At 35.9% G+C, this 72,089-nt stretch overlaps 1 long non-coding RNA gene across 1 annotated transcript; it reads left to right on the top strand.

Moving 5' to 3' along the window:
* Positions 1–19,526: 19,526 nt before the first annotated feature.
* On the top strand, positions 19,527–46,731 carry LOC131894655 (uncharacterized). Its single transcript, XR_009374980.1, has 3 exons — positions 19,527–19,583; positions 25,299–25,495; positions 45,992–46,731. It is a non-coding gene; the product is annotated as an uncharacterized LOC131894655 (long non-coding RNA).
* Positions 46,732–72,089: the final 25,358 nt, after the last annotated feature.

Raw genomic sequence — 72,089 nt, forward strand, 5'->3', positions numbered from 1 at the left:
ATGATTCCTAACAGTAGCAAAATTACAGTTATGGAGTAGCAATGAAATAGCTTTATGGTTGGGGTCAACATAACATGAGGAACTTTATTAAACGGCTGTAGCACAAGGAAGGTTGAGAATCATTGACCTATTTGTTTCCTCATAGAAAAAAACAAGTCACCCTCAAATACATACTACCTTAGGGACTGGAGAACGTAATCAAATGAGATAGAGCTAGGAAAAAACAAGTATCTGAAATAACATCTTAGAAAAATAGACTTCAATCCAAAACTAGACAGAAGAAATAAAAATGATCACTTATGCTTGGGCTGCCTTTAGGGAACCTATTCCTCATACTGGGTTGCCTCACCCAGTCTTAATACAAAGGGAGGAGCTTAGTCCTACCTCAACTTGATATACCAGGCTTTGTTGACACCCATGGGAGTCCTACCCCTTTCTGAACAGAAACAGAGAAAGAGTGTATGGTGGGGGGAGAGAGGGGACGCTGGAGGAAGGAATGGGAGGAGAGGGGGGAGGGGAAACTGTGGTAGGAATGTAAAATAAACAAAAAATGCGATTAATAAAAGTATTCCAAAAAATGATCTCTAAGTACTGATTAATAAACATTTTATCGCCGAGCAGCGGTGGTGCACGCCTTTAATCCCAGCACTCCAGAGGCAGAGTCAGGCGGATCTCTATGAGTTCAAGGCCAGCCTGGTCTACAGAGCAAGATCCAGGACAGATATCAAAACTACATGGAGAAACCCTGTCTTGAAAAACCAAAAAAAAAAAAAAAAAAAAAAGAAAAAGAAAAAAAAATCATCAAGAGGACATTACAATTATAAATTTACACAAATTGATGATTGATTTATGAATTGAGTTCACCCAATTCATAAATCACATACTACTCTATACAAAGGTACAGATAATTACAATACAATAACAGTAGGCGACTTCATAATCTCATTTTCATCAAAAAGAAGGTGATTGTGACAATGAAAACAGAGAAAAATCCAAGCTAAATAACATTATGAACAAAATGGACCATTTATAGATTATTCAATCAAAACACTGCAAAACATATATACTGTGGAATAGAAATGGAACTTTCTTGAAAATAAATCAATATTAGGACAAAAATCAAGACTTGATGTATATAGAAAAATTGAAATAACTTTATATACTCTTCTTGACCCCAATGGAATAAAACTAGAAATCAATAGGAAGAGAAACAGCAGAGCACACACAAACTCATAGAGATTAAACAACATACTACAGAATACTGAATCATTATAATGAAAAAGGAAATGAAAAAAAAATCCTAAAATTGAATAAAATGAAACAAAACATATTAAAAGTTATTAGGTAGAATGAAAGTCATCCCCCACAAAGAAGTTTATAGCTACAAATGCCAACATTAAGAAAATCAAAGATAGGGCTGGAATATTGGCTCAGTGGTTAAGAGCACTTGGCCTCCTTGCAGTTCCTCAGGGAAATGGGGGTAGTCATACCTCAAGACCCAGCAATCCTACTCTTGGACATATACCTGAAGGATTCTTTATCCAATTACAGAGACATTTACTCCTCCATGTTCATTGCTGCTCTGCTCACAACAGCTAGAAACTAGAAATGGTCTAGATTCTCATCAACAGATGAATGGGTAATAAAAATGTGGCATATTTGCATGATGGAAAATTATTCTGTTGTTAAAACCAGTGAAATCAAAAAATATGCAGGTAAATGAGTGAGATAACCAAATCCCCCCTCCAAAAAAGCCCAAATATGGTATATGTTCTCTTACATTGGTTGTTAGCTTTTAAGCCTTTGAGAGGCATGCTACAATCTGTATAACCACAAAGGTTATACATATACAAAAGAAATCTTGATGGAGTCACCAAATAATGGGGGTAGATAATGCCCAACCTGACATCTTTCAACATCAAGTGAAAACTCCAATACCAGTAATATATTACATCTAATTGAGTTATTGGCCAAAGGTTCCCAATGAAAGCCCCCAAATAACTCAGGCTATTCCCAAGGCCATTGATTGATTGATTGTTCTCCACAAACTGATGGAAGATCCTACTCCTGAAGACAGCATCTACATATCTCATTGATTTCGGAGAAGCTGAGCTGTTGTTTAACTAGAGTCTTTACCCTACTGACTAGTATTTATGGTACTGGCAGGGACTCTGCAAGCTGCCAGATAAGAAAGGTAAACTTTAAGCCTGCTGCTACACACCCTTCATCTACAATGATGTCCTGCCTTTAGACATGCTGGTGTAATAGTGGCACAAAAGTTGTGGGAGTAAGCAACCACTATCTGATTGAATTTAAGGAGCTAGAACACCTACTTGACACTTATTTGGAGGCCAAAAAACTGACATTAGATATGCCAAGGCCCAGGGAAAAACCTAATACTATTGCTTTGCCAAAGGAACATAGCAGTAAAATGACCCATAATGGCATTCTGCTTTACCAATAAATGAGTGCCTCACTCTGCTATCATCAGAGAAGCTTCTTCCTGCCGTAGACGGAAACTAACATAGGTAACCACAAATGGAAATATTCAGTGAATGAGAGATTGGGAAAGCTCAGCCCTAAATGAGATGTACTCATCAAAATTTCTTCCCTCGGGACTCGTAAAACTCTGCAGAAGAGGATGCAGGAATATTGTAAAAGCAAGAGGGGTTGAATGATACCAAGGAAACAGTAGCTTCCATATTCAACAAGACTGACATGCATATGAACTCACAAAGATGGAGGTACTATGCATGGAGCTTGCACAGGTCCAAGCCAGATTGGCTCCCAGCACTGAGATGCAGAAGTGTACAGGAGTTCCCATCCTTAACCAAAAAGCTATCTTCAATTGACAGCATGTTTCAATGGAAAAAAAAGTTTTCTCCAGTGGAGTCTCAGTGGGTATGCATACTATACTTAAGGCCAGCAGTAGATGGCTGGCAAAAAGTGAATTCAGTGGTATTTTGGGAGATGTTTTTTGTCTCTATTCTATTGTCTGGGTTCTCTTTTTCTCTCTCTCCTCTCTCTGTTTCTCTCTGTGCATGCATGTGCTTCTTTTAGTTTTTCTTTTTCTTTTTTGTATTTTCTTTATATTTGCCTTCTTTTTATTTTAATGAAGAGAGACAAAAAGAAGGCATGGAATTAAATTACCAGGAAAGTGGAAAGGATTTGGGAGTAAATTTGGGAGAGTAAACTATGATCAAAATTTATGGTATGAAAAACTATTTCAGTTCAAAAATAAATCAAACAGGGGGCTAAAGAGATCTCCTGATTGAGGAGTACATTTGTCTTTACAGAGAACCCAGGTACAGTTTCCACCATACACATGGTAAGGAGCAACTGGCTGCCACTGCAGTTGTAGGCGATTATTCAGTGCCCCTTTCTGGTCTCCACAGGAACTGTACACACATGGTACACAGACATATGTACTAGTAAAACACCTATGTCCTCAGAATACAAATGAAAAACTTTAAAAAAGGCAAAAGGACATGAAATAAATAACATAATGATTCATGTTAGTGTCAGAATATGGTCCAGGATAGAATTGTGTGAGGAGAATTCTGAGTGTTTGTGAGGACACTCCAAGAAAACAAGACAGTAGTCTTGGGGCCTCAGTTTCTTCAAAGCACAGAGTATTTGGAATGTGTTTTCATACTACCCCAAGATGTAGCAGATAGGAATGAGTTTACTTCAGAATACTCCTTATTCCTGTTATTATTCATTTAAAGATTTAAACTCTCCATTATATGCCTATCTGGAAAAACATGTTTTTGCCATGTGTGGCTTGTCCTTGTGATGATATACAGCTTTAACTCAAGACAACTTTACTCAGGTGACCTTTCTTAACCTTCAAGGTATAGATTGTCTGATGCTCCAGATAAAGTTGGCTATTGCATGAGACTTTAGTCCACCTAATTTATAGGCTCCATTCACCCAGGTCCCACTATCTCTAGAGCACCGATAAATTAAAGCTCTAGAAAAACAGGAATATGTAGATGTGATATAACTCTAAGATATTTACTCATTGTGATACTATATATAATTTGAGAGGTCAGAGAAAAGGTTCTGTGGGTAAAATTGCTGTGGTTGAAAAAAATCAGAATTCAGCTCACATCCCCCAGGAGAAGTTGCCCACAAGTGTGTGTCACTTCAACTCAGGGCAGTCACATATTTCTTCTGGCCTCCACAAGTACAGCTTCCCAACAGTACGTAAAATAAAAATAACTTTCAAAACATTAATTCAGCTCTTCCAACTCAGCATTATAAATAGTGGAGTATTGCCTGAGCTTCTCTCTGAAAACTCTGTAATGTGATCTTTAGTAAAATGTAAAAGGGATAAAATGTTGTATAAGGAGTCATCAACGAACAAAGGAAGTTAACTTGTTGCTGTGTGTGTCTGCAACATCAGCTGCATGAAGTGTGAGCCAGGATGCTTGAGGATCACAAGTTTGAGACCTGTTTGGGACACTTAATGTGATTTTATTTTGAGATAGAGCCTCATTAAGTTCCCCTTTGTGGAGGTGAAGGGCCTAGGTTTTCTCATTCATTATGTTTTTTTTTCTAGCTCAATCCATTTGCCTGAGATTTTTTCATGATTTTATTTTTTAACAATTGAGTAATATTCCATTGTATCACATTTTCCTTATCCATTCATCTGTTACCTCCAGAATACAATTTAGTATAATATCTACTATTTTGAGCAATTATGGTATGCCTGGAAGTATGATATAATCCTGATAACGCTGCATTTTCTGCTATACTCTGAAAGCTTATAAGGCAGGAAGAGATTTTTTCCTATTTATAAATGATTTAATAGAGACTAGAGAGAGTTAAATGATATTCCTGATTTCCAAGAAGCATATGTGTATTTATATATTTATATGTGCATGCATATTTGTGTTGATGTAGCAATATCAATCTATCAATCTATCTATATCTATCTATCTACATCTTCATATATATATATATATATATATATATATATATATATGTAATGAGCTTTTACATAGGATAATCTGGTTAACTCATTTTAATACAATATATTCTAATAATTTATTGTATTAAGTATATTAGTCTTATATTCATAATGCTAGATATAATAAATAATATTTATAGTACTAAATAATTAAACCTGTTCATTATAAAACCTAGTTGACAGAATTACAAAATATGTGGGATAATCATAGCTTGATTTATTCCTATTTAATATACTTTTTGACTTAATAGATACTCAAGCCAAAAGAAAGAGGAGAAGGAGAAAGAAGAAACTAAGTCAGAGACTAAGTCTGGCTCACAATGTACTCTGTCACATTTTTCCTGACAGCAGGTGCTCAGTGCTAAGACTATCATGCGATGGCTTTAGCATTTTCATTTTCATCTTCTTTTCACTGAGAGCAGAATGTTTCATCAGATAAAGAAGTGACTCATCCAGACATTATCTTTAAACAATGCCCATGTTATTAGATTGGTCCATCGGCCGTGTAGCTTTCAGTAAATTGTTAAACTTCAAGAAAAAAAAATCACTGCACAAATCTGAAACACTTCTGAAAATGTTTATTATACCACATAATATTACAAGTTTTCAGTTCTTGACAGGAAAAAAATATGGTTAAAGAATTTCTTTTAAAGTTCTGTTTTTGTACTCTTACCAAGTGTTGGTAGATTTATTGATGATATATTAAGAGACAGAGTATCAAAGTATTTACCTGTGTTTGTTAGAATAAGGTATGCGTGTAAAATAAGGTGTGTTCAAAGTCATAAAAAGCAAATGTTTAGAATTTAAAAATACAAATTCTTGTTACTCAGCCAAAGTTTGCTTTCTTAAGCTCAGTAGAAAAAAATAAATGAGTCTTCAAATATTATTTTTTAAATATAACATCAACCCATGAGAGGAGAATGATGGTTATGAGATGCTGGGAAGATTACCTAGGAGGGAGTGGTGAGGAAAGGCTGACCCAGGAGGTGCTGAGTTAGAGTCATCCAATGTCAGCTCTGGTGTGCTAGTACACTGTGGCCAGATACGAGCAAGAAAAACATGCTATGTGTTTTACAATGCTTAACAAAAGAATTTTAAATTCTGCATGATAAAGAAGTCATAAACACTGAGAAAATTAATATATTCAACCTGATTTAAATAGTATAATATGTGGTGGTTTGAATAGATATGGCCCCCATAGACTCATATGTTTGAATACTTGGCCAAAAGGGAGTGGCACTATTAGGAGGTAGGGCCTTGTTGGAGGAAGTGTGTCACTGTAGAGGTGAGCTTTGAGGTTTTGTATGCTCAAGCGATACCCAGTGTGGCATACATCTCCTGCTACCTGAGGATCCAGCTCTAGAACTCTCAGTACCTTCTTCAGGACCGTGTCTGCCTGCATGCTCTGATGCTTTTTGCCATGGCAATGAACTAAACCTCTGAAACTGTAAGCCAGCTCCGATGAAGTGTTTTCTTTTATAGGAGTTGCCATGGTCATGGTGTTTCTTCACAGCAATAGAAACACAAACTAAGACAACATACAGTTAATGTGTAAAAACATCCCATATCGCATTAGTAATATACATATTTTTATATATTACTTTAAAATACAAAAAAAAATTAAACAGAAATGAAACATGTAAAACACAGAATGGCAAACCAAAAGAACATCACACACCCAAGTTCAAAAATGTGCCATTTATAGAACTGCCCAGTTTCAATATGGTCAGAAATAGCACAAACATGTTAAAATACCTTTTTGAAATGAGGTTGAGGGCCAGTGAGATAGCTTGTTCCATAAAGTGCTTTCTACCAAGCCTGATGATGGGAGCACTCTGTGGTCCATATGTGCATGCAAACACACATGCATGAACTCACAGAGAGAACCAAGTGCAATTGAAATTTTAAAAAGAAAAGCGATAAAAACATATCTCCCTGACAGGAATGAAAGATGGAGCCAGGGAATGTACTTGTTTCTTAATATCCATAGTTCTGTCTTCAGGTAAGATAACACACTTTTAAAGCCTTTGAATTAAAGCTAGAATAGAAACTTTCACACCTGGGACTGAAATAAGCAACCAACCCAAGGAAGACTTAAAACTCTGCTTTCTTCTCTTTGTCCATAGACTCATAACCAGGGAAGTAATGGTTTGTCCTCTTCTACAGGAATAATAATAATAGTAGTATCATGATCACAACCAGAAGTATTTTGCATATTAAAAAAATCACAATAACATTTACTTTAGTGGAGAAAGAATGCAAGAAAATATCATTTAAAATCTACAAAAGAGGCAACCTTGGTACTTTTATTTTGTAGAGTATATCTTAACAGATAAAACCTAAAAGGATTTTGAGCAAGAGCTAAACTGTCTGGTGCTCACTTCATCATCATGAATGATCATAGATATTCATCTTCTTACCATATTAAAATAGCTGTAAGCATGAGGCTCTTAAGAATCACTTTACTGTAAAAAGTAAAATACATTACACACAAAAACAGAAAGGCAAGTCAACGACAGTATAATAGAACACAAAAAACATCTCATCAGACACAAGGTAGAATGTTTAAAGCACCCAGATATATGATATTTTCAGGCATACATCTTTAATCAAGTGGGAAACACACACTAAAATCTAGAAGAGTCACTTCTGTGCAAGGCCAGAGAATTATTGCAAATATATCACTGTAAGTGCCAATTCAAGTTAATGATTTGGTAATTGAATTCTCCCTTTCTCCTTCACCTGGTTTGTACGAATAGAAGAGATTCTATTTAATTTTCAATGGCATTCAGAAAGAAATCATAGTGACATCATTAACAACAGGTATTTATATTGAGTCCTCCTTCTGACTAAGTTAAAATTGAATTTCTGGGGAAGAACATGAAATCTGCTCTTAGCAAATGTACAGTTCTTTTCAACTTGCTTGTGAAAGTATTTCAAGTGAATTCACTTGGTAAGAACATGTCTTTAAGCAAATATGTTTGTAATTTGTTATTCTTAATAGCTTTCTAAATCTTTCAAAGGCATAAATGTAAAGCTTAGGCTTTATATTGATAGAATGTATTATATACTGATATTCTACCTGATTAAATGAATTAGCCAATGGCAGGTATTCTCCATTGAAATCATCAACTTCCTAAAGCAGCCACTTATATGAATGTAGTCATCAGGAGTCAGATTACAAGGCAATTACCAATCCCATTTACTTACAGGGTGTTTTTCTTATGTGATATCTTATTTATCCTTTGATACAAAATCAAGTCAATTATCTTAAAACTATGTATGTAGCTATATCATAATGATGGTCTTGACACAGGTTGTAATTTAATGGGTAAAAAATACCCACTTGAGGTAAAGTTGTAATTCAGTGGTAGAGCATTTCTCCAGATTTCACAAAACCTTGATTTGACCCCTGAAAAAAATATACATCCGAAGAGTTACATATTATATATGTAAGGATCCATAATACTCTATTTCTCCATTGACTATAAAGATTAAGCATATAATGGAGGAGTCCAATGTCCATCAATTTCCTTCTTATCCTTTCTCATCTAATAGTAACTCTGCTATGTGGGAATGTCTGCCTGATCAACTGAATGCATTTGTGCAATTATTTGAAAAAATAAACAGATATTGAGTAGAACTACACCCTTACAACATTAGAGGACTACAGAAGAGAAGCACGGATGAAGTTTTGTGAGAGGAGTAGAAGTAAAAATAAAATTCAAACAGAAAGAAGAGTAAAAATGACATCAGAAAATACCAGAGAGAACATCACCATAGAATCAAAATAACCTTCTTCTACATTGTTTTCAAAGTTAATATTTTTTAGCATTCAAAATATTATATGTCATTATGGATATTTTTATATTTTTTCCTGTATTAAGAATTTTTCTTTGTTCATTTTACATACCAACCACAGATCCCCCTCTCTTCCCTCCTCTAGCTCCCCCATAGTCATCCCCTCCAACTCCCCACCATACCCTACTCTGACAGTGTAAGGCCTCCCATGGGAAGTCAGCAAAGCCTGGTACATTCAGTTGAGGCAGGTCCAAATGCCTGCCCCTTGCATCAAGGCTGTGCAAGGTGTCCCACCATAGGAAATGGGCTCCAAAAAGCCAGCTCATGCACCAGGGATAGACCCTGATCCTACTGCCAGCCTCCAACCCCACAGACCATACTACACAACTGTCTCCCAAATGTACAGTGCCTAGTCCAGTCCCATGCAGGTTCCACAGCTGTTGGTCTAAATTTTATGAGTTCCCACTAGCTTGGTTCTGTTGTCTCTGTAGATTTCCTGATCATGATGTCCTTAGCTCATAGAACACCTCTTCCCTCTCTTTGGCTGAACTCCCAGAGCTCAGCCTGGTGCTTGGCCTGATTCTCCTGCCAGGGGACCCCTTAAGCAAATCAAGCTACACAACTGTCTTGCTTAGGCAGAAGACTTAGTCCAGTCCCATGGAGACTCCACATCTTTGATCTAAAGTTCATGAGTTTCCACTAGCTTGGTTTGGTTGTCTCTGTAGGTTTCCCCATCATAATCTTGATGCCCCTTGCTCATAGAATCCCTCTTTCCTCTCTTCAACTGGATTCCCAGAGCTCAGCCTGATGCTTGGATGTGCATCTCTGCATCTGCTTCCATCAGTTACTGGATGAAGTCTCTATGATGACAGTTAATTTAACAAAGTGTGTGTTAGTGGTTTTCCTTCTCTCCATAACCCTGATTACCCTACTATCCAACCTTGCCCTTTGTATCTTCCCCCTCAGTCTCTTTTACTTTCATGCCCTATGTCTGCCCACCTCCCACATCTTTCTTTCCTTTATCATCTACTAGTTCTCTCTCTCTCTCTCTCTCTCTCTCTCTCTCTCTCTCTCTCTCTCTCTCTCTCTCTCTCTCTCCCTCCCTCCCTCCCTCAATTTTCAAGCACCACATGATATATGGCTTTAGTTGAATTTTCTCTTTAAGTTGGGTTTCCTCTTATTTTCAGCTAACCATTTTCTGAGCTACTCAGTAGTTCCAATAACTCATTTGTTGAATTTTATTCCTACCAGATCTTTAGTGTGTTCATAAATGTAGCTGTGAGCATTTCTTCAGCTGCTCAGTCACACCTTATGTAAAGCCGATACTATCTGTAGTTTTAAAATGTGGTTGTCTAAAATGATACTTCAATTTTGCTTAGGCCAATTTCAGTTGAATTTATTCCATTCCATTATCCTTTACTTTATAATTCACTATTATCATCATCTCAGTGACCTTTAATAATAACTTATTCCATATGTGGTCCATTGGACCATAACCTCTCTGAGAGCACAAACTCAGCATAGCATCAACCAAACTAAGAGGAAACAAAATATTGTACAGGGCTCTTAATCCATATTTGTAAATTGAGAAAATTAATGAACTGAATAAATAAAAAAATCAAAATCAAAATTGTGCAGGAAGGCAAAATCAGTTTTAAACATTATAGTTAAAAATAGGAAGAGATCAAAGGAAAGATTGTCATGATGATGGTAGTTTGCCTGAGCCTCAAGATGAGGTCAATTTCATGAAGAAGATAAAACTGTGTATCTGCCATAGAGAGTTTTATATCAACAAAGATAAACAAAGTCATTAAAGTGTATTTTATATTTTCAGGAAATGGTAGTCTAGAGTGTATTGGGTAAGAAATAAGTTTGAAAATTGGGATTAAAGTATTATTTCCTATTTTGTTTGCTTTCTACAAATCTATTCGCTTCTATTATATGAAAACAGTCAATATGTAATTAAACATTTTGTTTTTTATGCCATCAATTTTAAATAAAACTCTGATCCATTAAAATGTGCATTTACCTGGATGTGAAAGGACATAATTTGCTCTTTTTATTTTTATTTTTATTTTTTTTTGGTTTTTCGAGACAGGGTTTCTCTGTGTAGCTTTGTGCCTTTCCTGGGACTCATTTGGTAGCCCAGGCTGGCCTCGAACTCACAGAGATCCGCCTGGCTCTGCCTCCCGAGTGTTGGGATTAAAGGCGTGCACCACCACCGCCCGGCTTTTTTTTTTTTTTTTTTGGTAATTCATTTTTTTTTAAATTTTGGTATACTGATCGTTTTCCAGGCCATGAATATTAATGCCCTTCACCACGTATCTTCAAACCTTCATTTAAAATAATTCATATGTGTTTATATGTATATATTTGTACAGAGAATCATTCCTATCTTAGTTTTATATATAACAGAATAGAAACTACATAATGAAACTTATCTCTGCAACATTTTGAATAAATATTTATGTAAATATGTATATGTGTGTCACGGGGAGAATGTGTGTGTGTGTGCACGTGTGTGTGTGGCATATGTGTGCGTGGAATATGCAAGTGATTGTTTATGTGTCCATATCCAACTGTGATCATGCAGTGGTCAGAGCAGGAAGCCTTATGTTTTGCTCTAAGGCTCCTCTTTACTTTATCAACTTTAGACTGGGTCTCTCATTGTAGCTCACACTAAGGTTAGGATGCTGGCTAGGATATTTTACAAGCCCTGAAGAAATATTTTCAAATGGGAATGATATCCTTGTAAAGTTATGTTTCCTCATTTCTGGGGAGCTAAAGGTAAGACATTCTCTTGCTTCTGATTCCCTTTCAGATGATCTGAACTTCTGTACCTAGTGTTTCCCTTCTGAAAGGAGTGCTATAGCAAATGGTGAATACCATTTGTATTCACCATTGAATACCAAAGGTACCATTTGGAGATAAAATTACCTGAGTAGAACATTACAGTTGTGCTGTTATTTTATTGATATTCTTATTGTCCCTATACAAAGAAGCAGAGGTAAGAAGACAGATTCTCTATGCTATTCCCCGTCTCCTAAATGTTAGCTTCTGGAAAAAGTATTTTGTTCTAAGTTAGGCTGCTCCTCAGGTCTCTAGTAGTTCTGTCATCAAAAGACATAGACAAACCTGAACTGCCTGGTCACATAAATGTTTAGCTCAAGGTTCAGTTTTAGTTTTCAGAAGGACAAAGCTGAAGCAACCCTTGCCTACTATTTCAATTCACAGTTGCCAAAAAGTAGATTTCTTTAGGTGTAAGAAACGAAACTCTGCAGTGAGTTTCAAATACAAAGCTTAGCAGGTTTGACTTGCTTGTTCTTGATGTTTACGTGTATCACACTGCCTATGTAACAAAGGGATTGTTGTGCCTAAGGACTGTGATAATCATCAAAGTACATTACCTTCATATCACATTCACCTCTTTCTAATATTTGAAGCAATGAGTCTCAGGGACACCTGAAAAGGTTATCCCTTTTGCAATCCCATTTGGACCATTCTTTCTGTGTCCAGTGTAGCTGCATTTTGCTTTATTTCCTCCCCGCCATTACAGATACTAAATTCCAGGCTGCTATCTAAGAGACAAGTATGTGTAATCTGGTATTTATTGATTTCTCTTCTTTCCTAGCTATTCATTTCTCTACTCATCAATTGTAATCTCTATCAGTCAAATTTTCTTTATTTCATTCATAAATGATTTCCAGAGTCTGAAATAATCAATGGAATATTTCATGTGCCTCATAACTAACTGCTGAAGAAACTGTTGCTAGTTTTGAGCTACATTTCTGTAACCAGAGAATAAATAATACTGTACTTAGAAAATTTTCATTTTTAAATTGTTCCCACATATGTTGACTATTGAATCATTCTCTAAAACCACATTTTTTTAAAGTGAGATTTGAGATAATAGAATTCAAACTCATGTTTGAGCAGATTTAAGAAAAAAAAAATACCCAGTAGCAAACTGTTTGGTATTGGTTTGCTATGTTTTGTAGGTTTCTGCTGAGTATCGATTATTATATCAAACTGCACTTTCCATTCACTGTTATTGAAAACATTAGCTGTAATCAGATCAATGACTATCCTAACTGTCATCGTATAACCTTCATCCAGTAACAGATGGAAGCAGATGGGGAGACCCACAGCTAAGCATTAGGTGGAGCTCCCAGAGTCTAGTCGGAGAGAGGGAGGAGGGGATTATATGAGCAAAGGGGTCAAGATCATGATGGGGAAACCCACAGAGACAGATGACCTGAGTTAGTTGGAGCTCACAGAGTGAGAGCTGGGGAACCTGCTGCGGACTAAACTAGGTCTTCTGAATGTGGGTGACTGTTGTGTGGCTTGTGCAGTATGTGGGGCCACTGGCAGTGGGGCCAGGATCCATCCCTGGTGCATGAACTGACTTTTGGAGCCCATTCCCCATGGAGGGATACCTTGCTCAGTCTTGATGCAGGGGTGAGGGGCTTGGTCCTGCCTCAACTTAATGTGCCAGACTTTATTGACTTCTCATGGGAGGCCTTACCCTCCCTCAGGAGTGGATGGGGGTGGGGTGGGGGCAAGATGGGGGCTGAGTGTGAGGAGGGGAGGGAGGGGTAACTGTGGTTGGTATGTAAAACGGCAAAAAACCTTTTAAATAAAAAAAAATCAACAACAAAAAAGAAAACATTAGCAAACAAACTGACTTAGTGGTACATAAATCCAAGTGAACAATTAAGTAACTGCACTAATTTGCTTTTTTATGTGTCATATACTATTTTTCCATAAATCTCTGGGTTATTCACTCATGTCCCCCGAAGCTGGCAGTACAGAAGACTATTTCATAATTGCCTGTGATGATCTTGTATAATCATCTCTTAATAACAATTTTAAGCCCTCAATATCTATGAGTAATAAGCCATACTAAAACTTTATTTATAAGACTATGCTGATCCAAAGCAATCATGGGGTACAGCATGAGAAAGCCATAAACTTCAGTATCTAGTCCATCATCTCTATTGATAAATATTACCTCCAACAAAGGCAGTGCCAACTGCCCTGACTGCACATCACCATGATGAATGTGTTACAAATAAAACTGCAGCTGTACACTGTGTTCTCTAAAGCTGTTCATGTAAAACAGGCATGCCACAATATACAGCACACAGATAGCCAGAAATCAGGGAAATGGAAAACATATTTGGAAGAAACCCAGATTAATGCCACTGTGTGCATGAAGAACAGACTAAAAATAAATACATAAAGATGTAGTTCAAAGGACTTGATTATATAGGTTTTAAAGGATTTTAATAACTGCTGAAAACTAATAAGTCTTAGCTGTGGAATATGGAGTTCCTCATGGGGAGATATGAGTAATTGCTTTTAAACAGTGGAGGCAGGCAAAACTGTAGACACATTTAGGATGCCTGAGTATTTGATGAGAAAATCTTGAGTTGGTGGACCTGGATTTTAGAAGCCCTCCTTGAATTCCTTGCTTCTTCCTCTTCCTATTTCTCTACTGAAACATATGATGTGTTTCACTCTGTACACTCACTGTGAATTTGCATGGTATCCCTGGACTAGAATCCAAGCTCCTAAAGATCAAGAATATATGTGTAACTTATAACAACAGAGCATATATAGAGGAATTGATAATGACAGAGCATACATATAGGCAATCACTAAATGACTAAAAAAATAATCATTTAGTCATTTGGGACCCCTGTGATGCTAATCCTATAGGGAAAAATAATCTCATAGTTTATAGAAGTCCAACAGTGAAGTGTGCCACAATTAAAGGTATAATACAATGATGGGTATAATATTCCCAAACTGAAGAATAAATGTTGCTATAACAATTTGTCAAAATTATAAACATGTGCTCTTACAATAGAGATATTGCTTTTGCTTCTGGAAACAACCACCTGTCTGAACCATATTGAAGCCTCTATTTTGGTTTGCCATTCCTTATATCCCTTTATGACATCTCTTTTCAGCTAACTCCTTTTATAGTCATGTTCTGCTGTCCTGATGAACGCTGCCTGAGCTGCTTGGCCTTCTGATGTTGACATTTTGACATTCAGAAGTGGCCACTTCATAAGTTCCTTTATTCCCCTCACATCACCCATATTCACCTGGACATCAGGGTCATGGAACATAAGCTTCAGAATAACCTGGACTTAGGGATCATAAATTTTCTCTAAAACAGATTATTGTCTATTAAAGAAAATCTGTTTTGGGTATAGGGACTCCAGCTAGTAGGAAACACTATGGCTGATTTCCAACAAGTCCCAGACACATCACAAAAAATTGTCTTTCAAGAGGCAATAGACATTGAAACATAAACCCAATTTTGTCAGTTTATGATACGTAACTAGTGCCTATAGGGTTTTTTATTATTATTAAGTGTAAATATATACCATGTCTGTCTATTCGCCAAGTAGTGACTAAAAGATAGACCCACAATTTAGTAGGGCACTATGATTTAAACTGATACTAATTATTTCATAAGTACTTTTATGTTAACATATGTTAACTCTCCCTGTAACCATGAAAGATGTTCATGAATGTTAACACACACACACACACACACACACACACACACACACAACACAATGATAACCTCATATCCACTAATTTAATTTTCTCCTACATGATTACGTGCTTTAACTGCATTTTTGCTTATGCAGCTGATAAATGTAACTGTTTCTTCTTCTCTCTGTCCACGTAACCAGATGTGCAATTCTGTAGTCTGAAATCACACACAGTCACTCATATGGTTTAGTCATCCTATGTGTCTATCACTGATGAAGATAAAATGGATGAGGCAGTGCTGACGTCAAAATCTCCTCTCTATCCAAGTCTGCTTTTGTGTGATCAATTTATAATTTCATAATTTTCCCACATCTCACTAATAATTTCTCAGCAAGGGGTAATTACTGTTAGAGACAGAAGCCACAGACCAATATTCTCACCTGGTGTCTAATTAGAAGCTTAATCATTCCTGAGAAATTTGGGTCACCAGTCAAAGTGTGAAATTCCACATTAAGAGTTCAACGCCTTGGGTGTATTTCAAGACTGGAGATGTTAAGTTCTGCCTTAGACAGAAAAATATTTGCTAGGTACAACGTCAAATACAAGTTCAACTAACTGACGTTGAATTGCTCAGCCGTAATCCAAGAAACTTCCATTGTAGTAGATGGGAACAAATACAGAGACACACATTGGACAATGTGCAGAGAGTGAGAGACCTTGGAACACCCAGTTCTAAATGGAATGTCTCCATTAAACATCTCCCCCTGGAGTTCAAGGAATTTTTCAGGAGAGGAGTTTTAAAAAAAAAAAAAAATTAAGAGCCGGTGTGGATGGAAGACATCAGGAAAACAGAGCCTTCTAAACACAACAGTATTAACACACTTACGAACTTACAAATTATGACAGGATGTACAGGGCCTGTGCAGGTGCAAGTCAGATAGGGTCCAGCACTGAGAAGAGAAAGTGTACATGATCTTTCATCGTTGACCCCAAAGGCTCTCACCAATTGACAACTGACCAAAAGAAATATTAATGTCTTCAAATGGAGTCTCACTGTGTATACAAACCACAATTAAAGGCGAGCCCAATGACCAGCTATAAATAGCCAACACAAAATTAACTCAGTGACATTTGGGGATTTTTCTGTTGTTTTCTTTCATAGAGCTTTGTCTGCCCCCACTCCCTTTTTTCATACACACACACACACACACACACACACACACACACACACACACACACATATCTTGGAGAGGACAAGAGTTCAATTCTCAGGCTCACAGTGGTGGCCTGTAACTCACTCTGGTGGGATCTGATGCTTATGGGATCCTTAAGAACTTATACTCAGATACACATACCACACACTGTCACACGTACAGACATATAATGATAGATAAATAAATGAATGTCTTCTTGGGTAATTTTCCCTTGATCAGATAAAATGCCTTTCTCATTCTCTGTTCATTAATTTTTCTTTGAAGTCAATTTTGTGAGATATTAAAAATCACCCGTTTCTTCTACCGGCTTGATCTACTTATCCCTTATTCCACTTGTGGTTTGTGCTAATCCTTGAAGATATGTTGAGTTCCTTGTTAAAAAATCATGGTTTTGTTTTTTTGTTGTTGTTGTTGTTGTTAATTTATGAATTCAACTAACCTGTGCCTCTTGACTGAAGAGTTGAGATCATTAATATTTAAAGTTATTTTTTGTAAGTAAGGTGTGTGCTGGTTGCTGCCTTTTGTACTATTTTGTGTTTTAATGACTATAAATTAACATGTTCTCTTTTTGTATCCTCTGGGCTATGCCTATTTTTCTTTTCATTCTGAAGGACTACATCTGCTATGCTCTGTAGGGCTGGTTTGAAGGATTTGAATTCTGTCATCCTATCTATGGCACAGAGAGGTTTTCTCTCTCCTTCAACTATGGCAAATAGTTCTGGTCAGCAGTAGTCTGGGTTTGCATATGATCTTTAGAACTTTGAGTGAACTGCTCTAGGCTCTTCAGCCTTTGAAAGTTTCTATTGAGAAACCAGCTGTTATTCTGATGGGCTTTCCTTCACACTTGACTAGAGTTTTTTTATCTGTCAGATTCCAATCTTCCAATACTTTCTCTGTGTTCAATATATTTAATGTTTTACTAAACACACAAAAAATTCCATGGGAAGTTTGTTTTCAGGTCCTATGTATTTGGTGTTCTGTATACCTCTTGTAGCCAAATGTGTTTTGTGTACTGAATTTGCAGAATTTTCTTCTATGATGCTATTGAATCTACATCATTGATCTGGGATGCTTCTTCTATGCCTATAATTAGTAAATCAGCTCATCTAATGGTATGCTAAAATGCATATATCTTACTTGTGTTTTTAAAACGTTATCATTTTCTTTCACTGACTAGTCCCATTCTACTTTATCTCCAGTCCTGAGAGTCTATCTAGTACTTGATGCATTCTACTGGTGAGGTTTCTCCAGAGTCTTTGAATTTAATATTTAAAATTTTCTGATCTCTTTTCATTTAAGCTGGATTTTTGTTCAGTATTTATGTCTCCTTATTGAATTCAGTTTTCAAGTCCTAAGTTTTCTTTGTAGTTTTATTCAGTCATTTGTTTATGTTTTGTGGTCTTCAATTACGATTTTATTTCTATCCTATTTAAGTAAATTCAGGTGTTTGCTTATGTCCTCTTAGAATTTCTGGAATTCTTTGGTTATGTTTATAACTATACTTTTAAATGATGTGTGCTGAGTTTTGTCTAGGTAGTTCATTTTGGAGAACATTTCTACAGGACTGGTGGTCTCTGGGGGCCATGTACTGTCGTGGTCTTCCATATTGTTTGTGTTTTTGCAATAGGGCCTGGCCATGTAATTTATTTAACTTTTGTTGGTCTTATATGAGATTCTGGCTTGCCTATGCTCAGCGGCAGTTTGGATATCTTTTTGTTATTGCTTGAAATTTCTTGGTCTCATGTCCTGAAGGAGAAGTGAATGTTCAGGTCATAACCTCAAAAGCTCGTAGATGAACATTGATTGGAGAGACTACAGTGGCCCCAAATCACTAGTACCCAGTGCAATTCAAAGATCTTAAGGACCTTGTGAGATCTTATGGTTGAAGTCCAAGAAAGTCTCCTAGTGTGGATTCCAGCTGGGCATGGGCCCAGAGGACAGCACAAGTCCAGCATCCTGGGTCAGACTCATTAAGGGATCATGCAAATACCGATCCCAGCTGGGCCTGGGCCAATAGAGGGCACAGATGTAGCTCCTGCTAAAGTGTGTGTGGGACAGCAGTTGAGATGGGAGGTGTAGTGTGGGAAAAATTAAAATATATAATACTATTAATGTGAGTTCTTGCATACAACTATATGTAAATTAATTCTGTGTTGTGCAAAGATTTTCTAGCAGGAATCAAGTTGTCTCTAGGGATAGAATTGGAGATATATGAAAAGAAACATTCACATTTTATTTGATTTTTCTAAAGTTCTAATTGTCACCAAAATTTTTAAAGGAACACAGAAATTTTCTGTTACCATAGTGCATTTTACTTTAATATTAGTTCTCAAAACTTATTTCTTAAAACTTCATTTGATTTGCGGTTCCTCAAAACAGTCAACTATAACACATTTGATATTTCAGGGCAGCATCAGGAAGTTTATTCCACAAAATGTAATGATCTTTTACTTAAGGCCCAGACTACACTCTTCCACATCATGTCCAATAAACAGCAACCTAATGATTTCTTGCTAGGTAAGCTATTAACATTCATGGAGAGTCTATTACTGGAGTTGATTACCTTGTGTATCAAAGTGACAGATCTACAGCCGTGATGACAGTATTTCAGCTCACAAGCACCCATGGCCAATTAATCCCTTATGAATCTGACCAGAGTTATCCGGTTGTGACAGCTTTGAAAGTGTGTTAGCTCTCCTTGATAAAGGACACTACAGTATTTAAACTCACATTAGTATCTGGGGAGAGGCTAGTTTTTTTTTTTTTAAAAAAAAAGAAAAAAAGTTCATAACATCACAATGAGGTACAGGTACCAGGATCATCAGTACACAAAACTTGGCTCCAAAGCAAATGCCACTTTTACTTAAAAAAATTGTAATTATAAATGTCTTTCAGTGATAATCTGTAGCTACAGAATAATGGTTTTGTAGGTGGGAGCAGAGCCTATGTATACCACAAATGCACAATGTGCCTAGAGTTCTCTGTTTCTATGGCAACTACAATCATCTGAAATTGAACAGATTCTATGGTTTTGCTTTGAGATTCCATACCTTGCCTACGAATGAATGATTCTTCTGCCTGTAAGTTATGGTATTAGCTGTAGTTCGTTTTCACTCTTAGAAAGTAACCAATGCACAATAAGGTAATTCCTATATGCTTTGTTTTTTACCCAATAAAATAATGAGGGAAGAAATCACTAAAAAAAACCCTATTTTATAAATAATTCATGGATGTTGCCAGTTAACAGCTACCCAGAGATAAGGAGGTCATTGATCTTGGAGGAGAATCTAAAACCACTACTTTACTATTGCAGCATAATTCCTAAATGCATTCTAAATATTTATCGTTGTGACCATAGGTAAATGTAGGTCTGACTCTCATTTGAATGAACTTTCCTTTGCAACAATGGACACTATTATAGAAAACTACAATAGAATAAAATGAATACTTGTGGAGTCCAGTCCTATAACACAGCTTCTGCAACTAAGGCTCAGGAATCATTGCACAAGACTGGGAGGAAAGAATGTCAGCGGAAGAACACCAAGAAGTTTACTGTGAGATTATTTCTCCTGGAAATGCCAGAAACTACACTCCTTAGGTCTAACCGATATGGCTACCTAAATATGACCTGAAAAAGGACAAGAACAATAGACATGTTACCTAACATGGAAGGGATAAATCTTAGGACTGCTCATCCCTATCACCAATGAGAGAATGCTGAGAGCAGATGAAACAGTTTTCCTAAGGGAAGAGCACTCTGATTGGTTACTCAATACCAAATGTTCATCCTCCATGCCTCTATGGTTGGTATTGGGATTAAAGGCGTGTGTGTGTCACCATGCTTGGTTCTATTCCTTAGTGTGGCCTTGAACACACAGAGATCCTACACTAAGGGATTAAGGGCATGTGTTGCCTGACTTCTTGTTTACTTAAAACGGCTGGCCTTTTCCCCCTGATCTCGAGGCAAGCTTTATTTATTAACATACAAATAAAATATCACCATATTTCAGCACAAATAAAATAAGCTTTCACTTTTCCCTTTGCTTTGTGATCAGAGATTGAAATACTTGGTGGCACGGTTCATAGTCAAAGATGCATATACAGTCAAACAAGGGATGAGATAGTGTATCCTCTAGAACAAGAATATTTTAAAGTCTACTATAAAAGAGAAAATATTGTCAGCAGCAGAAAATGGCTCATAGTCCTTCACAAAATATTATTTTTTTCAGATAATGGGAGATATCTTGTTAGGAAATTGCTTGCCTTACACACACAAGATGTAATTTTTATCCCAGAACCCATATAAAAAGTTAGGCATGACGGTGAGCACTTGTAATCTTAGTGTTGGGAAATGGTCAGGCAATCACTGAAAGTCATGGGCCAATCATACCAGCTTAGTCCTGGTGAATGAAAGAGTCAGTCTAAAAATAATAAACCATGAGTGATACCTGAGAAATGACTTCCAATTTTGTTCTCTGGCTCCTCTGCTTCCATATCCATGTATAAACATGGTACATGTTTACCTGCACATACACATGCACTCACACAACATATGACAAATTCATAGCGCATTCAGCAATGCACACTGCTTAACAGTATTTCTCAAGATATTGTAAACAGAATAAAAATATTTTTTAGAATTTAGGTTTTTTAATTTCCTTTTACCATCTTCCCTGGATAACATATAAAGCTTCATCTCCAACCTCAAGGACATTCTCACTGGTATCAGTAGAGTCCTCAAATGTCTTTAGATAGCTGCTACACAACACACCAGACCGTGAACAGCACAAGGAAAGGGATTTTGTCTTCTTCCTTCCATGCTCTGTAATTCAGGACCAAGTAGACTGTTAGGACTATTTATCATATGCATCATTATAGTTATATAGTACAAAGCATCCTTGTCTGTGCTGTATCTAAAGATCAGTTCAATCTGTCTACCTAACTAAAAGACCTTCTTACTATATTACTTTTATATATGGTAAAAATCTCTAAGAAAAGTCTTCAGGGCAGTCTCTAAAAGTTATGACATAATAATTAATCTCTAATTATAATTCTAAGCTCTAGGTTAAGTATACTCAACAACTTGAAAGCTCATAAGAATGTTTGTGAGAACCCTGGAGACACAGCAATACAGGGCTATCATGAAGAAGATATAGTGATAGCATAATGCTTACAGCAAAGTTAGCATGAGTTAAACTACAAACAATATTATTACCTGTGTAGTCATGAAACAGAATCTTAACCTCTGCTATCACTTCAGTTCATATGGGATTGTGTGAATTTGGGGGCCGTAAATAACTATGACACCAAATTAAAAAAAAAAAACTTTTGAATTACAAGAAAAACTTAATTCAAAATGAAACAAATCAAAAACATAATGGATTTGAGGTGTTTCTGAAGCACTCTTCATGCTACACAATATGACTTTGGTATACTCTGTGATGTCATTGAAACCTGGTTGCTGAACACAGGGCTTGAAAGATCTGAACTGCAAATGTCAGTGAGACAGGCATTGCCATTAGATACTACCCATAGCACATCCACTCACATTTGAGACAACTGCTTACTGTAAGTTGATATTTTTTAACTAAATAAAAAGTTTTTTACAGTTATAGAAACATAATGAATTAATAATGGAATTCAATACTGCCACTATTTTCCCACAGCCATTTTTCATTAGGTATCAAATTAGTATATTTTAAAATAACAACAGAAAACCCTTAGTGTGTCTTTAGAAGGTATTGTGCTAGAAGGTTTGATTTTAAAAATTGCTATTTGAGTAGTTGAATTTCATAAAAATATTCTGTGTCCTTGGCTTGAGATTAGTACAGAATTTCCAACTCTTTCTGAACCTTCCCTAAACCTACTTTTGATATTTTGTATTATGTATTTAAAAATGTGTTTTCAGCATTGATGATTGTAAAATCAAAACACTGATCAACTTTGACAAAGTTTGAAGACATTTCATTTCTTCCTACAGCCTCAAAGTTCAGCCAAGTTTTAGTCTTTTATGAAAAATAAATAACACATCTACATTTTCAAAATACATATTTATCTTCAATTTTAGTAAATTATAAAATTATATCCACACAACGAAATTGTTTAAAATAAACTTATAATTTAATTAGTGGTAAAGATTATGTTTACATACTATAAAAGTCCTTGGTAGTAGAAATGTTTAATAAGCCCCAACTGAAAGGAAGCCATTATACTAAAATCCCTTTCTTAATTAGAAATGAATGAGGCTGAAGAGATGATTGAAATTATGGATTTTATTATAGGAGAAAAAGGGGGAAAAGTATGTGATGTGGTAACACGAATGAAGAAATAGCCTGTAGTGCTAGATTTGATTATCTGTTCTCTGTGTGATACAGAACCACTTTACATTACCCAACACTTTGAAGTTACTCTGCCTTTGGATGTATCATCCTAGTGTTGTCCATTACAGAACCCTGAAAGAAATCATGCCTTCAAAGTGTTGTTTATACACAGACATTAGGTACTAAGTATTAGTTCCTATTAAATGTACTTGGGATATGGTTGATGCCAGGTATGGCAAAGAATGCTATTAGAAAGCTAGAGAGTGTTGGAAGATGGACACAAATACAAAAGAAGACAAATCAGCCCATTTTAAAAGCTCCTCCAAACCAAACTCAAAATAATGGAAAAGAATCACATCTGCAGAGAAAGAAAATATCAGATAGGAATGAATATATAATACTAGAATTTCTAAAAATACAGTCTTACCAAGAAGGCATAAGGAGACGAGAAGAGAAAAGGCTGACAGAAAACCTCAAAACATAGCCCAAGAAATCATGTCTTAATCGCAGAAGTAACAGCAGATCCTTAAAAGGTGTTCATGTCACTGCGTGTCCAAATAAATCATCACCCATAATTGAATAGTGGAATAAACTTGCATAATGTCTCCCGATGTGATGAAAAAATAAGTTCTCACCATCACCTAGAAAGCTTTCTTGTCAAAACCGATCTTCTAATGTTATTTTATAAAGGAACTGGTTTAAGTTCCTCAACCGTGTCTTTGTCCCATAAAAGTACTGCAGGAGAGGTATTGGGGTCACTGCTCTTTATGAAAGGGGACTCATGGCACAGTAGAGCATGGAAAACATGCACATTGTGTGAATTTGTAGTAAATAAAAAAATGCACATAAACAGTTAAATTTTTTGAAAAAAATCTAAATATCTTTGAGGAAATAATAATCACATCACTGGTATCTAAGATAATAATTTCACAAAACATGCTGAAATATTTTATAGAGAAGAAGCCAGGGTCTTCTTAGTTGTTTACATAAAATAATGTGTTGTGCATGTACAAAGTGCATACAAAAAACAACGTATGTGAATATTCCTTTACGAAGCATGTCCATTGTCCTGTTCTTTTAAATTTCCTATAATTTAGTGAAATCTTCCTATAAAAGTAGTAGGCATTGTCTAGCAGCCAGGAATTCATATCTAGTTTGGAAGCCCAGATCTCCAACTCTGATGTCCCAGCATCCCTGCACTTCTGGTTAATATCACCCCAGCTGCTTTTAGAACCTGCTCTTGATTTCTGTTTACTTTCCTAGTTATCCCATCGGTCAAGAAACAGCCCAGCCACATATTTGAATATTTTCAATAACTTTTAACTGATAGGACACAAAATAAATAGAATATGATTCTGTGTCAAATGACTGCATTTTGAATTTTGTGAAGGTTAAGTTTAAGCTATATGAAATATTAATGTATACATATAACATTTTATTTTATAATATGCTGTAGAAAGGAGGACTAGGCAGACTCACAACTGAAGCCTTTAAGTATATTTTAATCCTGTTGCTATGAGACTAAATCTTCCCACCCTATCTGTTCTTATATAAATGCACACTGTCTTCTGCCATAGACTTCTCAAAAATGGAGGAGCAGATAAGTAGACAACATGAATGTATTATCCCTTATGTTTCCAGTGGGGCTGACAGGTGTGTAGCAAAAATGGTCCAGTTAGACATAAAGCTACTAAGCAAGAGCCATAAAATTGCAATTATCAAAAACAAAACCCTTAATTGACAGGTATTTAAAATAAAAAAATGGCTAAAAATATCTAAGAGAATAACAAACCGAGAGGGAAAATCACGATGAAGATCGGTTGTTACATAAATGTCTTTACTCAAACAGCTAAAAATCTCACCTGTGACTTAGCCTATGAAAACTGAAATCAAATTAACAATACTGAACAATACAAAATGCTTGAACATAGGCACTTCTACTTAGAAAACAATGGCAGGTTAACCACAACTGTCAGTCTCATATCACTGACTATTTATTGAAAAACTGTATATTCATTTTCAATCCACTAAATACAGGAAAGTGAATTTTACCAGCATAGTTAGCATATCACTTAACAGAATTGTATGTTATTGTGAGAGACTATACTATTAAAAGAATACATTTGTTTGTTCATAAGTTGATATTTTTCAAAATAATGAACTTTGTATATTTAAGATAGTGTATTCAAAAGGTTAGGCAGGAATCTACTATAATCCCCGAGTTACAAAAACTCAATAAATGATTAATCAAGATGATAATAATTGTTGCACGTTTAAAACTAGGATTCTCATTAATCTCAAATTGTTTTAATAGCAAAAAAATATTTCTATAGAGAAACTGAAGAAATACTTTAAAAATAATTTTTTTCAGAGAAGTATGAAAACTCCCCATTCTTAACAACAGAAAGCTGTACAATATTATAAACTATGATATGGTAATTTATGTTTAAACACTTTCTTATTCTTCCTTCACAGAACTTTGAGTTCCTTCTGTCAATATGTATAAAGTATCATCTAATTTTGAGACTCATTCAGTCTAAGCTCTGCCTAATAGCATGTGGCTATACGAGTCTACAGCCTTGGCCTCTATAACCCTATATGATCCTGTGTCTCCTCAGAATTTCCCCTGCAATGATAAAGGAAAGCCAGCATGGAGTATCAAATTTTAACATGTGAGTGAATGAATTTTTATTTGTATAGACTCCTCTTAGTTCTAGGTCATAGTAATTTTTTATAATGTCCATTATTAGAGATCTGAAGTCATTTGAAAAATAAACAGAAAGCCATAATTAAGGATAGATATTATATTTTTTATCTATTTATGGTCTTTATTTAATGTAGGCATTTTGGGGAGGAAATTTACAGATTTCACCTGTCAAACAAATGATGTGCCTGATATCATAAACTGTGCAGCTGCAGCAGCAATTTGGAGAGAATAGATTACAAGTCTTCCTCTCTACATTTCAGCAAAATGTTTGGCTGCTACTTCCCTTATTTTTCATGAAATATACCCAGACTCTAAACCAAACTATGGCTGATGGAGCTACAGTCAGTGTAAGGAAAGGATGTCCACAAGGTGACCAGTCAACGGGCTGACTATGAGACTCCTCAGAAACCCATGTCATTTCTGTACAAGTCACTATATAAAAGACTGAAGAATGCCTTAAGAGTAGAGACTGTTTCATTTACTTGTAGCTCCTTTCTCGGCCAGAACATCCTTATATCACACACACCCTGTGTTGTTATTTAACAAGACAATAGATTAAAAAAAAGTCAGGAAAGGGCAAACGGTGGAAACATCACTTTTAAGTTAAAATGAAAAATGGACTTTGGGTTTTATTGTTGTTTTTAAAAATTTTATATGTTTCCCCAAAATAAGATGTTATTCTAAGTTGGTGGACTTTTTTTTAAATATGTTTTTGCCTGATCACAAAAAAACCATCAAATTTGTATGTTTTACCTATGTGCAGATAAATATTTACTACATGTAGGCATTGCACAATATTTAATCATGTTAAAAAGATTTATGACCTGAAAGCTTTTCCAAATATCCTTCTAACTAATCAATTAATTTATTATTCTCTCATCTGCTACATCCCAAGCCAGCTTCCCCTCCTCCTCTTCCCAGTCCCTCTCTCCCAGACCCTTTCCTCCTCTGTTTCCCTTCGGAAAAGAGCAGGCCTCTCAGGGATAAGACTAGGGAGAAACCTCACGTCAAGGATGAATAAGGCAACCTAGTTGGAGGAAAAGGGTCCCCAAAGCAAGAAAAGAGTCAGAGACAGTCCCTGCTCCCACTGTTAGGAGTCCCACAAGAATACCAAGATACTCATTCATAATGTCTATGTAGATCTAGGTCAGACCTATACAGGCTCCCTGATTGTCACTCCAGTCTCTGTGAGCCCCTAAGACTGTGGTTTGTTCATTCTGTGGGCTGTGTTCTCCTGGTGTTCCTGTCCCCTCTGACTTTTACATTGCTTCCATGGGATTCCCCAAGCTTCACCTAATATTTGGCTGTGGGTCTCTGCATCTTTTCCTCTCAGTTGTCAAATGAAGCCTTTCTGATGATCATTATGCTAGGCTCCAGTCTACAAGAATAGCAGAATATCATTCCATTGACTTTTTTTTCCAGTCATGTTTGATTCTATCCTGGGCCTCTGGGTTATCTGGCCTCTGGGTTCTAGTCCTCCAAGAAGTGTCAGGAGTGGGTTTCCTCTCTTGGTATGAGTCTCAAAATGGACCAGTCATTGTTTGTTCACTCCCACAAGTTTTGTGTGACCTTTACTCCAGTACATCTTGCATGCAGGAAAATGTGTAGATGGAAGATTTTATGGCTGGATTGGTGTCCCAGTCCCACTACTGGAAGCCTTATCTGGTTTACAGAAGATGTTCTGGTCAGGCTCTGTATCTGTATTACTAGGAGTCTTCACTAGGGTCACCCTCACAGATTCCAGGTTGTTTTCATTTCACTAGGTTTCTACAACTCCCCCAAACACCTCCAAATTTCAGGTATCTCTCCTGGTACTCTCTTCTTCCATCCCTCCTCCCCGACCTGATCCCTGCTGTTCCCATCACCATTTGCCCCCATTCCACCTGTGAAAGCTTTTCTATTTTCCCCTTCCAGGGAGATTCATGGAGCCCTCTTTGTTACTTAGCCTCTCTGAATCTGTGGATTGTAGCATGATTATCCTTTCTTTACAGCTAAAATCCACTTAAAGTGAGTACCTACCATGATTGTCTTTCTGGGTCTGGGTTAACTCACTCAGGATATTTTTTTCAAGTTACATCCATTTGCCTTCAAATTTCATGATGTCATTTTATTAACAGTTGAATAATAATCCATCATGTAAATGGACTACATTTTCTTCATGCATTCATTAGTTGAGGGACATTTAACTTGTTTCCAGGTTCTGACTATTGTGGATAATGCTGCTATGAACATAATTGTTAAGCAAGTGTCCTTGTGGTAGGATGGCGCATCCTTTAGGTATATGCCCAAGAGTGGGATAGCTGGGTCTTTAGGTAGTTCCATTCCCAATTTTCTGAGAAACTGCCATAGCCATATTGTTTTCAGAACTGCAAGGTCCATTCCATAAATGACAGTCTTAGAAAGTGTATGTATGTATGTATATATGTATATACATATATATGCATATATATGGTTTTAAAATTATGTTTATTCATATATTACAATTCATAACAGCTCTGTGACATACTTGATTATAAACCCAATTGTAGCTTAAGTTTTCCTGCCTGGCCCACAGTCAGGACAAATCTCTCTCACCTGCCAGTCCCACAGCCGCTCAAACCCGACCAAGTAAACACAGAGACTTATATTGGTTACAAACTGTATGGCCATGGCAGGCTTCTTGCTAACTGTTCTTACAGCTTAAATTAATCCATTTCCATAAATCTATACCTTGCCACATGGCTCGTGGCTTACCAGCATTTTCACATGCTGTTTGTCATTGGGCGGCTGGCAGTGTCTCTCTGACTCAGCCTTCCACTTCCCAGCTTTATTCTCCTCCTTGTCCCGCCTATACTTCCTGCCTAGCCAATGGCCAATCAGTGTTTTATTTATTGACCAATCAGCAACACATTTGACATACAGACCATCCCACAGCACCCATTCACATGTAAGGAAATATTCTCTGAATGACAAAGAGATCGTGGGTGCATTAGTCTAGTGATAAAGCTCTGAGTCTTAGATGGCATGTGACCCACATGCTGCTTTGTGCTGACAGAATTTCCATGCTACACCACTACAGAGAATGGTACAAAAATATTTTTTTTCATATTCTAACATCAAATTAGGTATAAGCATTATAGAGAATATAATATTCAAATGTCTATTAAATATATCTCTAATTCCCAAGCTTTGTTTTGATTAAGTGAAGTGTTAAATGTGGAAATACTTGAGCAAAAGATAACAATCTCTAACAGATAAATTATGTCATTTTTTTTCCATTATCTCCATCTCAGAGTATCCCTTTCCCCTCCAGACTCAGAGTCACATTGACAGAAACCATCATTTCCTACCCACCTACCCCACATATAACTAACTTCCATAGATTCCAGAGTTTGATTCACTGTTTGCCTACAGTGATCATATGATATCTCAAGAGCACAGTGGCAGGGACTACAGCATGAGGACTATGCTGATCTTTCCAGATCAACCAACACAGTGGTTTCCATTACAACCACTTTCATTTTTCCTGGTAACTGTGTTCTTTGGCAGAACAAAGCCATTCATCAGTTGAGGCACATTTAACTTGTTTCCAGATTCTGACTATTATGGATAATGCTGCTATGAACATATTTGTTAAGCAAGTGTCCTTGTGGATGGAGCTTCTACTTGGGCATCAATTTAATGTCTCCATATTCAATGACATAAGTAATTATGTCATACAACTATACAGAAACATAGTGGTAACTTAATGGATCTTAACTTTTGTTTACTCTTTATGCAACTATATGCTCCGTGGTCTTTGTTTCATTATATTGTGTTTTGTTTTGATTTCTATGAGACAGGATCTTGTTTAATTGGATTCAAATTCTCTATGTAGTCCATGATAGTCTAAGACTTCCAACAATCTTTCTGCCTCCATCTCTTGAGTGCTATGAGTCAGGCATGTGTTATCATGACTAGAAAGGTGACTGGGATTTCTAGCACGATCAATCTCTTCTAATATACACACACAAACTCACACACACACACACACACACACACACACACACACACACACACCCCAGATGGGGAAAAAAGCAGCAAAAAATAATGAAAATGAATCTACCAAATAGATCTACTTCCTCACGAAAAATGAAGTGTATCAGAAAAATCTTAAGCGAACAAAGGGGAAGCAGGTAGAGAAAGTCACATGAAAAAATAATGAATATAATAATAAATGTTCCTTTGTATGATACGTTTCATATAATGAATACACAAGGGGATCTACATGAGAAAAGGGATTGCAGGTAAACAATTCATCGTGAGGGATATCTGTGTGTGCGGTGATCAGGAAAAGCAGAGCTTAAAGAACAGAAAATGAGAGGAGAGGAAGAACTTAAGAAAAAACTAGAAATTTGACATAAATTGGTACATTTAAACACAAATCCCACTTTTATTGAGTATTGATTACAAAAGGAAAGTCTGACACTATAGAATTCTTCATGAGTCCCAAATTATTTTCTTTTCAAAAATGCATACTTCTTTGGAGAATATAAAACTCAGCTGGATTCTACTGGCAGAATTGGCTTGTTCTCATTGCTCTACATAGATTTCCCCAGCATGCCATGTTTCCATGGGTTTCCAATCGCTCTTGCTTCTCTTAAAGTTCATCTAGCAAACAGGCACTCTGGAGCTCAAAGGCCAATACAAATTTGTTTACAGGAGCATGCCGTTGGACCCAGTACTCAGGGATAGAGCCAGGCAGATCTCTGTGAGTTTGAGGGCAGCCTTATCAAATAGTGAGTTGCAGGCCAGAGATAACTAGGAAGACCTCGTCTCAAAAGATAATAACATTCATTTTAATATGTATACACTTCATTAGTTGTCCTCCTCTATATTCTCTCCATTACCTTTCCCTCTCATACTTCCCCTCACTAGTTCAAACTTTGTCTCTTTATTACACTGTATTCCATTTCTCCTTTCTTAGAAGAGCCTCTCTTCTTCTCTGGTCACTTACTAGCTACCTAACCCCAGTGGGTACTTGACTTCAAACATATATATCTAATGCTTAAAAGGTAGCAACCACATATAGGAGAAACCATGGAGTATTGGGGGATGTCAGTTACCTCACTAGGGATGCTTGGTTCTAGTCCCATCCATTTACCTACAAATTTCACCTTTCCTGGATTCACCATATAATGAGAAAGACAATGGCCCAACTAGACATTTATGCCACCAAATAAAACCTCCAATGCCCCAAATGGGTCATCTTTTGTTGATACCAAGGAAGATCAATAGACCACTCAAAATATTACAGGAAACTGCTAAAGCTGGTAGTACTCTGTATAACTAGAATGTAATGACTCTCCATAGCTTGAATGTAATGGACTGTTGCTGACGCCAAAAATAATTACTTATGTCATTGAACATGGAGAAATTAAATTGATGCCCAAGTAGAAGCTCCATCCATACTGACTAGAATATATTGTCATGGATGGTCCTTTTTATGATACCAGAGGAGAAAATTAATCCTCAATATCATCCATCTACAAACCTTGCAACCTACAGCAATAACCTGCCTTCAAGAACCACTGGTACATTAGTGGCACAAATGATATTAGAGTAACCAAACACTTTCTGATACACTTTAAAATCCAGTACATTCAATTGAACCCATACCTAACACTGATAAAGCAGCTAAGAACCTGAGACTAGATATTAAATGCATAGGGGAAAACATACTATTATTATTCTGCTAAAGAAGAATAGCAATAAAATGACTCCTAGTGACATATTACTATACACATAAATCAAAGCATTGCTCAGTCCTCATCAGAGAAACTTCTTACAATAGATGGGAACTAATCCTGAGACTGAATGATGTAAAAAAAAAAGTAAGAGACTTTGGAGTAATCAGTCCTAAATGAGCATCTTTATCAAATCCCTCCTATCAAAACTCATGGATAGATTAATAAAAGGATTCAGAAACATTGTGAGACCAGGAATGGTGAATACCTTCAAGGAAATAGCATTTTCCAGACACAAGAGGACTGATGAGCATATTAACTTACAGAGACCATGACAGAATTCACAAGAATTGTACAGGTTCTAACCAGATACAATCCCAACACTGTAGACATATACTCCCACAACTAACCAAGCTACTCACAATAGATACTTGCTATAAAATGAGAAAATCCCAATTTTTCCAATGGAGTATCACTGAGTAAGTCAACAACATTCCAGGGTAGGCCTTGTGCTGAGTAGTTGATCAACACACACACACAGACACACACACACACACACACACACACACACACACACACAGACACACACACACACAAACACACACACATTCACACAAATACAAAAGTCCCTTTTCTGACTCTATTATTAATTAAAGTACTCATGAAAAAAAATCTTTCACTACTTCATGATGATAGCTTAGTTTTAATGAGTTCTTATAAATGATGGAAACAAGTGAAAAAACCTCCTTCAAATATTTAGTGCTTAATGAAAGATTTTTAATATTAATTATTTTCCAAGTTTTACCTAGGCTCAGTATATCTTTGGAGGAGTGAGAAAAGAATTTCAGTTACTGTAATGAAACTTGAATATTACAAAATATATTTTTCATATATGTGATAGTTTATACTCTTATATTTTGTATGAGAACAGACAATAGATTCACTTGTTCAAGGAAAAAAACATACTAACCTTGGATGGTGGCACACAACTTTATTCCCAGCACTAGGGGTCAGAGGCAGGATGATCTCTGAGTTCAAGGCCAGCCTTCTCTACAGAGAGTGTTCCAGGACAGCCAGGGCTACATAAAGAAGCCCTATTTAAAAACAAAACAAAACTAACCAACCAAACAAACAAAAAACAAAACAAAACAAAAAACAACAACCACACACTGAGACAATGTTCAATGCTAAAAAGTGTTATTAGCAAAAAGAATAAGACATGGTATCAACCATCAAGAGTGCATTGTTTTTCACTTGAGACAGATTCACTGACAGCAACACTGGATGAAAAAAGGCATTGTTATGAAAGACAGAAAGAAATGGGTCCAGGCCTGATAGACTTTGGAAACAAACAAACAAACAAACAAACAAACAAAAAAACCTAAGTAATACCTTTTAAATATATCAGCTAATTAAATTACATCTTACAGAATAAGTCCAACTTTTCAGACAGATAGAAGACTTTTCCAGAAAAGAAACAGCTTTTGCAGGAACTCAATATCATGGCTCCGTTTGGTTTAACCAAACAACAGAAGTAGAATGTTAGAGAGCCATCAAATGCAAAGATGAAGCCTAGTGTGAATCATGGATTATAGTTCAGTGTAAAAGTTTGGGGCTTTAATCTTTTGAAAAATAGTGATCATAATAGGATATTTCAGAAAAGACAAACTTGAGGACGCAAGGGCAAGAGATCAGTGCAGTGAGAAAGGAGACGGAAGTGTCTAAATCATGGGTTAATGAAGAGCATTGCAGAGGAGAAAGAAATAGCTCTTTCTCTGAGAAAGATGGGAACAAAAGCAGGCAATCTCAGGAATGGAAGGGCACAGAGACATCCTCAAACACAGCATTTTAATCATTGTGAGTTGGATGAAGTATTTGTGATCCTCAAATGTTATTTTTTACTTCATTTAAATATCAAGCTGCCTGTCTTTCAGAGCTATCTTCATAGTACCTTTGAGAGAATAGATCCTCAGTTCCCATCATTGTGTGTTCATATTTATAATGAGAAGTCACAAATGTTGCTATTACATGGAACTACCTATAAAAAGTTCATGGTTGTGTAGGGTGGCAAACAGTGTGAAGAATTTGCAATATTTTCAGTGAGTGAGAGGGCATTTATCTGATAACCCAGGTTAACCTGTGTTTGATAACCCAAGATACACTAGCTGAAGCAAAAACAAACAAACAAACAAACAACAAAAAAAGCAATTACTGTACATTGACTTCTGATAGCCTCTTCTGTGTGGTGTGCAGGCATATGTACTCATATACTCACATACAAAAAATATAATAAATGTTTTAATTAATAAAATAGAACATTTCATTATACTACTTATGTAATATAAAATAAACACTGAAGTGAAACATAATCAGAAAAATATAATAGAACATTAAGTGTCAAATTACAATAAAAGGTTATAATATTTATACAGGGTCTTCTAAAATGATTTAAAACTAAAGTGAATATGAGCCATTGTCATATACTATTTATTGGTATTGCAGTTCCTTGTAGTATTTCTTTAACATAAGATAATTATCAGAGATGTATATCACACACATACATACACACAGAGAGACAGAGACAGAGAGACAGAGACAGAGAGACAGAGAGAGAGAGACAGAGAGAGAGAGAGAGAGAGAGAGAGAGAGAGAATACAGAAATGTATTCAGAACTATAAATATTTATACTATAAAGTAATAGGCTAATAGGCTAATTACTTGAATAAACAGGCTGTTATATTCATGATTATGGACTGCATTGAACTTCATTTTTGTTGACCACATCCTCTTTCCCAGACTTACAATAATATAATGTGGAAGTCTGATTTGCCTTTTATTGAATTATCATGTCAATGTTTTGGGTTTTTATGTCACTGTAACTATATGAGTTCCTATGAAATACATGAGTTATTTTTAACAGCTGTATAATAAGGTGACTTATTGACATATATATTTAAGATGATGCAAAAATAATTGATAATTATAGTAACTTTTAGTCATTAAGTTTTCTAAATAAGTTTATAATCAAATGAACTTTAATCAGTGGTGTGTTCTCTTCTTTCCACAAAAGCAGAGTGAATAGAAAGGAAAGCATAGTGTTCTGTCTTTGAGGAGGGAAAAATTTCTAGTGTTTGGAACCAAACATATTTTTATAATGAGTTATTTACATAGAGAAAAGTTATGACTTCTAGTAATGACTAGATTCAATATGTTATTGTGATAATTGGGAATATTTTAACATCTTGGATATTCTGTTTGATTGTATGTAACAAATTGGAGTAGGTATTGCTTTAAATATTTTAAGAAACAAATATTTGGATAAAATACCTTCTCTCATATTTACTGAAGAGATAATCCATTTCCACTCTAAACTTTCAGAGAAAATTATGAGATTTTTCAACAAGTTTTAAATACTCTACACTTTGGGACATCTGAATTTATAATTTTTTAAATGTAATATTGACTTGTATTTGTCTTCTGTATCCAGCCATGAATTCAAAACAAACAAATGAAAATGAGAAAATCCTTTGGTTTCTGCTCAGGTTTCTATTAAGATCACTAAAAGCATTATACATTCAAATGGAAAAAGCTCAACCACATAGGATCACCATTTCAGATTCTTCTAGCCACTACTTCTTGTCATCATTAGGACAGATGCTCCATTCTTAGAAAGTGGCTTGCCCTTAGAATCTATAGAGTATTGAAAACTTAAGGACTCCTCATTTTCTCCTGTACACCCCATACCATGGTACATTCTCCTAGCCCCCGTGAAGAGAAAAAAAAAAAGCATTCTGTGGCTCATAGAACTGTAGGGCTGACATGGTCCTGGTTTTCTTTGCATTAAGCATAAAATCAGCAGAACTCCAGTCCAGGAGGAAGAAAACATTGCACGTCACCTGTGTCAGTTTCTTTAGAAAGAAGGGCCAAGGCCAAAAGGGACATGAGAGAATTTATGTTTAGACAAAAGCAGAATTAACATTAATTAACTGACAACATCAGTTGAAATGGTCAGCTGGACAGAGATCCCTTTCCAAGATTACTGTAATTAAGTAATTAAGTAAACATTCTCGATGTAGTCAAGGTTAACATAGCATGAACCTCATGAGCCATGATAATTAATTTACATATCTACATAGATAAGAATATTTTTCCCATCAACCACTCTGCAAGGACATATTTTACAAGTAACATAAAAGAGCCAGCTTAATAAACTGAAATGAAGTTTTATGCTTGCAGTAGCTTGATTTGTTAATTTTCAATGTTTATTCTTTTCCACAATTGAAAGGAAGAATTGATTGAAAATTGTTTTGGCAGACACTCTCAACTATCCCTTCTATCTTATCTCCATTACTTTGTGCTAGTCATCCTAAAACCAGAAACACGTTCTTTCAGGAACCCCCAGTGGCTACAGTGGGTTGGGTAAAGTAGGCCATTTTCAGAATCTTTCCTGTCCTCCTTTATAATTTCTCCAGTCTCACTCTCAGCCCGGCTGTAGCCTGCTTACAGGTGCCCCTCCTTCCTTCCCAACTCCATTCACCTCTTGGTGTGGATCCCAGATACCTTACAACATGCTACTGTCATTCAGAAATTCAATTTAGATTGGATGTTCATCATATTTGTGTCCCCTACTAGAATATAAATTCAGAGAATTGGAATTAAATAAGTCTACTCATATGGACTCTCCCAATGGTTAGGAAATTAATAACATTGAAATAAATTATAGGAATATTTGTGAATTATTAGGAATAACATAGATGTTTCCCCTTGTCTTAGAAGGACATTTTAGTTTCACATGTTGTGCTTCTCTGGCTTTGATATTGCTCAAAGCATTTAAAACTCACTAGCTTAAAATGCCATAAATGAACCAATGATCCTCATTAGCACAAAAGCAATGCTTATAAGCCAACATGAACTACTACTATCCTTTCAAAAGGTTCCCTAATCTCTTGTTATCCTTGATGTTTTGCTTCCTAATTACTTCTTTAATCATCTCATTACCTATTAAGAACTCATTTAATTATATTGAGATACTGGTTATAGTAAGGGGCTTTGAAGGTTTTATTCTTACAGTCAAAGAAATTATCATTGTAGTGTATTTGATTCAACCATCACATGAATGAAAATACTCAGATTAAAAAAATGCTTAAAGATGTAGAGAAATATCCATCATGATAGTAGACTAATTTGTAAAGATAAATGCAATAACAAATGAAATAATCGATATTAGATTTTAGGTGTTGCATTTTCAGCAAAGTCCTCTGTTTCTCAAATATAATGATGCATACAGGTCACTGGCAGAATTGCTTTAATTTTTTTTACTATTTGATACCCAATCACACTTTGAGTATCAATGGGTCTATTCAGTACTAAACTGTCAACTAGGAAATTGTATTCTTCTAAGGTGTAGTAGTGAATAATTGGAAAAAGATCTTGTTTCATATATTTTTATTCACAGTAAAATTTCTATTATGTTCTACACCCAATTATTTACCTAGTTTATACTTTTTATTTTTTGACATTTTAAGAGAAATCTGTGGATGACATGTTTTTGGTTCTCTCTCTCTCTCTCTCTCTCTCTCTCTCTCTCTCTCTCTATCTATCTATCTCTCTCTCTCTCATGAACCTCACAAGTAAAGGAAGAATTCATATGTCTTTGTGTCACTATTGTTACTATAAATCATATTTATTACAACATATAAACTTATGCATTAAAATGCATATTAATATAAACACAAGTATCTAAAGTTTAATTATATGCCATATTGCGGATGATGATTTTCATTCATTTTTGTAAGAAGCGGAGGATTGTAGAATGTTTAATAGGTCCACATTATACCACCAAATGTGACATTGAGCCTTAGCTGGACTGACATATTTATGAATGGAAAAAGACTGATGTCATAAGTGACTGTTTTCCAAGCCAAGCAACCATCACCTTGGAGAGTTCACTTACAGCCCTCCCCACTGCCCTTGCCAAAGTTCATCTAAGCCAAACTTGCACATGGGATCTGGGCAGGAGATTCTCATCTAAGAATCCAGCTGTTCACTACCACCTGGCAACTCAGGGGTGAGAGTTGATAGAAGCACGAGAGAACTAGAGTGGGGGCTTCTTGTAGTCTAGTTGTATTGCAGCTATGAGTAAGTCATCAACCCGCTGAATAAGTTTTTTCAGGTGTAGACAGTTGCTGGAAGAATGAAAGCACTTCTGTTCTATAAGAAAACCCAATGATCTCATTTGTTCCTCCTATGCTCTGTAAGAAAACCCAATGATCTCATTTGTTCCTCTATAGTGAATGTTGATGGGTTCATGCATTTATTTTTTCTTTAGGGGGAGGAGTAGACATTGCTTATGTATAATCCCTGGGAGAGAATTTTAGCAATAACAGATGAGTGTGAACAAATAATCTGTTATCTGGAAGACAACAGGATTATATAGAGTTTCAACGTGTGGAAAAGATGTGTAACTGGGTGGTGTGAAAAGAAGAACTATGAGATGTTAAACCTGTATATCCTTCATCTCACTGTGTTCAGCATGTATCACATGTGTACATTATGAAATAATAGAACTGTTTACAATGATGAGAGAGGATGAAAAGGTGAGCATTAAAGTCTTATTTTATAACATTGAAAATGTGATAGTTTGGCCGTATTGTATGCCTTTTAATTGGAATTTAAAAGAAAATATCTAAAAAGTTAAAGTGGACATGTTTTTCTCTTGCTGAAATGTTAAAGTAAATTAAGTGGGAAACTAGTAGGGAGGGACAACCAGCAGGGATGCAGAGAATAATTTTTGTCTTTTCATATACCCCTTGAAGAAAAGACAGTAGAGTAAAATACATAACTTGACTTAATGACACCCAAATGTGACACTTGACAGCTTCAGGGAGAGCCAGATGCAATGTATGAATATGTAAGGAGGTAATCAAAGTCCCCATATGATGACTCTCTTCAGTGAATGCAATGGGTTATTTTATATATTTACAGTTTACACTTAGCCAAAGCTGCAGGATGCTGCACTTGAAACATGAAAGCTTATCAAAATAAATTTAACCTCAGAAATATCTAGAAAACGTAACCAAAACTTTAATATTTAGACTTGAATTAGAATAGTCAAGTACAAAGTATGACTGTATTGATTCAGAAGCCATAACATGTAACAATGTTCTATTTAAAATATGACAAGCCAGTTGTTTTAAAAGAAACAAATGGATAGTAAATACGTCAGTATTCACTAAACAGTTCAGGAAAAACAGTTCTTGCCCCAAATGACTAATACCAAAAATTACCACAGACCTATTTAAGAACAACAAAATTCCTTTCCATAATTTTGCTAAAAGCACATTTCTTTTTCCAGTATCAGAATCCAGTCAGGGTTCATCTATTCCATTTAGACCATGCATATTATCTGATGTACTATGAAATGTTTTATTGTTATTCTAATCAAAGTAACTGTGGTAAGTGAATTATATCTATATCCATCATGCCACATGGGAGGTGATATACAAGGTATTTAGAAAGCATGATACTTTAAATGGTTGGAACTATGTGCATCTCCATGTGCCTGGCATGTATATGAGAGTGATATCAATTATGAAACCGATGTAGCAAAATGCTCACTGAAAATGAGTCTAGCATGTACAGATGTTTTTTAAACTTTTCTTACAACATGTATAACTTAATATTTGAAATTACTTCATTTCCCCCCAAAGCAACAAGAGCATTTTTTACTCTGGTGATCACATGGGTGAATACTCTATCATCATAGAGCCTCCATCCAGTGACTGATGGAAGCAGATGGAGAGATCCAAGACCAGGCGCCAGGCCGAACTCCAGGAGTCCAATTGAGATCACAATAGGAAAATGTACAGACACGGCTAGCCAAACTAGTGGAAATGCATGAACTATGGACCAATAGCTGAGGAGCCAACATGGTACTGGATTAGACCCTCTGGATAGGCAAGACAGTTGTTTAGCTTGAACTGTTTAGGAGGCCCCCAGGCAGTGGGATTGGGACCTGTCCCTGGTGCATAAACCGACTTTTTGGAGCCTAGCACCTATCATGGGACACTTTGCGCAGCCTTCATGCAGGGAGGAGGGGCTTAGACATGCCTCAACTGAATGTACCAGGCTCTGCTGACTCCCCATGGGAGACCTTGCCTTGGAGGAGGTGAGAATGGATAAGGAAAGGATGGGGGCGGGAGGAGGGAGGTGAGGGGAATCTGCGTTTTGTGTGTAAAATGAGTAGAAAAATCTCTTAATAATAAAAAAAGAAAAAGAAAGATATATGAGTTCTTCAGACTTTCTAAAATTTACAATTGCACTTTAAAATATGTCATACTTGCTATTAAATTATACAACACTATTCTAAGGTGGGGGGTGCTAATAACTAACAGGTCTGAATGGCTTTCATTATATTCATGAATGCCTCAAATAATATGTAAAAATATATGTGAAGTTTTTATTGGGAAAATGGTCTATAGTTTTATCAGAAATCTATAACCCCAAGACACTTTGATCATTTCTACATTCATTGCTGCTAACTGCATTAATTTATGTTCATCAAAATACATCTTAAGAAAAATTAATTGATTAATAAGATAAAGAAAAATTTAAATATGTGTAATTACAAAAGACAAATATTAAGAATCCATTAAATACACCATAAGAAAGTATAAAAGGAAATAGTAATTTATTAGAAAACTGGGAAAGAGGCATTAAATGAAGTTAAAAATGGAGGCAACACATAAGGCCAAGAGATATCTCAAAAGATAATTTACGCTATTACTAATCAGAAAAATTTAGACCAATAATGAAAGTGATATTACACGTACACTTTTGATTGTTATGAAGAATGAAACCCAACAAAACCAATTGTCAATGTATATGGATTAATGGTAATCCACAGAACTCTGAGATGCAAAGTTGTATAATTGTACTTGAAAAGCCAAAAGCAATATCTTATGTTGCAAAACAATTACACACTCATGATCAAGCAATTATATTTCTAGAAAAATACCAAGGAGGAATTCTTTTCTTTTTTTTTCCCATGGTTAATTTTTGTATTCATTTTATGTATCAACCACAGATATTCTTAAATGTATTTCTGAGGGAACTTATATAAGACTGTCCATATGAATAGTGTTGACTCAAAATAAATAAACAACAAACAAACAAACACAAACAAAGTGCAAATATTCAATATCACTGTAAGACTACCTTTATGATGACCCTTAATGTCTTAGTTCTTTCCTGTGTCTTTGGGTAGTGCAGCACACTACATATGAAATACCATCTTCTTCTACTAACAGATTGCATTTGAAGAATATATACATGACTTCTAAGGACAAGTACATTAATGATAACACAAGTTAACTTTATCCTTATATGCCGAGGTATAGGGCAAATTTTCTGAAATGTTTATAAAAGCAACTCATTAAGAGTTCTCCTACAGGAAGCTGTTTGCCAACACTGACTTATAAAACATATTCTTAGGATGTATTGAAGATTGTCCAGCCTAATTAAAGTCTTTTACTTACTGAATACCAGATCATAACCTCCCTTAATCTCATCTAAGATCCTGAAGCCAATTTTCCTGCACAGATGTTTTATATGAGAGAGTTGCTAAAATATTAGCATGGATACAGGAGGGACTCTTGAAGTCTGACCCCTCGTTGAGATATTGACAACTGATGGCTGTTAGGTGGAGGAGAATCAGGCTTTTTTTTTTTATTTTCCAGAGATACATCATCCTCTTAAAGACTACTCAGCCTCCAGTAGATGAGTCTCTATTTAGGCATATACATGCAGTACTAAGTGAATAAAACAGGACTTAAAGTTGGGAGGGATAAGTGGTGATGGAGAATAGTGTGAGAACTTGAGGGGTGGCAATAGTGAGAGATTTAATCACAGTATATTATATGTAGATATGAAATTCTCAAAGAATAAATGAGAATTGAAAATGAAAAAAAAATACACATTTTGTAATCTGTCCTGAAAGGATAGGGCTTTCTGCTTTAGGACAGATGATTAGAGGTCTTCTGTGGCTCTAAATTCTCCTGAGGATTTTTGAATGACATGTCATGGTGAAGGAGTTATTGCTGTACAGCAAAAGTGCCTTTCTAGATTTTATAAAATACAGTCCAGGAGGTTGGCTTCTGTAGAAGAGGAAATGAAACAAAAAAATGAGACCCTCAGTGTTCTCTGAAAAAGAGAAAACATATTGAGTATTGAGAATTCCGTATCATCCTTCCTTGGCATTTGCAGGTCCTCCATCACTATGATGGATCTCACCAAGTAATAGAGAGGATGGACCTCCATACTGATCGAGAAGGTTATGTTCTTCAATCTGGGGGATGATAGAGAAGGCATGGGAAAAGAAAGTGACAGAAGAAAATATAGGCTTCCCAGATCAACTTACAAGAACATAATGGTCCTCAGAAACTCAGCTAAGGCCACATTCAAACATACATTTTGTTTCTCAGTCTCTGAATACAGTATATCAGATTTGAATTTGTTATTAAATATGTATAATCTTAAATTCACTTTCCTTAGTTTTCTAATCCTCTTTGTTGAAATTAGTGGAATTTCTGTCTGTGAAAGTTGTGTTAACTATATTGAATTTATTTTTCTTTTGAAACAATAATATTTTAATGTACTTAGAAACAGTAGAAATAAATACTTGTGTGTTAAAAATGGATAATTTTAATTTCCATGACAAAGATATGGTGAATACAGGTAAATATGTATCATGTTGAAATTACTGTCCATGCATTTAGTTTTAACAGCGATCATTTTTCACCACTCTACAGACAGATAGCTGGAACTAAATTAGTGTGTTTTCCTGACAGGTTCTATGAGCACTAGACATAGAATTATCATCATGAAGTTAAAATTAGCAATACAGTTCATGATATTTGTTATCCTATATCTAAGAACTTATAAAAATCAACATATATGAGTTTCTTTCCTCCCTTAAAATACAATTTTTTTTTTACAATTTATCAAACTTTTATCTAGTAGTAACACATCAATAACCATTGTTTCTGCTATTTCACTCATTCATTTTAATAATGTCATATAAATAGTGACTGTGTCTGTGGTATGTACTAGATGACTCGTTGAGATACTTGAGGAACATATTTTAATGATGTCACACACTGATATTGACATACTTAACACATAGATTCACTTGTTTCAATCCAGTTCCCACATCCATCAATTAACAGAGTTTGTATGATTGCAGAGAATGCTGTCATGAAGAAAACTCATAGGTAAACTGCACTAATACCCACTGAGTACTTCCTTAACATAAAGTAAATTGTCAGCATCATTAAAGCCATAAGTCTGTCATCTTAATGAAGAAAATCAGACCTAGTTAAGCTAGGCTTTATGTATATGCTAAAGACAAAAATTCATGTTGTGTATATTTTGTGTATCACCATGAACATGCTGAATGATAAAATGAATTTTAAAATCTTTTTTTCCTAGCATCTGTTTATTTAATTTATCCATCTGTATCATGTTAGGTTCTAATCTTTCTTGCTCCACATTTCTCAGTCAAAACTTCAAAATTCTGTTTCACAGAAAACACACAACATTTTGCAGATGTAAAAAAAATTACCTTGTGAAATCACACAACACAATAGATTATAGTTCTGAAATCTGCTGTAAATGAGTAAGAATGCTAATTGTGGACCAGGTTAGTAGACAAGTGTATTTAGGTGAAATAATATGATTATCATAGTTGAATGCAAAAATAGGGAATAGAAATAACACGAGTCACTTTAAGGGCATCACACATGAGCCTTCTTACGTTGAGCTGGTCATATTATAGCCTGACAAGAGGTGTTGTTCAAATGCATGTATCTTGTAGATATGACAATCAATGCCATTGATCAAATCATCCATGTGATTCAGAGGGGAATGATGTTTCATCTAACATCAAAATGAAAGGAGCACAAACTGTTCATTTTACTCTGTGTTACTAGGGTGGGTAAGTGCATAAAATATTATCCTAGTTACAGACAATTGCTATGATGAAGTACCATGACCAAAATCAAGCTGAGGAGAAAAGGGTTTGTTTTGCTTCCATTCCCACATTGTAGTCCACTTTTGAGGAAAGTCAGGGAAGGAACTTAAACAGGAACTCAAGCAGAGATATAGTATAAGGCAGCCAACCAATTATTCTTTTAGTAAGCTCATGCTATACCTGCTACTGAGTCTCTTCATTGCATAACAGATATTGTACAATGAGATTGATCTATGCATTCACATACATACAGGCAAATGCAACAGTGTTACCACAAGGAAGAAAAGACCAAATATCCAATATCTCAGAAGTTTTTGAATGAGCAGATAATTCAGGTAAATACACTCAAATAATATGAATCAATAATTATTTGAAAATAAACAAGAAGTTTTGAACTGAAACAGGTTGTAATTTCGCAGATTATTTTGGCAGGAATTGAATGAAGATAATCCTAGTGGTTTATGTAATATGAGTACACTTTTGAAATGTTTCTGTAGTTCATAAGCATTTGGCTATTGACAGAACATTTCTGATAAATTTATCTAAAAGTGTTAGTGGAATAAGCATTAAAAAATTAAGATGCATGAAAATATTTTTATTGTAATGTTTTAATAATAAAGGTAATCTAGCAAATATTCCTTTTCTAGGAATGCTAAAATATTTAGCAAACTAATATCATATTTACTTAATAAGATTCTATATATGAAATATATATCAATATCTTTATACACACACACACACACACACACACACACACACACACACACACACATCCCACACACTTGGATATAGCTTTTCCTCCATAACTAGAAGAGATTTTTGTTGTAGGACAGGCTTTCGAAAATAAAACATTCTGTAGGTGTTCAAATCTCTCAGATACAGAGATGTAGTATTTGTCTATATTGTACTTTCCTTATCCTACCAAGTACATTTAAATCTATTCTAGTTTTCTTATGGTATCCAACATGATGTAAAAGTCACATGCATGGTTATTATACTCTATTATTTAGTGAAACAGAATAAACATCTGTACAGATTCAGTTCAGGGCTTTATTTTGAATTTTGAGGTTACTGGACTACCCAAAAGCAGTAGTAATTGAAGTAGAGTGTCGTATAATGTGTGCACATTAAGACAAGTAGAGGCATGTATATGAGTATACTTTTTCAATATATATACTTGAGTGTGTGTGTGTGTGTGTGTGTGTGTGTGTGTGTGTGTGTACATTGGAATAGTTGATTTCACAATTTTTTTTACTCTTTGTCTTTTTAAAAAATTTAACCTATTATCACCCACTCTTAAACCCATTATCTTACACTTTAGAAGATGACCAAGAGTATAGCCTCCACTGAACTTTCTGCATGATACAATCCTGCACACACTGGACCCTCTGACATTCGCAGAACCCCAGAGAATCTTATGTGCATTTTACTTTGTAGTTTTGATTCAACTCCCAGTAACCTCTGTGAAGTAACAGCAATTCATTTCCTTAAGTGATCCTCAACCAGCACTAAATTAAATGCCCTATGGACTTTCTGACTCAAAAACTAGGCCACAATAAACTTTCTATCTCCTTAACACAGAAATGATACAGAAGGGTTACTTAAATCAATTCCAGCTACACTGTTCCAGTATAAAGACCATTATTTATTTAAAGAGAAGTTAAATGACAGAATACAAGTAGTGATGTGATGCATTTGATAACCACAAGTATAGAGATGCTCAGTTATATGATAAAACTAGTTTCCAATGAATGCAAACCATTAAATAAAGCAGGATATTATAGGTCAAGTCCTTTGTTCCCACGGTTTTAAAATGGTAATCTTAGATAAAAAATAAACAATAGATACAAGTATGTTAATGGGACATTAATTTCCCTTTAAAATATCTTACATAAAATATTGTTATATGGTTCTAAAATATATGATTAGTAAAACTGAAAAATCATTTTTGTTATTGTTTTTGAGGCAGAGCCTAGCCATGTTGAGTAGACTGGCCTTAGAATGAGGCATCTTAAATCACCACCCACAATTCTCCAATGTGCTCACATGTACAGCTAAATTTTTATTCATTATGGTGAATTTAGAATCTGTATACACATACCAATTGATGAGGATTTGTAAAATCTTCTACATTTTGCTTTAATTGTTAATACATTTTTTTCCAGTCGCCTTTGAGAAAAACAGCTCTTGGTGTTAAGGTACTACTTAAAAGTTATAGTCATTAATTGTCTAGTTGGGAAACTATCCTCTATCTTATTAATGTTTGTGCTTTGGATGATAATTATCTTCATGTTGAAAAGATGCAGTAAATGATTTATTTGACCTCATTTAACTTGAGTTCTTTCAACGAGAGGTTGTTTTGCACCCCTTCTTTTGTCCTTCCTTCCTTGCTTTCAATGTGTTGTGGTATTTTTGTTTGTTTGATTTTTTATTTTTTCTTCTTTCTGCATTTTCCTCAGCTATTTTTCTATCTCTTTACATTGGGTCACACCCTTGTCCTTGTTTCTGCAAGCTGTAGGTCATCACAAGAAGCTTCTTCATTCTGCATGTAAGTGGTGTGTTAATGCTTCTCAAAAACGTCTCTCAATATCAGCTTTACCTTGGACACTTGACTCATTGATGCTCCACCAAAACTTGAATCTGAGTATAATATAATATAAAATACCTTAAATGGGATATTTTGTGTATCATGCCATTATCTCACTCTCCCATTGTTTTCCCTTTTCAGGAAAACTAATCCACAATTGACTACATTTCAAGAGTTTCAGAACACCTATCTTTCTCAATATTTATTCTTGGCATCTCAAACCAAATCTGAAACTACCCATTTGATTTTCTGTTCATTCTGTCTGACATTTCTTCAGACTCATTCTCTTATCAAAATAAATTGGGAAAAAAGGCACAGAGGATATAAATAGCCCTAGAAGACACAGCTTTGTGAATTTTTAGCACTTACGTATGTGGAGATTTTTATGAAAGTATCAGAGAGGGAAAGAGTTGATTCCATCAACCTTTCAACAATAGCACAACTTCCAACTTCAGAACAGCAGCAGTGGAAGTTTGGCAAAACCAAAAGAAAAAGTCTTCAAACATATGAAGAAAAATGGTTTTCAAATAAGAGTACTTCATCTGATAAACTATAAAACAAATTAGGAAGCACAACAATATCATTTTTCAGATAAGCATCTTTTTAGATAACTCTTCGGATTCTTCATATTAAGATTTGAGGGAAGAGTTTGGTTTTACGAAATGTAGGAGAAGAATTTTCATGATAAGGAAAGAAAAAAAATAAGGGTTGATACAAGAATGATTTATAAAACCAAGACGAGGAATTGAATGCTTCATCCAAATGTTGAGGAAGGGCTGGCAAGATGACTCACTGGGATAGGTGCTAACTACAAGATTCAATGACCTGAGTTAGATTCCTGGAACCCACACAGTACAAGTAAAGAAATGACTCCCACATGTTGTTCAATCACTCCCACGATCATGCCATGATGCTATGTCACAAACACACTCACACACACACACACACACACACACACACACACACACACACACACACACTAAACATAATTTAATGTTTTATGATTTAACTAAAACAGAACATCCTTTGTCAGAAATAATTTTGGATCTGGTGCCTTTCACCATATGGCCATCTGGATACTGCTCACTTTGGGAATGCTGAAAGTTGTAAACTGGAGAGTCACTGAATGAAGGAGCGTGCTAGTTAATTATTTAATGATGATTCTCTGGTCCTGGGCAGTGGGAAGCATATTTTATTAGAAAGTAGAGACAATTTGTGCGGTGTGACAAACATATATGTTAGCGGAAGTCACTCCATCTGCCTTGCAGTTTAGCTGTGTGGTTAATGAAAATCTATCTCTAAGTTTTTTGGTGCAGTGTCCATATAAAGCATTAAATAGTCATTATTACTGTTTCCAAGAGTCCCCTTACCTTTATCAAACTGGTGAGTTTATTTTCAGAAAACGCTTCTCTTTTATGTACAGATTTAAAAGTCATAACCTGGATGAGTTATGTCTCTGTGTTAGTGTACAGGCAGAGCTTGTATAAGGCCCCAAGTTTGATGACAAGATCTGCACAAGATGAACAAATCAAAAATGAAAACAATAAAGAACTTATGCAAACCCCAGTGTCTAACAGATTTCCTTTAAGTATCAGAAGGCGCTTCACTCCCTTAGGTAACAAAGTTTGCTATTCTAGAATTCATCATGCAGAGTTCTCAAAGTGTTTATCATACAAGTTTTTTTTTTTTTTTTTGGCACACAGATGGTCTTCCTAGGCAAGTAGATAACTTCATTGTCCCAAAAGCTCAGGTGTTAGAAAAGTATTCCTTAGCATAAGGACTGAGAGTTGAATGAGGCCTAACGAGAGGTACATAGGCCACTGACATCTCACTGCTTTGGGGGTGAATGCCCATCTTTTGGATGAGAAATAAGAATGCAAGAACTGGTTGTTGCCTGGAAGGTGGGTTGGTACAATATGAATTTGACTTTTATTGTTTCTTGTCTATGGTTTTTAAGAATGAAACCCCTTTAATGCCCCTCTGTTCACCTTACTCCCCAGATCCTCACTAAAATTCACTAAATGCAACATCTTCATTGACCTTCTGAAGCTGGGAAAACCTTTCTTAAATAGACCTCAGAGGTACATTGTTATTTTACAAAGACACCAAACATAGACAACTAGTCTGTTTACTTTAGCATTACCTGCACTGTGACCTACAGAAGAAGTAATGCACATAAGGAATGCTTAAGTTACCTCTGGATCAAGGGAAGAACTTTTGTAATGGGTTAACAGTTTTTGCTGGGTTATCTTGATAAAGCATACCCACATCAGAGAAGACATTATACAATCCACACTATTTTTAGAGAGCTTAAATGTTGCTACAGGAAAACAGGAGTATGGAGTACAGTGTACCACATGATCATATCATCTTGTGTTATTAAGATTTTAGATTGTCTCATGATAGACTTATGAAGCAATCTATCCGAAAATCATTATTGTTATAAAGTCAAAGGCGAGGTAGGTCAAATGATTACTTCATTACTGAAGCTTCTACCAAAAATAAAAAAAGCTAAGAATGATTTTGCTAGCGCTAGGGAGGTAGTTGAAGTGAACAGTGTTTCCCTATTACATACAAAGCTCCATGTTCAATCCTCAGGATTAAAGTTAATTAATTAAAGCTTTCTTGTGTGTAATACAACAACAGGAATAAGTCTTATTCCTTTGTGGGTAACAGTTATGTGGTAAGATCTGTTTGGGGAGCCCCTGACAATGATAACAGGACTTATCCTGGGTGTATGAAAAGGCTTTTTGGAACACATTCCCTAGGGTGGGATACCTTGCTCAGCCTTGACACAGGGGGAGGGGATTGGTTCTGCTTCAACATAGTATGCCAGATTTTGTTGACTCAAGGGAGGCCTTACCCTCTCTGAGAAGTGAATGGGGGTGGGATGGGGGAGGTGGGGAGAGCAGGAGAAGGGGAAGGAGGGGAAACTGAGATTGGCATGTAAAATGAAAAGAAACTTTTTAAAAATAAAATAAATAAAAGACTTATTCATTGAAATGCATTTCATATTTGCCAACACATTTAAATCATGTATTTTATATGTAAACAACCCTTAGTAGTTTCTGAAAACAAATCAAAATTATCTTTTCATCTCTTGAACTCAAAGTTGCATCATACAAGTTGCTAAATTATCCATAAGTCAAATATTACCATTAAAACATATTTTACTTATGTTTTAAACATAAATATCTTTATTTAGAAAAAAAGGTATGCCAGCCTTATTCTCTAAAAACATGAAGTACAGGAAACAAAAAACAATAAAATGTCCCCATGCCTTCACAAGCTTCTTGAGTGTCTACAGCTCAGGCTTCCCTAACAATGCTTGTCTACGTTGGAATAGTAGACATATATACACTTCATTCTCTTTGCTCCTTTATCAAGTTAACATAAAATAGTATTTGGAGGTTTAGTAAATATGATTCTTGTTGACAGTTCTTCAGATTTTTATTTTATTATTTTGTCTAATGGACCTCTCTTTGGTAGTTTTTAAATTAGTTTCATTAAAATAAACCCTCCAAATCAGGATTAACTTTAAGAAAACATAAGACAAGTTGATTTTCAAATCTCTTATTTCCCTTTCATGCCTGGAATGATATCTGTTGACTCTTTTTTATAGTGCTTAGTGGAAGAAATTGTAGAACTCACCAAGTTAAAACTGGTATACTGACACTATGGTTGATAGGTACTCTTGATTCTTCTGTTCTATTAAACAGTCCTTAATTATTGGCTTTTATGCTCAAATGCAACTTTAGAGCTAGGAAGTGATTTGGAGGTCCAGAGTCTAGAATCACCTTTCAATCTGAAAATCTGGAACAGCACCATGAGGAAAATGAATTTAAAAAGGGAAAAAGAAGTGATGTAGGCTCAGCTGCTCTACTGCAGATCGGGACACACTAGAATGGAGTAAGTCACATGATGTCATCCAGTTGGCAACTGTCACAGAACCTCTACCCACAGTCAATTCTGCAAAGCTTAAAAGAAATAGTGTGGGTTACATCAAAAGTAATCATTTAAAATTTAATGTGAAAATCTCTGTGAGTTCGAGGCCAGCCTGGTCTACAAAGCAAGTTCCAGGAAAAGTGCAAAACTACGAAGAGAAACCCTGTCTCGAAAAACAAAACAAAACAAAAATTTAATCTGAAAAAGAAAGTGCGTGTCTAAACAACTAACTGAGAATGGCAATCATACACTTTCAGAAAACCCTCTGTCAATGTGAGGCTAGGGGTGACACATAGATGTTAAAGATAATAATAAGATAAATAAATGTACTATCAATTCTGTGGTTTAAAATGTAAATCCCTTTCATATTAAGAAATTGTAAAAGGAATGTGAGGGATTTACAGATGTTATTAGGGCTTAAAGGTTGATAAAAAAAGTTCTTAGTGGTGTTTAAAAATGAATTTCAAGTTTTATTTTAATTATCTGAGGTAGAAAGCCAAAGTTCTTGAAAAACATCCTCGAAACTGGCAAATTTTTCTGTAAACAAATCAGAATATAAAAATAAGTTAAAAATATGGTATTGAATATTTTTCTGTCAAATATGCCATTATGATTCATATTTTGTGTTCATTCGAATGAATTCAGTGCTTTATTCAATGTCTTCACTATAAGTAAATGTCATTGACTGAAATTTACAAGAACAACCTACTCCAATGAAATTCCATTTGCATATCTCTCTATATATAGTCATATTACTTAGTATAAATAAAAAGTTAAAGTACTAAAATAAGTTTGAAAAGTATTATTCTAGTAATTTTCCCTATAATCATTTTCCTTATAGAATTAAAGTTCATATAAACTTAAACTAGAGACAAGAAATGAAGCAATTGTCTTGAAATAAAATGTTTTAAATAGACACAATATTTTTGAGTTTGTACTTTACATCATATTCCAACTTCAAAATTTATTGTTCATATAGCATACAGCTGGAGAAAATAAATGTTTGCTGTAGTTAATATATACATTATATAATTTCATTGAACAGATTCAGGGAAAGAACATAAAATTGTCATTGTCTCCTCTTCCCAAAGGCACAGCATCTCCCTGTTGGAAGCAGAGTCCATGATCAAAAGAAGTAATTACTGACATCAGAATTATACAAAAAGCTATTGGCTGAATTCATTCTCAAAGCTCTTGCTTTAATTATTTCCCAGGTGAAATGTAACCTTGGAAAATTACTGTTTTTTTTTTAAGTGAAAATACAATGAAAGCATTGGAAATGTCTTTTCAATTGTGTATAAGCATTTGATATTTAAATAAGTTTAACTATTTTCTTTTGCCATTCTTCAAAGAACAGAAACAGCACAGGCTTTAGAATGGTCTTCAAATGTTGCTGCTCATTTGTTTTACTCAGCCTCATCCCATGATTTAATATGATCAATCTCCCCCTCCTCTCCTTTACCCCCATCTCCTCTTCTAGCCCCTCCCCTCTTCTATCCCCTCTTCCCCCTCTTTCTCCTTGTTTTTCATTTGTACTTCTGAGTCAATAGTTTAGATCTGAACTAGAATCTTCATCTGCAACACAAGGAGGAGATTCTTCTCGAGTCTTCAGGCATGATCATAGAAAAAGGATGCAGGTAGAGCAAGGGCACCCCATGGAATAAGGGAATCATTCAAAATTACTACAACAATTTTAGGCACCTCACTGATGTGTCTGGAGATTGTTACACCATGTAAAAGGGAAAAGAATACAGAGTTGACAGTGGATGGAAATCCAACTGTCTGTGCAGTTATATAAATCCTGTAGTTATTTCTGACCTCTGGAAAACAGATACTATAATTTACACATTTGTCAGGAAGGTAACAACGTGACCTAGGGTATGACTCCAAGGAATTTCTCTGGAAAGCATCTCATTGGGAAGTTTCACTCTTCCTAAGGCGCTAATTCAAATGAATTCTTCAACTAATTTGAAACTTGAGGATTGTCGAATCAAACCATAACCTAAATGCCATCTCTAATATCATATAATCTGTACAGTGGTGAACTAATAAGGGAACCGAAGCATCTTATTATCTGTGGCCATTAGAGTTAATCAATGACTCAAATGACTCTGGCAGTTGAAATGATGTTTTTCCCTTCGCAGTTCTATGTCCTCTGGAAAATTTAACTTGGAGTCACCAGGCTGGCATAGTGAACTTTGAAAAGTGAGCCATCACACTTTGTAAACCTTCAAAGGTGTCCAGAAACTGACATTGGAGACCAGATTATAAAGCCGCATCCCATAGATAAAGAAATGATTGACCTTCTACCTACCCTGTTATCTGAGACTGAGTCTTGCAAGAACTGGGGAAGGGAACACTAGTATCGCATCTCTTCTCAGACAAAATTTCTGGATATTCAGACTGTAAGAACAAGATAGTAAGCCAGGCGATGGTGGCGCACGCCTTCAATCCCAGCACTCGGGAGGCAGAGGCAGGCGGATCTCTGTGAGTTCGAGGCCAGCCTTGGCTACCAAGTGAGTCCCAGGAAAGGCGCAAAGCTACACAGAGAAACCCTGTCTCGAAAAAACCAAAAAAAAAAAGGAACAAGATAGTAGCTCCCTGAAAAAAAGTAGAAGTTTGGATAAAGAGAGGTGTATGGAAGAAAAATATAATCCCTAATTTCTCTCTGTGTCTCTCTGTCTCTCTCAAATTACAGTGCAATAGAATTGTTCAAAATGAGGTGGGAATGGGGTGGTTTGGGAGATCTAGGGGGCGGGATGAGGGAGGAGAGGGGGATCTGTGGTTGGTATGTAAAATGAATAGAAAATTTCTTAATAATAAAAAAGAAAAAAGCATAAAATGTGATTTATTTCGCTCTTTTTCTTGCTTCTTAAGTGTCTCATTTTAAAACTGAAACTCACTAAATATATTAATTTGCTATATTAACTGAAGTAATTTATCCCCACTTGACAGTATGTCAGTGGTCAATCTTGTTTAATCTTTGATTGCTCTGTGTACTTTGAGAGGACAGTATTGCCTATGTAGACTGAGTTTTTCTGTAGAATCATTTATTTACTATTGAAGAGTAACCTAGTTTTTTTTTCTATTTTTCCTTCATACTTTTGTTTTTCATTTCTGAAAGAATAAATAAAGTTAAAAGCAAATATTCCATTGTCCCTTTCTTTATTGGAAAAAATGGCAAAAAATGAAATTTTCTAGTATCTTCAAACAACTTGTATAGTGTGTGTTTTGTTGCTCTTTTGTTGGATTGTTCATTTGTTTGGACAGCGTCCTCTGTAGCTTAGGCTGGCCTTGAATTTATTATGTAGCTAAAGATGACCATGAATTCCCGCCCCTTTGTCTCTACATCCTAAAATGCTGGATTATAAGAGTAGGATACCTCATCTCGCCTTATATAATAGTGTTTTGTTGTTGCTGATGATGATGGTGCTATTTTAAAGGGTTTTATTTATTATTTGAGAGATGTATACAATGTGTCTTGGTTATATCTACTCCCTAATAGAATCTTGGTTATTTCTACTCCCTTCAGAATCCTCCTCCCTACATCACATCTCCTTGTCAACTCCATGTCCCCTTCCTTAGTGTTCCTCATATGCATATGGATGTGGAATCATTCCTTGGGGCCTGGGAAACCTACCATTGGTCATAACTCCAAAGAAAATTTACTCTCCTTTCCCTGGCAGTCATCAACTGCCAATAGCTCTGTAGTCCCTACACCCTCATGTTGAAGTTTTTAAATGGCTTGATCTAGTACAGGTAACCATACCTATTACTGTGGGTTATGTATGTGCCAGCTAAGGCACATGCAGATGATAACATTTCACAGTCCTTCTCCCCAACATCTGGCTTTTATATTCTTTTTTTACTCTCTTAGCCTTGGAGGGAAGGTGGATACAGATGTCCCATCTATACCTGAGTATTAGAAGTGTCGTATTCTCAGTACTTTGAGTAGTAATGAGTCCTTGCAGTCATCACTATCCATCACAACAAGAGTCTTTGCTGACCAAGATTTAGAGCAGCACACATCTGCCGATACAAACAGAACTGTTGAGAAGGCATGGCTCATCACTGTGTGTGTTCAAACAAAGTGAGGAAAGCGAACATATGCAGAGATGGAGGCGTGAGATCAGAAGCAGAACGTCTGTGAGGAAGGCCTCCCTCTAGTGGTGTACCTACCAGGAGCATCCCACCTCATATGCTACAGAAATGGCTGGAAGTCCTGCAGCACTTAACAGCAAACTCTCGCTGTGCTATTACATTCCAATAAAACACTCCTAACTGGTTTCTATGTTGGCAGAAATTGTTGCTAACCCTACTATAAGGTGAGTTCAGAAATCCACATCTATTCCTGAGAAAACCCTGGGTATTTCAAAGTCAGCCATGCAGACAGCTTCCATTCCAAATGGTCTTTACAATTGATAATAATGGATGCCGATGACAAGATATGCTAATATATGTACGCTGAAAGAATAAATCAGAATCATGTGTGAAAGAACACAGGGCATTCTAGACTACAGATGCATGGAAAAGATTTTCCAAAGAAAGCAACTCTATTGACTTTGGTCTATTTACTCTTGGACTACTGTTCAATAATAATATACTGTGAGCCACACATGCAATTCTAAATTGCATAATAACCACATAAGAAATTAACTTTTTGTAAAATGAAATTTAAGAACGTATCTTGTTTATTTAAAAAAATCTCAATCATTTCTTTATGTAATTAATATTTTTACACTACAGAGACCCAAAATATATTTTCAGAATGTTAAACCATGAAAATCCAATATAAATTTTCTATACTTTCAGCATTATTTTATTCTGTTCAAATATATTTAAATTGCTCGATACACATGTGTAACTATTCAATGAACTGCACTATCTATAATTTTTGTTCACCATCAACATTTGCTACCTTGCTCTGATAATACTAGAGAATATATCATCAGCTTATACTTCATTCAAATATTTTAAACATTTTGAATATTAATTTCCTAATATAGGACCCCTAGAACTTTATTGATTAATCACAAAATACAAGTTTATTTGCATGTATATGTATGTTTACATATACATACATGGTGACTGTCACAACTTTTTAAAAACTGCTTGACAAGAGTTCTTCCACTGAGCTACATTGCCAGCCATTTCTAAAGTTGTAATCAACAATTTAAACTTGTCAGAAGGTTCTCTTCTGTGTGTAGGTATAAAAGTGTAACACTCAACTTTCTGTTCAAGAACAAAATTAATTATGTAAAAATGTATTTCAGAAGAGAAGGAGTAAAAGTGAACTAGGTTCCAAGAAAGAAAGCGCTACTAATTTCTCAATAAAACTGTCACTGTACGTAAATTCATTGGTGTTAGACCACGAGATTGAACATAAGGCATTCAGGGAATTAGCTCAAGGAAAATCACAGAAAAGTTTTATAATGCAAACATCACCAATAGAGAAAAATAAAGATAAAAGAGTCCTAAGATCAACAATGCCTCCAGTAAATATTTTTACTGACTTATTTAATAAGGAAAATGTATTAACAAATAATATGTGAACCTACAACTATATACATAATGATACAATAATAAACAGGCACACCATAACCCCTGAGGTATTTTAAAAAATAAATTGAACATATATATATATATATATATATATATATATATATATATATGAACAATATCTTTATGTAGTCATCTTAAACCAGAAAATATAATATTCATACAATATTAAAAGTTGTTGATATGATTGACAATAGAGTGCCATAAATCAAGAGTATCTTCAGGTACAAATAAAACATGTGTCTTAACACTTATTTGTTTCCCTTTTCTTTATTTTGTCCTTTAAAAAATTTCTAGTTGCCGGGCGGTGGTGGCGCACGCCTTTAATCCCAGCACTCGGGAGGCAGAAGCAGGCGGATCTCTGTGAGTTCGAGGCCAGCCTGGGCTACCAAGTGAGTCCCAGGAAAGGCGCAAAGCTACACAGAGAAACCCTGTCTCGAAAAACCAAAAAAAAAAAAAAAAATTCTAGTTAAATATTTAACTAATTCAAAAGAGTTTTCATGATAAAATGTTTTAATTGTACACTTTTATGTATCATCCCTGCATTTTTTCTATGTTGGGTACAGATGTAAAAATTGAATTAAAATGTGTCTTAGATCATTCACATTCTTATGTGTGATTCTTTCATGGGCTGATTTAATTTATTTATTGATTGACTAATTGATTATTGGTTGCTTTAGTCATGTAAAAATATATTTAGTGCTGGCAAAGGTATATGTAGTTTCCAAACATTGTTTCCATTTGTCTTAGTTACTGGTCAGTATACTACTTTGTATCTGTAGGCTGATTTTATTCAGATGATATAAATGCTTTGTATAATGTAAGCACATTGGAGTACCTGTAGCAGAAATCTTAAAAGGGCTTATTAATTAAATCAAACCCGAGGCCAGTTATTGGGGTCAATGCTGGTAGATCAGAGAGACAGAACAAGCCACAGCTACCTCACCTCGCTGGATCCTCAGCTGGTCTTGTCTCCTCAGACTGGAGGCCTCTGAGTCCTCATCCAGAATGGGTCTCAGCTGAAATGCTGCTCGAAACCCTGAAAGCTTAACCAGGCCAAATACTTAACCAGCCAAATGCTTCTAGTTTCTGGTCTTCACACCTTATCTTTCCTTTCTACCATCACTCCCTGGGATTAAAGGCTCACTTCCTGGGATTAAAGGCATGAGTCACCATGCTTGGCTGTATCCTTGAACACATGGATTTCTGCCTCTGGAATGCTAGGATTAAAGGCATGTGCTACCACTACCTAACTTCTATGTTTAATATTGTGGCTGTTCTGTCTCTGACCCCAGATAAGTTTATTAGGGTGCACAATATTTTGGGGAACACAATACCACCACAAGCACCTGCAGCTCCAGTGACTGATATAAATTTGTTGGTGTTTGTCTATATTTTAATAACCTAAACTCTGGTCAGTGTGTGTAGCCATTTCACTAGAGGTTGGTGAAAGGCCGCTAACTTGTCATTTGTTCCTTCTATCTCAATGTCCCTTTCCTCCACTGCAGCTCAGCATTTCTCTACAAGGTTTATTTGTTTCATTTAAATCACTTCTAACTTTGTTTTTTGTGTTGCAAAATAATTGTTTAACTATGTAAAGATGTGTTGCATTTGTTTATGCTGCATTTGTTTAACTATATAAAGAAATGGTGCTTTTGTTTATGCTGCATTTGTTTAATGATATAAAGATGTGTTGCTCTTTTACTTTGCCTGCCTAAGGCACCTGGTTGGTCTAAAATAAAGCTGAATGTCCAATAGCCAGGCAGGGGAGGGATAGGCAGGACTGGCAGAGAAAAAAAAGGATGCCAACCAGCCCCCTAGGGAGCCAGTTAGCTAGGAGACAGACAGACATGGAACAAGCAGGAAAGCAGGAAGCACAGTACCTAGATGAAGTAAACAAGGCTTGGGGAAGTACACAGATTAATAAAAATGGGTTGATATAAGTTAAAAAAAAAAAGCTAACTAGAAACAAACCTATGCTAAGGCCAAGTGTTCATAATTCTCAATAAATATCCATGTCATGATTTGAGGACTAGTGGCCCAAGAAAGCCAGCTACGTTTAGCACTCAACATGGGGCACGTATTTCTACACAGGGCCTGAGAAAGCTGAAACAGAAAGTAACAGAAAGAAAAATAAATAAAGCAATAGGGCTTCCTAGTAGCCTACAGAGGTGTGGCTCCACAGTACAGCAAGCGCTTGACCAGCCAACATGTTAAACAGAAATAGAAAGCTAAGTAAAAATGCCTGCCACAGTGCAAACACCAACACCCTAGAGCTGAGGCTGTTAAATGAACCCCCCTGGCTAAAGGCAGTGCCCAGTTAAACTCAGCTCTCAGCCATGCACATGAGCATAAAGCTCAGCTCTCATGGACCCTAGAAGGGCAGAGCCAACTGCCAGGGCAAAGCCACATGGCAAGTTTAAGGTTTGACTCAGGTAGTTAGAGAATGCTACAGGTGCACAGTAAAGCAGGTCCAGACCAGAAAAATCTCTAAGCAGGTTACAGTGTGATTTAAAAGGTATGTAGACATTTAAGAAAAAAAAAAGGAAAATGGGTGTAGATAGTCATAGGAAAAAAATAGTTTTAAAATAATAAAGTCTTTAAAAAGACAGTGAAGTAACATAAAGAAAAAAAAAACACATAAAGATGGGAAATACACAGGGAGTCTGGATGGATTCTGTATGGTGTTGTGTTGACTTTGAATGCTGATGAGCAAACAACAGCTGTTGAGAGACATGGGATTGTAAAAAGTACTGCTGAATTAAACTATCCCAGATACTTTAGGAATGTCTTAAATTTAAAATGGTATTCAGAAAATGTATTGCATTGGGAGAGAGGTTATGCTTGTTTCCACAGGAAACAAAAGGCTATGGATTCCTTCAAGGTTAATAGAGAGCAGGTTTGACTGAGGGAGACCTTCTGAATCTTGGCTACAAACATAAAGAAATAAACCAAGAAAAACTATAAGACAGGTGATGTATATACTAATCCCTCTATATTGGAATGGTTCTGAGACTGGACAACAGATGTTACAACTAATTTCTCTGAGACTTGACCAATATCTCAATTTTCTCAGGGTCTACTGGTGATGTCATTGCCCCCAGACAGCAGGATCAGTGTAGAGAACATAACACACACATTCCCAAGAAGTGGAGTTGGTGTTTTTTTGTCATTCAATAGGTTGTGGATGTTTGTCATCATTTAGGGTGGGGTGTAGGAATATAGGATAAAAAGACAACTATTAACCTCAGATACTGGTATATTGATACAAATTTAAAGTTATTTTCATTATACTGTAAGTATGCTTCTACTCTTGTTTGGGGTATTATGCTTATGCATTTCATTTAAAAATGTAGTGCATAATTAAGAAATGCAAGTTAATAGCTAGTCATCTATAATAATGAAACTTGTAGTCATTTTAGATATGCTTTCAAGGCTAAACAGATATATTAAAGATAGATATGTGGTCTTCGAATGCTTCAGAGACCTAAAGAATATGGCATTTAAGATGTTTAATAACCTAAGGATTTTCATAACAGTGAAACATGTCTGCTCCTGGCAGCACCAATCTACTTCATAAAAGGATTATGGGCATCAATGAACATCCATACAGAGTTTGCTCTCATTTTGGCAAACCTAGCCATTTGGGCAAGGAACTGTCCTTGCATTGACTGCTGACAGTATATCATCCAAACTGGACATACAGAACACAAAGAAATGTGACTGCCAAAATATGCCAAGACAAGGCAGGAGAGTACTGTAAAATTTCTGCTTCATAGAAAATTCTGCCAGATATTCTGCAGTCACAAAGGAAAAAAAAAAAAAACTTCTGACTTTTGCAAAGACAAAGTGGGTCAGTCTTTCAAATTTCCTACTTCATAGAAAAGTCTGCCAGATTTTCTAAGCCTGTAGGTTAAAGATGGATGCCCTAACGTTGCAGAGGAATCTTGGAATGACTCTCCAGGCAGGCAGATATCCCGACATTTCTTAGTTTTATAAGTGGCTTCCACTGCACTTTCTTTTTATTCAGGTAATGTTATATCCTTCTGGGTTCTTTGATGGAGTTGAAGACTAGATAGATACAGTTACAGTTTTCCTTAGTTGTAACAAATGGTAAATTAGGTACAAAACTTTGGCCTTACCAAGATAGGATAAATAATGGAGTATTTTCTTTGAATTTGCCAAAAACAAATGTGTAAGATGAATTTCTAAATGGTCTTATTAATAAAATAAAACCAAGAGCCAGATATTGGGATAAAAACTGAGAGATCAGAGGAATAGGACAAGACACAGCCAACCTCACCTCACCAACTTCTCAGCTTCCAAAATGACCTATTTCCTGTATACCCATGCCAATATTCCTTTCTGTCCTTGCCATCTTACTTCCTCTCTCCACTCAGCTACATTACTTCCTATCTGTCTGTACAGACCTCCAGACCACTATGGTTAGTGCTAGGATTAAAGGAGTGTGCCATCATTCCTGGCTCTGGTCCCAGTGTGATCTTGAACTCCCAGAGATATGGATGGATCTTTGCCTCCCGAATGCTAGAATTAAAGACAGGTGCTACCATTGTTTCTATGTTTAATATAGTGGTTGGCTTTTTCCTCTAATATTCTGATAAGCTTTATTAGGGTGCACAATATATTGGGGGACACAATATATCACCACACAAATGGACTGGGGATTGTAAATATAATTCTTACATGATAATTGTTCTTATTGTATATGGTCTTACTATATTGAGGCTAAAATTTTATTTAGACAAAAAGGGGGAAATGTTGTGTAATAGAATATTTGTTCAACCATATAAAGATGTATTGCATTTGTTTGTGTTGTAGAATAATTGTTTTACTATGTAAAAAAGTGTTATTGTTTTTACCTTGCCTACCTAAGGCACCTGATTGGTCTAATATAAAGCTGAATGGTCAATAGTTAGGCAGTAGAGGGATAGGTGGCACTGGTTGACAGAGAGGGAAGAGCTGCCAGTCAGCCAGCTGGGTCCAGCCAGCCTGGGACCAGACAGACAGACAAGGAGGAAGTAGGAAAGCAGGAAAGAGAGTACAAAGAAGAGGTAAAGAAGCCTTGGGGTAGCATATACATTAATAGAAATGGGTTAATTTAAGTTTAAAAAAAGCTAGCTAGAAACAAGCCTAAGCTAAGGCTGAGCATTCATAATTAATAATAAGTGTCTGAGTCATGATTTGGTGGCTGTCTGTCCAAGAAAGCCTGCTACACTTGTTATTGTAATTTGAACAAATTATCAGTAAAACTCCAAAATGCATAATTATTGATTAACATGAATCTCAGATGTATCTTCTATGGTGGTAAAACCATGAATGCATTATTTTTTTCACCTCTCAGCAATTTCAGGCAGCAAGGAGTCACTTCATTATACTCTCAAACACCTACAGCCTAAGTCATGCAGTACACCTGTAGTCAATGTATATTGTGTCATCAAAATACTAAAAGGCATGTAAACACTTCCAATAAGTAATTATATTAAAGAAAGGAAGTCTACATTCCAAAAAGTTCTAAAATCTGTGGTGTTAGCATGCTACACAGAATAGAGAGACCAAAACTTTATGGACCAAAGAGAAATTTAAGTAAATGTTCAAATTAATTTAGGAAGTAGAAGAGTAGAGTAAGCTGTTGAAGGAAGTCAACTATATTAAAGTGTCTTGGTTTCCAGTCACTGTGTGACTTTGGGAATACTGATTTTACTGTACTGGCCTCAGTATCCTCATTCTCTGAGTTCTTTCGAGAAGTGTGTCCATGATTATGGGTATTAATGATTATGGCTGAATTTGAAGATTATGAGATGGAGCACAGAAGTTCAAAAGAGAGTTCAAATTTCAAATTTATCAAATGAGATAAAAATCTTCATCTTGCTCTATGTGGCTATTTGACAACAGGTGCTATTCCGTGGTGAATAGCATGGGAAGACAGGGATTCACTGTTAAAGTTGGAGAATAGTCTCCTCACCATGCCTATAAGTGAAGCAAGTTGAAGCAAGTTAAACCATGCACTCCATAGGAATATGGCTACCACAATATTCCTCTGTGTCTTTGTGATGATTTCCTTTTCTGGTACATAGTGAATCTGGGTACTAGATACCTAAGTACTTGGCATGTCTGGGCTTAAATAAGTTGTATCAATTTCTAGACACACTACTCCAGGCAACATATTTAACTTTACCAACTCTTTCTTTAAAAAGTAACTACATGCCAAATAACTGTCTTCTGTATCCAGAGGGCCTAGTCCAGTCCCATGGGGGCTTCACAGTCACCAATCCACAGTTCATGGGCTTCCACTAGTGTGGCTGGTCATCTCTGCATATCCTCCCATCATGATCTCAGCATCCCTTGCCTGCAGCATCTCTCCTCTCTCTCATTAATTGGATCGGGATCTGTCCCTGGTCTTTGGGCAGGCTTTTGGGAATCCGGTGCCTGTGATGTGACACCTTGCACAGCCTTGGTGCAGTGGGGAGGGGCTTGGACCTGCCTAGGCTCAGTGTGCTGGGCTCTGCTGACTCCTCATGGGAGACCTCGATTTGGGGGGATGTGGGTATGTGGGGTGGTTTGGGAAAGAAGGCTGGGGGGTGAGAGGAGGGAAGAGGGGGGATCTGTGGATAGTATGTGGAATGAGTAGAAAATTTCTTAATAAAGAAAAATGGGGAAAAAAAGTAACTACATGTTCCCATATGCATACACACATACACACATACACACACACACACACACACACACACACACACACACACACACACACAGAAGAGGGGATGAGGGAAGACAAGAGTAACAATTCCTACCAATATGCATTTTCAATTAGTACTTAATTGTTTTATGCTTTATTGAGGCATATAAATAGTCATTGGTGGTTGCAATCTAGTACTAGAAACATAGCAACAAAAGGAAAATAGTTATAAGAAAAAATATTGATGGCAATAATCATAACGATGTTGAAATGTTAGTGCTTTCTTATCACACTACTGAGAAAAATCATTACTCTGTTAAGGTGCTTGCAAAGATCATGGTACAAACTTTCTTGCCTGGTAAGAGGAATCAACCTCCAGTATATTCATATTTATATATATAATATATATAATATAAATATATATATATTATATTTGACAAAAGAGGTGGAATTAATGTTAAAAGAACTATTGTGTGATTGTCAAAGACCAGGGAATGATTCTTTCACCAAATTCTAACAAACTTACTGCAAAATTTGACTATATTTTGGTAATATTGCTGGTGAATGCCCTCAGGTATATCAATCCATGGTAAAAATCTTACCTAAAAATGAAACAAAGATTTTCTGGACTTGATATAAATTATTTAATGCTAAGCAAGACCAGGAAACATGTTAGACATAAGAGTGACAAGAACAATTGCCTTACATTGTGGTGCCTACATCACATAGAGCATGCATTCACCAATGAGCGATGACTTCTTTCTGTCTAATAAGTCCAATGGAGGTAAAATTAAAAATACTTTTTGAAATTCAAACAAATTTGAAAATTGCAATGAAAAAAATCATAGCGATCACACTAAGGGGGGATGAAAATGATTGTTCTGGTAATTCCCTGTCTCAAAATCAAGACTAAACTATGTGGGTATATTGACTCTTAGAAAACTCTAATAGACCTCCTCAACTCCTCATCCTATGAGTGAAACACAAGCAGTTACCATCTTGAGTAATCACACCTATTCCAGTTAAGATGCTAATGACTATTATGCTGAAGGGACAACAATTATTTATCATAGTTCAAATACTATTAACTTTAAAATACTTCTTGTATATTTTCCTTAGGTGAGCGTTGTTATCAGTGTATTGCTCAGTCTGGGCATGAAGCTTAGTGAGATTATACCTACTAAATATATGCAAAGACCTAGGTGTGATCCTGAGTATCAGCTGACCCCTATTAAAGGAAAAAAAAGCAATTTCTAATCTCTAATTATTTCCCATATCTGATGAAATATTACAGAAGATAAAACATATAAATAAATATCTTGGTAAATATAATAATTAGCATAGAGTATTTATAAATAGAAACACACTTTCATAGTGAAGTGATGTAGTAACAAGCTATTAATGTTTTGAAAGGGGAAAGAATACACTAGAGTATACCTGCACTCACATAATTGTTTCTTAAGTAGAAAGGAAGCCACATGGAATTAGCCTGACATCACACTCCAGCATCTACAAGGAGTCACATTGAGTAAAGCAGTTGCAGGTGGACTAGGGCCAAGCAGTGGAAGCTGTCAGCTGGAGAGGAAAACACCCATTTGATGGCATTTAAGGATGCAGCTAATAAAGTTCTAGAAAGGCCAAACACAAGTATTGACTGCTGGGTAACTCTGCACCCACCTACCCTCTTTCTGCCTCTGTCTCTGTCTCTGTCTCTGTCTTTCTTTCTCTCTTTCATGTTTGTGTGTGTGTGTGTGTGTGTGTGTGTGTGTGTGTGTGTGTGTGTGTGTGTGGTTGTGGTATAACTTAGGTGGGCGCTTGTGATCCAGTAATAGACACAGATGCAGAAAGCATGAATTCAAAATATGAGCTCATCTTTAAATACCATGATAGATTATTCTGAGCACTCTAGTAGATGATTTGGCTTGAAAGCCTCAGCTTTTCAATTGCTTTCAGCTAGAGTGAATAAGCTTCATAGAACAAATGTATGTGTAGATGGCCTCAGATGAAGGGTTCAATGTACTCCAGGCAGTTGTACTACATTCTTCTGGAATACATGATAGAACCCAAATGAGCTGATGAGTGTGATACACTGTACAGGAGAAGGTGGTTTCTAGCAGTGAAAGGGAGAAACTGAAGCCTATCAAACAGTCTTTTCATAATATTTGTTTGGATTTGCCGGATTTCATGGAGTGAGCTTTGCCACATGCCCTAACAAATCACGAAGAAACCAGAAGGAACAGGCAATCACCTGGAATATTTGGAGATCATCTCTTTTAGACAAAGAGCAAAGAACCACAGAACTCACTTGTCCATTTACCTAGATTCTAAATTTTACCTGTTCCCCACATACAGGGCCTGGAGGGAATCCTTTTGCTTCACTCCCCCCACATCCCTGAGCTCTCATTTCCATTCCTACAAAAAAAGTTCGCTCTCTCTTTGTGAATCTGTGAAACATCTTAGGATCTACAATATGATGCAGAAAAAAAACAAAAAACAAAAAACTGTGAACCTGCTTCTCTCTGCCATAATTGTGACAGCTAGGGTGATTCTGTAGATGGTTCTGAGATGATGCTTGTCTCAAGTTAATAGTGAATTAGCTTAAAGTTATGTCACTTGTGCCTGAATAGTTTCATTTCAAACTACAACCAAAGAAATTGATTTTCCCAAGGAAAGTTACCATATATCAGGGTTTCTTATGTTACCCCAATATTTTGTGTTTTACACGTATGGATGCTATCTATCTCCTCTATGAATAATTGGCTACTGATATGATCAGTCATTTGTTATCTTGGACCTATTATTTTCCACAAAACAGAATCCTTTTCGTGAGAGTCCAAAATAAGTATCGCAGTTCCTTTCTGATTCGTTGGTGAAAAGTTGTAAGGCATTCACCCAGAAGAAGCCTGTATGTTTGTGTTGCTTTGCAGCTATATAAATCTAATTATGGTCCAAAACTGCGTATCCTCCCGCCACTCATTGAAACTAAACTCTGTTTTTGAAAAACAAATATATTTGTAGGCTCTTGCCTTTCCCTGGGTTTTATAGAACATCTCAAAGCTTGGCATTCTGCTTACCTGCCTTTCTAGATCATTAACGAGCATGTTAAATATGACTGGGCCCGGAAACAATCCTGGAGGCACCCTGCTAGACACTTGCTCTAATTTGATATCCCACCATTTATCACCACTTATGTTTGGTATTCTGCAGCCAGTCTGAGCTTGGCCTAACAACTGAATCCCAGAGAGTCACAGGGAAGCCAGCTGTGTGAATGAGTTTGCATTCCTCAGGCTAGAAGTCACTCTTCCTCCATTCTGCAGGAGACTGCTTTGTGCCAAGTGCTGGCAAATATTTTTAATTGGAATACTAATGACAAAGCATTAAGATAATGCATTTCTATAATAAGAGTCATGGAATCAAACCTGATAAATAGTCAACATCTAGAAATTAACCGTTGAGATCAAATTTCCAATGATGTTAAATAGCCTCACATATGTAACTCCAAGCAAAGCAGCTGAAGTCATTGTTCCTTCCCTGGGTAACTCCATTATTCCTTCAGATCTTGCATTTTAATTAATGCCATCCAGTGTCATTAACTCATTGCTCCCATTGTTTATCTTTGTTCCTCATATTTCGTCCCATCCTTCAGCAGTCATCATACTTTACAATGGTCTATTACCCTATTTGATATGACACCCTGAAACCAAAATTTTGATGTCTAGGCAGATAGATTGATTTGAGCCAATAAAGAAAAATCTTAAATATCTCATTACTTTCTGAGTTTGCTAAACTACAATTAGTCCAGTTTTCTAGTGGAGAAAGAAAATACATGCTATTGTACCAAGTGGATTGAAAGGCCATTAAGATACAGTGAGTGGTTAGGAAGGCTAATTGGAACTTATAATGCTGGCACAAAGATTAGAATGACATGAGAAAAACGATCCACAAGGAGGTCTTTTTCAGGCAAAGAGGATATCAAATAAAGGACTCAGGTTTATTTTTGTTGTTTCCCAGAATAACCAGTGCTCTCCTGTACTATTGAGGGCTCTAAACAAAATGTGGCCTGTCTGATTCATTGCCACCTTTTATAAATCTTCTGTTTCTACTCTGTCTGTCATTGCTGTGTAATCGCCATGGAAACAAATCTAATTTATATAGCGCACTGTGTTTAATCACTAGGAGCAATTTTGTGTTCTTATTTGTGGTACTTAGTCATATGTGTCCATACGAGAGGATACAAGGGAAATAGGTAAGCAGATAGCAGGACACTCAAAGATGCTACAGAGAAACATGCTAGGCTGTAATACAGAGGAAATGTCAAGTTTGGGCCAGATTGTGGATCACATCAGCAAGGGAAAGCAGATGTTAGAACCCTTACTGGGTATTCTAAACAAAATGTCAGGACAAAGTTAAGATAAAGCTCCAAGTGAGATGCTTAATATTAAGGAAAGACCCTGGAGAGTTTAAAGAAAAGGAATAAACCTATCTGATATAGCTCTAGAAGAATGACCTTGTGGAGAACAGAGCTACACAGTGCTAGAAGGAAGCTGAGCTCAGGATCATCTGACAGACTAAAGTAACATTACAAGGATAGGATATTGTAATGCTATCATTACAATGAGAACAGATGAGAGCTTAAAATTCTATGGTCATAATAAGTGCATGAAGGAGTAATATTCAAACTGCATTTTTGAGAGTCCAAGTAAAAAGGTTGGACTGGGAGGGAGAAAACATAAGAATGGTAACCTCAAATAACTGTGCAAAGGAAAAGTCTAGTTTACTAAGAGAGTGAAAGCTAAGAAAGGATCCATTTCTGGAAGCATGTAGGAAGAATTTTGATGACAAATATGATTTCTGAGATGTTTATTTGAAACACTGAATATGCTTATAAATCTAGGGATTAATGAGAAAATGTAAATAGATATATATTGTTGAGATTATGTATTTGTAATTCAAACTGGTTATCTCTAACAAAATTTTAATAAATATCTGAGATAAATGAATGAAGGAAAGATTCATCCTAACTCATGATTTCAGAAGTTTGGATCCAGAACACTGTGTTCTTGTTCTGAGCCTGTGGTAGCACATTACATCAGAAGAGAAAAGTAGGGTAGGTTAAGCTTCTTATCAAATGGCAGCTAGAAGCACAGAGAGAAGAAGCACAGGAAAGTCCAGGACAAAATATTGTCTCCAAGACACTCAGTTACCTATACCCTCTCACTTTGACCTACTTTCAAAAAACATCCTCTTACTTGATTCTACCTCCAAAAGTTCCCAGCATACTTTCAATGTTACAACTTTACTTCAAAGCTGTAACATGGGGAAGGAGCATCCTTGGTCTGTCACATGCTGAAGAATTTTAGGACACAAAATTACCTTTGCTATTAACTTCTTATAAAAGTATAAATGGGAAAAGTAAATAAAAATAGCAAAGTGAGTATTCAACTAACTATATAATACTACAAGAGGTAATAAAATACAAATGAAATTTAAATAGACATACAAAATTATATCACCAAAGTAATACATGCTCATGTCATTCTTCCTCTATAATGACTCCAGTTCTCACAATAGCATAGATTTCTGCATGTCATGGAGTTATGAACATACATAATGTCTACTTGATTTGCAGTGTCTCTATGATCAACCAATGACTCACGTCTATTGACTATCATTTCTCATGTCCCCTTTTACAATGTACCACAGACTTCCAAAATGGCATGCACCCATTTTTCCCTCGGCTTTTCCCAGTATCACTTAATAACTTCACAAGAGATGAATTATTAAAATAAGCCAAGTATTCTGTTAATCATTTTCCACTTTACTGAGCCTTAATCTTCATCTATATTGAGTCATTAACTGTTGCCTCTCTCACTACTTTTCAAACTAATCCTATAACAACTTCAACCATTTTGACACTCTCGAACTAAACTCCTCAAGTTATAGCGACTCTCACAAACTTTCTGGAGTCTCTCTGACCGCTCCCTACTCTAGTTCTCAAAGCAGCTAAGGCATCAGAGAGTCCTCATTACATGAGGGAGCAACAGGATCACGTCCTAGCAAGTGCAAACAGAAAGCAGCTTTTCCCTTGTCCCACTGATGCATTGACTGAATCACTGCCAAGCAATCTGCCACAGACCAGTGAGAGTTTCCAGAGCAAAGCCACAGTAGGATCCCTGGACTTTTCATATCTAAAGATCCATGTCACCAGTAATCCAGAGCAAAAAAATAAGTCTTAGTTCTGCATGACTGGCATTTGGCAAAGATTTGAATTGATGAGGCACATTATTTAAAACAGGTGAGCCTTAAAGGAGCAGATGTTCAATGAAAAATTATTAATATGATTTGCATATAAGTACCTCCACAAAAGTAAAGCAAACCGTGCTTAGGAATTTTTGACCTCAAGAGATAAAAATATTGATCAGAATTCAGGAGAGTACCGTTGTCAACTTCTATATGTTAGGAGACAAGTGTTAAAATTCAAGCCAGGTAGTGGTGGTACACACCTTTAGTCCCAGCACTCGGGAGGCAGAGCCAGGCGGATCTCTGTCTCGAAAATAAATAAATAAATAAATAAATAAATAAATAAATAAATAAATAAATAAATAAATAAAATTCACACGCTATAGTAGATGATATATCTTATTTAAATATAAATTAATTATGTTTCAGTGGTAAGAATACATTTTAAGGAGGACATCATATCAATGTTGGGTGTCTAATCAGAACTATGATACTTATTAAATTCTAGATAATGTAAATTTTGATGTTACCCATTAAAATTATGTATTCATACAATTGGAACTAATGGAGAAGGTAATTGGAATCAATGTTAAGGCAACTCAATCTCTATTCCCTAAAAAGAGCTTGCACTGAGCTTTGGGGATTATCTTCAAGTCACTCAGAATTAAAGCATGATATAAATTGAGGATTCCTAATTGTTATATCTTCTAAGAAACTAATTTCTATAAGTCACTTAAGTTTCAAGAAAATTTTATACCAGTAAAAGCCTCTATGCAAGCTTCCAAAGGAGGGAGGCAACTAACAGTACTACCTAGCTCTGATGCCTATGAACCACATAAACTACTGCATAGCCAATCCATAAGGGTAAAGTAATGACAAATATACCTCGGCAGTAATCAATAGCTCTCTAATTGAACTTAAGACCCACTGAACATGAGGGAAGCCATGACTTGTTATGAAAACTTAAATAACTACTTATTGCTAATTAAATTGTGGATATCGGAGGAGAACCTATAACCACCACTTTCCTAAACAAGCATAATCCCTAACTACATTCTAAACATTTGTCCTTATACTCACAGATAACTGTATTCTTCAATACTTATCAAGGAAACTTCTCTGCTATGAACAGAGACCATTACAGAAAACCAAACTAATCAAAATGCAAAGTTTTGGAGCTCAGTCCCAAAGAATAGATCTAGAAAATACTCCCACACTTAAGGGAACACTGCAGAGAAAGGGGAGGAAATATTGTAGGAGCTAGAGAATCAGGGAGATTGCTGTGAGGTTGCGTCTCCTAGTAATATCAGAAGTTGCATCCATGAACCTCAACAAGACAGTCAAAATGTTAGCTGAACAAGGATGACACCAATAGACAGGCCAAAGTAGAGGGGCAAAAGCGCGTGAGGCCTCAACTCTACATAAAGAACTACAGACAACTAAGGACTGCTGATAATGGGGAAATATTCATCTCTAGAGAAGAACACACTAGTCGGTCATCCAACATCAAACATTCATCTCCAAAACATACATATAAGGAACATTATACAGACTGAACAGGCTATATTCAGGAATATAGGTATACATGTATGCATGAAATAACAATGAAAAGGGAGGCCACAAATTTGAAAGAGTGATGTGTATATGGGAGGGCTTGGAGGGAGGAAAAGGAAAGGAGAAATTTTGTAATTATATTATAATATTAATTTTTTTAAAAAAATGAAATAAAAGAAAAGAAGACATTGGGTAGAAACATCATAATATGTGGCTCAAAAACTATCAGATTTGTGACTGTAAGTTTTGCATCGTCATTGTGTTGTTACTGCGTATAGTGTGTCTGTGTCATGTGTGCATGTGTGTCTGTGTATATGTGTATACGTGCACATGTAGGAGGGTGTATGTATGTGAGTATGCAAGTGCTCATACTTGTAAGCGCTCATGGAAGCAGGAGGAGGACATAGAGTTTCTTCCTTACCATTTTTTCTTTATTATCTTCATGCAGATTCTCTCACTGAATTGGAAGCTTGCCATTCTGGTAGGGGGGTCTGGTCATCAAGCTCCTAATAGCTACCTGTCTCCACTCACCAACACTAAGGTTTCAGGCACATGGAACCATGCCATCTTTTTATATGGATGCTGGGGACTCAAACTAAGGTTCTTATGCTTGCATAGCAAGCACTCTTAAATGTTTGAGTCATCCTCCTAGCCATGCATCTTTGTTTGAGTAAAAAGATGCCAGTTAGTAAGCTTGTGGATCAGCTACTCATATTATATTTTATCGAGTATGCCATTTTAGATTTCTCTCTTGTCTGTAAACTCAGGCTTGCACATCCTATAATTGAAGACATTTTTTCAGATACTTTTATATGAAATATCCTTTCCAAGAAGTAGGAAACCTGAATTCATCTCAATGTGTTAAGAGTAAGATTTTAGAAAAGCAAAATAATGGGTTTCAAAATTCTCTCTCAGTTTAAGTAATTGCTAAAGCAAAAAGTAATGGCTATTAACGAGAATATATACATATACATGTATATATGGGATGTCGGTACATATATATATATACATACATATCTACATACACACATATATATATCTGTATATGTATATACTATGCTATACTTCAACTATCAAATGTCTACTATAGAGTCATGTAGCTACTTGCTTCTGTCCTGTCAAGTCTACAAGAATATGCTAAGCTAATGAAAGAGACAAATTGTCAATTTAGAAACTCTACTATTTAGAGTTTTAGTTATTGAACCAAACTGAAGTGTTTTATGTTACTTAAAGACTTAAAATCATTCTTTTTGAGAATTGTGTTCTTTGTATAAACACATGGCTGAAGAGTAGAAAGTTACAACCATTGGAGCAGGGTGTTTAATAATTTGGGGAGAAATTTTAAAGTGTATTTCCAGAAAACCAGGAAATGTTCCAAGGAGCTAGTGATCCCTACAACTCGAAAGGGGAAACATTCCGAAGTTCGAAACACATGCAGCTGCCATAGGTAGGTGAGAAAGGACCAAAGAAGGGGGAGAACAGAAAAGCTCCATGTAGCAGAGGCCTGGAAAACACTGGGCAGAGCCGTCAGACAGTGCTACAACAGAGGTGATTCCAGGTGTTGCACATCAGTTTTTATCACTATAGAAGAGTCCCAAGAACCCTTTAAGGCTCAGAGGATACATGATCAAATTGTCATTTTGAAAAGATTAGTCAACTTGCAGCTGGATGGCTGATGAATGTATATTTTCAAGGACGTTTTGTGTAGCAATTCACCTTAGCAGTGAAGGCAGCTTGGGGGCGGGGAGAGGAGGTTCCAGATCAGACCTTGGAATTTATCTGTGGCCACTCATTTTATACTCACTGGCTAAACCTTATTCATTTATCTTAAATTGTTAGAATATTGCCTTGTTACCTTCATAGATATTTGTAAGAAAAAGGGAATTTTGAGCTCGTGTACATTCTCAAAAGTGCTGTTGCTTTTCTTTGCTTCATTGTGACTATCTTAAAAATGTGCAATCAAAATAGACTGATTAGAATCTTATATAGAAACAATGCGAAATGATATAATAAGTGTCTATGAATATGCTTTGTAGAGCAACTACTTAGTGAAGAACTTCTAAATAACTCTTCATCAATGTCTCTCGATTTTAATACAGTAAATGAACATGAAGCATTCTGGGTTTTCTGTGCAATATCAAAAAATATTTGATCCTGTTCACATTGTATGAATTTAAACTGCTATATAGAAGAGTAACAGTCAAGTTACTTGTATATTTCCTCTACTATATGTTTCTGCACACTGCA

This window comes from Peromyscus eremicus, chromosome 17, assembly GCF_949786415.1.
Source record: "Peromyscus eremicus chromosome 17, PerEre_H2_v1, whole genome shotgun sequence".
Lineage (NCBI taxonomy): Eukaryota > Metazoa > Chordata > Mammalia > Rodentia > Cricetidae > Peromyscus > Peromyscus eremicus.